A 72,089-nucleotide genomic window follows, 5' to 3' on the forward strand; every position below is an offset into this window, starting at 1 on the left:
CTGCCCCTCTTCCCACCCCCCTGCTGTTTCAATTGATTTTAATGCTGTTCATAGTGATTCTGGGTGATCCTGCCTCACCCTTTGTTTTCCTGGCTGATGACTCTACTGGTAGGGTATTTTTCCCACTTAGAAAAGCATATATATACTTCAACAAAGGTCTCTTAAGCAAATACTGAATTCAAACCCTCAGGAGGGTGAATATTATTCTCCTTGTTTTGCAAGTTCAGCATCTTGCAGAACTTCTCCTAGAAATACTGGAGGGGTGAATAGGGTCTTGTATTGCAAGTAAAGGGAATATTTAGTAAATAAATTTAACTTCCTGTAGATGTTGGGATCCTGGAGGATATATCCCTGAGAAGGATCCCGAAGTCACTGAGGAGGGAGCTGTTTAACAGGTTTAGAGGCCATCTGGGGAAATATGCAGCCAACCTCTTTTCCATGATGACCCCACCCCTTGCCACTCCACCAGCACTTCATGGGAATGTCGTCTACTGTGGTTCACCCAGACAAATCACCTCTCCCCCATAATGGATGTGCGAAAATAAGGTATTACTTGTTCAAAATGTTCTCTGAAATAGAGCCTTTAGATTCAAGAACAGTTCATGCGAAAATTAACAAGCTTCTCATGCTGTAAGCCATGGCACTGAGTACATCAAGTCTCCTTGAATCCCATCCCTAAGCAAGATGCTCTTATTATATTTGTCTTGCTCTGTCACATGGTATGATGAACAATTCAGTATTTTGAGGTTCATGTGGTCCTGCCCAGTGCCTGCTGTGTATTTTATCTTCCCACTGATTTCTGAATGAGATAGTGGGTCTGAGTAATGTATGTGCATGTATTTGTGCATTAGGTTGTTGCACCACAGAAAATCATGCTCTTTAACCAAGTAGCATATATTGGCTGGAAAGTGCTATCCATTTTTGTCACCTCAGGTGTATCTACCTTGGCTGCTAAATGCATTTACCGAAGTGCATGCCACCACATTAATTCAGGAACTGGGTCGATGAACATGCTTTACATGCATCATCATATAGTGTACATGATATTCACTGTGAATCAATTTTGCTGTATCCACTGTACTACAAATATTGCATAACGCTGCTACTGAGCCCTGGTCTACACTGGGTGGGGGATCGAGCTAAGTTATGCAACTTCAGCTATGCGTGTCTTCACTGTGGTGAGTCACCTGCTGCCGCTCCCCCGTCGACTCTGCTTGCACCTCTCACAGTGCTGGAGTACAGGAGTTGACAGCAGAGGGCTTGAGGGTCGATTTATTGTGTCTAGACTAGACGCGATACATCGATCCCCTCTGGATCGATCGCTGCCTGCCGATTCGGCGGGTAGTATAGACATACCCTGATGCACCTCATCCTGTGTTTGCAATGTGTCATTAATAGATTTAGTTGCATGCTTTAAAAAAATAACAGTGTGTGTACTGTTGAGATGAAAGTACTGCCATCCCCTATCTCTGTCTTTTGCTCTAGCAATAAATAAATTAAAAATATGCTTTCTTCAATAGAAGAAAATGCCTTTGTTTGGAAACTGCTGACTTTTGCCACTCCACTTGTCCACTATTTTAGGCAAAATATTGAGGAGGAGGTGCAGTTTGGAAAGCCAACTGCAAAGTTTGAACAATGGGATTTGGGGCAGATCCCAACCCAAATCAGGGGAATGGTGTTTTTAGAGATGGTGGAGAACTGGAACATTCTTACCAGAGTGGGAAGGTGAAATGGCAGATGGAGCTTGTACCAGTGCCAGTGAGTAGGATGAAGAGAACATCCACAGTTCCAACATGCATGGTGATGGCTAGAGAGGCTTTGCTGATAGTTAAAAGCTAGAATATAGTAATTTGACCTCAAAGTCTGTGTAGGAACTGGCCAATAATTATCATGATTATTCATATACTTACTTGAGTTCCCCATTGTGTGGGATATGCAGGTTATGGTATCTGTGCCAGAGTTTCAGGCTGGGTCTGTGTTAAGTTGGATCTGGATCACGCATGGCCTTTCCAGTGCCTGGCTGTACTCAATCTTCATTAACATTGGGCACAAATTTTTCAGATTAATAGTTTATTCACCCAAAAATGTGGTTTTGAGTTGACTGAAACGATATGTGAATTCAACTCAAATTCAGTGAATAGTTTCAACCAAAAAAAAAAACCAAACAAACCCAACAACTTTTTTCAAAAGTCAAAGCAGTTTGTTTTGAGATTTTGAAACAAAATATTTTGAGACTTTTCACCTTGAAATGTTTTGTTCTAAAATGTAGCTAGATTTGTTTTGTTTTTTTAAAAAAACCCACAAAGGTTTAAAAAAAAAATCCTAAGCATGAAATGAAACAAAAAACAGAGGAGAAATTGTTTTGAGGTGAAGAAAATGTTTTGTTTGACCTGAAATGTGTCTTTTATTTTTATATTTTTTGTTGTTGCAGCCCCCATATTAAAAAAAATCAGTTTTGTTTACCTACTTCTCACCTTGTGGGCCAAGAAAATCAATGACTTCCTTTCTGCACCATCCTGAAACCTGTTTGCACAAAGCAATATTCTCTTGAGGGCTTAGTAGTTTTAATGCTTTGTAAGCCTTTAAAAACCAAAGGGACTTCTGGTCACTCTGACCGCTGAACAATAGAGGTCAAACAGATTACCAGACAAGTCTCTACTGAAGGGAATGATGCAGTATTGGAATGCAGATAGAGGCCTTCTTGTACTGTTAACCCCAGCATCAATATAACTTTACCAAGAGGGACTTGTGTTATTCCCAAATGAGAAATAATTATACCAGATAAATTGAGGGATATTTCAGTATGAGACAGAGGTAAATGTAGCCACAAACATGCCTCCACCAAAACAAGGTGAATTCTACCAGTGCAAACTCTTGTGCACCAACCAGTCATAAGGCTCACGTTAACTTCCTTAGCCATCGCACTGCACTAGGAGCTCATGTTCAGCTGCCTATCCACCATGACCCTTAAGTCTATTTTGAAGTTCCTGCTCTCCAAGATGCTGCCCCCCCAAAGCATAATATAGATAGTCCATCATTATGAGCTACATTCTTTGTCCCTAGATGTCTGACCTTGCTTTTGGCTGTATTAAAAGGTGTGGAGTTCAAAGGAGCACAGTTTATTAACTGATCCACATTGCTCTGTATAACTTACCTGTCCTTACTATTAATTATAAAATTATTATTAATACTACATTAAAATGATTTATTGTTGAAATAATATCTTCCTTTCTGAGATGATAATATAGATTGATTTAGTTTGTAGGGCTTTCTTTGGAACGGGTATGGGAGTTTCAATAAGCACACAAATTGATTAGCGATTGAAAAAAGTGAACAAAAAGTGATCCATTCCATTATCAATATATGAGCCATTGATGTCCTTGACACATGGAGAACTTAAAAACTCATATAAAAAGAATATATATATTGGGCCTGATCCAAAACACTTGGACATCAATGGAAGGACTCCCATTGACTCAAATGAGCTTTGAATCAGGCCCTTTGGTCCTACATATAGGAAGCACATACAATAAAGGAGTAAATATCATAGAATATCAGTGTCAGAAGGGACCTCGGGAGATCATCTAGTCCCACCACCCTTGCTCAAAGCAGGACCAATCCCCAGCTATTTTTTTTGTCCCAGATCCCTAAATGGCCCCCTCAAGGATTGAACTCACAACCCTAGGTTTATCAGGACAATGCAAAAACCACAGAGCTATCTTGGCCTCAATGGTAAACACCTTAGCCTCAAGAATAGACTCCAACACAGCATACACTTGCTGTATTGAGGTAATTGACCTCCCAGATCTCACCATAGTGTGGCAGAGATCTCTTGTTTAATTATTTGTTTTCAAAACAATATGTGAGTTTTTCGTCCTTATGGGAGAGAGAAATGGGACAACTTGAAGCCAAAGTTTCAGCCATTAACCAGATTGACACTAATGTATTGCACCGTAACAAATATTTATGCTCCAATAATCACAATTTAATTTTTAAGCTAACTTCGTTACCATAACTAATTTCCAATACCCTTTTTTGGGAGGGGTGGATTTAGTCTGAAACTTTCTGATTAAAGGATCGATCTGTCCCTTCCCCCTTCAAATCACATCTTGATTACATCCTGGCCTCCTGGGTAGATACCCATATAGAACTAGCCCATAGAATTGATGTAATCTATTTCTTAGATCATGTCCTAATATGGCAGAAGTCTCTGTGATATCTCACTTCCAAGCCAGAAAGTGTGATTAAAGAATCCCTGTTAATTAAAGATGTGGTTATTTAATGATACAATTAAAATCTATGAGAGTTGAGGGTGCTGATGACCCTTATGTGTGGAGTCATGGAATTTGCCATGGAGTCTATTCCATGCTGCAGAATAGTATCAGAATCTATCTGCCTGACAACAGGATACTTCAAATAGTGTGAATCGTGTGTTTCAGTGGGCTAGCCCCATTGTAAACGAGGCTTTAGCTTTCATAAAAATATTTCTTGCCCTAATGGTTGCAAAGTTAACCTTTCAAATACCCACATGTGTCTGACGAAGTGGGTATTCACCCACGAAAGCTTATGCTCCAATACGTCTGTTAGTCTATAAGGTGCCACAGGACTCCTTGTCGCTTTTTACAGATCCAGACTAACATGGCTACCCCTCTGAAACCTTTCAAATGTTACCCTATGCAAACGAAGGCTGCATTGATTTAACAGATTCAACTAAATGTAGGGCTGTAAAAGACCTCAAGAGGTCATCTAGTTCAGTCCCCCACATTGAGGCAGGACCTAGTAGACCTAGATCATCCAGACAGATGAGTGTGTAATCTGTTCTTAAAAACTTCCAATATCAGGAATTCCACAAACTCCCTTGGAAGCCTATTCCAGTACTTAACTATCCTTATAATTAGAAAGTTTTTCCTAACATCTCACCTAAACCTCCCTTGCTACAGATTAAGACCATTACTTCTTGTCAGACCTTTAGTGGACATGGAAAACAATTAATCACCATTCTTTTTATAACAGCCCTTAACATACCTAAAGACTGTTATCAGGTCCTCACTTAATCTTCTTTTCTCAAGACTAAACATGCCCAGTTTTTCTAACCTTTCCTCATAGGTTTTCAATACCTTTTATCATTTTTGCTGAGCTCCTCTGGACTCCCTCCAATTTGTCCACATCTTTCTTTATGTGTATCACCCAGAAGTGGACACTTCATACAACACTTGTGTTAATATACTCTAGAATGATTTTGCAACTGCATCACATTGTTGGCTCTCATTCAATTTGTGATTCACTATAACCCACAGATCCTTTTCTGCAGTATTCCTGCCTATTTCCCTCTTTGTATTTGTGAATTTGATTTTTCCTTCTTAAGTGTAGTACTTGGCACTTTTCTTTACTGAATTTCATCTTGTTGATTTCAGAGCAATTCTCCAAGGTGTCATGGATATTTTGAATTCTAATCCTGTCCTCCAAGTGCTTGCAGCCACTCCCAGCTTGGTATCTGCAAATTTTACAAGCATATTCTCCATTCCATCATCCAACTTATTAATTAAAATATTGAATAGTACCAGACCCAAGACAGACCTCTGTAGCCTCCCAGTCTGATGGCAAACCATTGATAAATTGATCTTTGATAATTGTTTTTTCAACCAGTTGTGTACCCACCTTACAGTAATTTCATCTAGACCGCATTTCCCACTTCCCTGACCTTATCTACACTAGGAAGTTCTGTAGCCATATTGCAGCATGAGTGTGTCTGCACGGTGCTAGTCACTGTGTAAGCTCTAATACTGACTGGACAAAAATGATTTACATAGGCAGGATTAGGTGATTTGGAAGTAAAATGCCTATACCAGTCTATTCTACAGCTTTCCTCTTGACAAGATAGTCAAACATCTGCACCCGGTCTCCACTACAGCTTATACTGTGACCCAGTAGTAAAAATACCTGTGCCAACTCAATGATTGAGTTAACACCATCGTTAAGACCCGTGCAGCTGTAGCAGCACTGGGGGGGGGGGGGGAAAGGCTGGTTTCCTGATGTAGATATACTCTCTGAATCTGTAGATAGCCTGATACAATAGTTCTTTGGGAAATGTGATCCGCTTCCATTCATCTCAGGAGGATGTTAACCCAAAGACGTTATATGGTCAGACAGTTAACTATTTTGCTGCTGAATACTTTTGCAGAAACATCCAGCTAATGTGTTCATCGCATAATTCCAAACCATTTCCCACACCTTTATAGTGTCAAAAGCTCTAACTATCCTTACCCAGCTTTCATAACCTTCATTCCATGGCAATTTCTGTGGCATAGTTATATGTTGTCAGTTTTTGAATGTGCTTGAAGCTGTTGAATTTCCATTGGGCTTTTGTCAGTAAATATCTACTCACATTGTAAATTGGAAACATATTGTATAAGTCTAGACAGTTGTTGTACAGTCATTATGTGGCTTATCAGTATGCCTGTGGAGCAATTAGAAAGTGGAAATGATGTGCTCGGTCCTGCTTTGAGCAGGAGGTTGGACTAGATGACCTCCTGAGGTCCCTTCCAACCCTGATATTCTGTGATTCTATGATTCTGTATCCTAGCATAACAGTGTTAACAAAATATAGATGTGCAAGACCTCAACAGGAAGGCCAGTACAAAAATACCACTTGTGAAAAATAGTCTGCTTTGTGGCTCTAAAAACACATGTTTCTTCAAAAGCAGGTTATAGTAATAGTGGGTAGGGATATTAGTTCCCCACCATCTCAGCATCTTGTTGGGTTATAGTGGGTGTAAACGGGCTACTCACCGCCGCGGCGCCTCCTGCTGGTTTTTCCAGGGAATTAGCTCTTTTTCAGCCCAGAGCGCCCTCTGCAGGCCGGTGATCCCCCTTTTTCCTATCGGCCCCGTGTCCCTCCCAGGACCCGGTGCCCCTTTAACTATAATTGGGTCTCCCCCTCCCAGGGGAACCCCCACCCTGCTATCCCCACTTTGCCTCAGTAGTGGCCACTGACAGTCATGGTCTAGCCCCACACCCTGGGGCAGACTGCAGCATCGACCCACTCATCACAGGCAAAAGGGGTTTGGACCTGCTGCTTTACCTACTCCTGGGTTGTCCCATGCAACCCCCAGTACCTCTTGCCCTTTTCTAGGCCGCAGCCTGGGGCTTTCCAGGCTGGGGCTTCCCTAGCTCCTCAGCCCTTCCCCAGCCCTGCTTCACCATAAATACCTTCTCAGCCTCTAAGCAGCCAGGCCAATCTCTCTCTGGAAGCAGAGAGAGACTGTCTGTGCTCTGGCTTCCCTGCCTTCTTATAAGCCCCAGGCATTCAGTTTGGGGCGTGGCCGCAGCTGCAGCCACTTCCTTAATCAGTCCAGCTTCCAGAGCCACCACTCTCAAGCCCTGGCAGGCAGCATTTCAAGCGCCTCCGGGCAGGAGCAGGGTCCACCCTGCTACACACCCTCCCCCTCAAGAACCCCTCCAGCGGGGTGGGGGGGCAGGCGGGGTGTTCTACCGGCCCAGCTTTCTTCTCAGCTGGGCCCGCAGGAAATCTCTTTCTTGCCGCAGGCCCTCCATTGCTTGGAGCAGCCTGCTGACTTCCCCCTGGTTCTGGGTCCCCACCATAGACCTCCCTGGTCCTCTGTGGGTTCCCCCTCGAGTTTGGGTTCCCACTTCGGCCCTCCTGGCCCTTGTGTGGGTTCCCTGATTAAGGTGAGGCCGCTTTGCCCCAGCCCCTTTCTGCTTAGGGGCCTCGGTCTGGACTACCCCTTCCTGGCGGGGGGTCCTAGACCGAGCCTCAGTTACCGGCCTGTCCCCTTTCTGCCCCAGGGGGCATTGCCTCTTAATCTGGCCCTTAGTGTGGCAGTGGAAGCACCCTCGAGGCCTCCCCCCTGCCTCGGCCCCAGTTTTGTGGGCCTTAGCCCTTCTTTCTGGGCTTGGCTGGGCCCTGCGAGCTCCGTGGGGGCACTCCCTCTTCAAGTGTCCTGGTTTCCCACAGGCCCAACAGTTCCTTGGCCTTGGCACCGGCCTCCTGCCCCAGGTGCCTGGGCTCCAATGAGGTCCGTGTGCCCTCCCCTGCCGCAGCTGAAGCAGCCCCGCTTGCTGTTCGGCGAGCCGAGTCCCACAGGCTCTCCAACAGGAGTCTCTGTATCGTTTCTCCACCATTTTGGGCTCAGCTCGTCTCTGCGTGGCCAGTCTCGGACTCGGGGCCTGGGCGGCCAGCCCTAGAGGGGCCTCGGCTTCCAGAAAGTCTTCCATGAGGGTGATTGCTGCGCGCAGTGTTTGCGGTCGGTGCCGGAGCACCCACGCCCGTCCGGGTGTCGGGAGAATGTGAGTGAACTGCTCAAGGACGATCTGTTCTGTCAGTTCCGCAGTGGTTCCCCGCTCAGGCTGTAGCCACCTGCTAGCTGCGTCCTTTAGTTCCTGGGCGATGGCCCAGGGCCGGGCGCCTGGAGGATAAGGCTTTCCCCGAAACCGCCGTCGAAAGGTCTCGGGGGTAATGTCGAAAGTGTCCAAGATGGCGGCTTTCACTCGCACATAAACTCGAGCCTCATCGTCGGGGAGCCCCCGGTAAGCCGTCTGCGCAGGCCCCGTCAAATAGGGGGCGAGGAGAGTCGCCCACTGGTCCGGTGCCCACCCGGCCACTGCCGCCACCCGCTCAAAGGTGACGAGATATGCCTCGGGGTCAGCCTCGGGCCCCATCTTGGCCAGGCGTACCAGTGGCGCAGGGGGTGCAGGTGAAGCGGCCTCCCCTGGTGCGCCGCCACCGGGGCTCGACCACAGGGTGGCGAGCTGCTGGAGACATTGGGTCTGTTGCTCCCGATGCTGGACCCCCAGGGTCTGAAGTAGCTGCTGCTGGTGGGCCGCCAACTGCTGCATGAGCTGCTGTTGCTGCTGCCGCTGACTCTCGGCCAGGAGCTTAATAAGGGCCTCTACCTCCATCTCTATCTAGGGCCGTCCTCTTCTGGGCAACTGTCCCACAGTCCTTGCCCAGGCCTCTTGTATCAGGGGCGGACCGCTATGCCCGCGTTCTCCACCATATGTAAACGGGCTACTCACCGCCGCGGCGCCTCCTGCTGGTTTTTCCGGGGAATTAGCTCTTTTTCAGCCCGGAGCGCCCTCTGCAGGCCGGTGATCCCCCTTTTTCCTATCGGCCCCGTGTCCCTCCCAGGAACCGGTGCCCCTTTAACTATAATTGGGTCTCCCCCTCCCAGGGGAACCCCCACCCTGCTATCCCCACTTTGCCTCAGTAGTGGCCACTGACAGTCATGGTCTAGCCCCACACCCTGGGGCAGACTGCAGCATCGACCCACTCATCACAGGCAAAAGGGGTTTGGACCTGCTGCTTTACCTACTCCTGGGTTGTCCCATGCAACCCCCAGTACCTCTTGCCCTTTTCTAGGCCGCAGCCTGGGGCTTTCCAGGCTGGAGCTTCCCTAGCTCCTCAGCCCTTCCCCAGCCCTGCTTCACCATAAGTACCTTCTCAGCCTCTAAGCAGCCAGGCCCATCTCTCTCTGGAAGCAGAGAGAGACTGTCTGTGCTCTGGCTTCCCTGCCTTCTTATAAGCCCCAGGGCTTCAGTTTGGGGCGTGGCCGCAGCTGCAGCCACTTCCTTAATCAGTCCAGCTTCCAGAGCCACCGCTCTCAAGCCCTGGCAGGCAGCATTTCAAGCGCCTCCGGGCAGGAGCAGGGTCTACCCTGCTACAGTGGGTATTAAGTGGGTTGAAGGAATAGTGACATGACAACAAGGTTCTCTCTTTAAAAGGGACGTTTATATTAGAGCAAAGTTGAATAAAGACAGCATCTATGTAAACAGCTATTTCCTTTCATTTTGCATTTCCTTTGCTATTATTGCTAATTATGTAAGCCGGTTGTTCTAAAAGGTCTTTCTCCCTCAAAGCCCACTTTTCCCTTTATCCTGCAGTTAAGTCATAATCCCGTGCTGATAGCATGCAGATTCTGCTTCAGACTTCCCATGGGTTAGATAAGCCAAAATAAATAAATAATTTCAACACTTATGAAAAAAGAACTTGACAGTGTCTTTTAAATAAGATTTTTTTTTAAATTAAAATAATTCTAATAACCCTCATTTTACTGTACATTGTAGGAATTGGATTTTCTTTTGGAAGATTCTCTGAGGAGATACTGGCTATAAACTGGGCAATGTGTTTGAAAAGACAGTTTTTAATTACAATTGGTGTTTTTGCTGAGCCTAGCATGGCCTACATGCTGGTGAAAGGGGATATCATTTGGGAAGACAACAGTGTGGGAGTCCAATGTCACAGATTGTAAAGCTGTTTCCATCCTGTTTAAACATTAGGATAAGAACACTTAAGAAATAGGGTAATGTTTGCCCAGCAGGAGTTGAAAGCTGTGTAAGTGTGATAGCTACTGAATTCATACTGTTAACTTTTAACTTACGATAATTACCTAATAACGTATTGATTTTTGTTGCTAATAAATTGCTGGGTGGCATGTGAACAGCTCTGGAGACAGGAAAAGATTAAAAGAAAAAATTGCCTATCAGAAGATCAAATTTATGACCAATGGGGTTGCCACCAGCAGGATTCGCATAAGTGCCATGTTCTTAATTAAGCTTTATTTTCAAAAATGGAATTAAGATTTTAGACCTAGCAAAGAGTGTTCTCCACCATATAGGATTCAGAATTCCGCACTGAACAAAATGGCTGCAGCTTAATATTAAGGCTGACATTGTGGTCGTTCAGATACATCTACATTTGAGGCTATATAAATTGAACAATTAATGTTTTTAAATTGTCTGTTATTTTTGGCTACTTATAATCTCAGTTCATGCACAATAGGTGCTCAATATACTCCCACCATTTTAAGAACTAGCAGCCATATTTGGTTCCATTTGTGCTCAGAGAACTCCAGTTAAGATGTACCAGTATAACTAAGAGCAAAATTTGTTCTTTGATTTATCATATCAACTTTTGCAGTGTAAAGTTTAGCTCAAGTACAAACTATAAAAGAGAATGTTAGGGAGCAGACTTTTTCATAACTCTGTGAGCCTGAACTGCCTATGCAGTTGCTGTGCTTAGATATGGTAACTGATTAATTGTGCTTGCTATGATATAGGAAAGCAATTGTAGTACTGTAATTGCATATACAACTAGGGTGACCACCAGACAGCAAGTGTGAAAAATCGGGACAGGGGTGAGGGATGGGGGGTAATATGTAAGAAAAAGACCCCAAAATCAAGACTGTGCCTATAAAACCAGGACATCTGGCCACCCTGTATACAACTAAGGCATCCTCAGTTATAAACAAATAACCCTAAACAGTAAATTAAAAAAAAATTACACTTGTATAATTTTTATAATGGACAAAAAGTAAACCCTCAACATTGTACGACCTACCAAAAAAAAAAAGTTGTCCTCTTCCCCTTTTTACATTGTAGATAACACATTTGTAAATGCTAACCAGTACACTCACCGATTGATTGTTCCACGTTACAAACCTATTTTCTGCTATACTTGTGGCTGCCAAGCTCAACACACTAATAGAAGTTAAAATTACAAGTGACTGCCTTCACTAGGATTTTAACACAGGTTAGTTAACATGGGTTTGTTTAACACTGGTTAAAATATACTTTTCTTCCTAGTGAAGACACAGCCAAAGGGCTCGGCCAAGGTAAAGAAGAAAGGTTTGCAACCTGGGCGTGTCCACACTAGCCTTTACAAAGGCATCAGCTATCTTGAGTTAATTAGCAATCAATTAACTCTAGGCAAAAAAAAACTATTGCAGGAAGGACCATGGTGACTGGAGAACTTATAAAATTATATGACAAGAATGAAGAGACTGAAAACTCAAGTATGTGTACACTAGCACTTTGTCAGCAAAACTTTTGTCGGTCAGGGGTGTGACCCTGCATGCCCCCCTACGCATTGCCCCTGCACTGGGGTGTGCAGCTAGCTCTTCCATTGAGCTAGCTCAGTGGTTTTCAAAGTTCTTTTCCAGGGACCCAGTTGAAGAAAATTGTTGATACCAGCAACCCAATGGAGCTGGGGATAAGGAGTTTGGGGTGTGGAAGAGGTCAGGACTGGGGCAGAAGGTTGAGGTACAGGGGTGAGGGCTGTGGGGTGGAGCCGGGGATGAGGGGTTCAGGGTGTGGGAGGGGGCTCTGAGCTGGGGCAGGGGGTTGGAGTGCAGGAGGGGGTCAGGGCTCTGGGCTGGGGGTGCAGGCTCTGGAGTGGGACCAGGAATGATGAGTTAGGGCTGCAGGAGTGGCGCCAGGGTGGGGCTCAGGCTGGGGCAGGAGGTTAGGGCGCGGGAGGAGGGTTAGGGCTCTGGGCTGGGGGTGAAGGCTCTGGGGTGGGGCCGGAGATGAGGGGTTTGGAGTGCAGGAAGGCATTCCAGGTTTGGGAGGAGGCTCAGATGGGGGCGGGGATTGGAGCGTGGGGTTGAGGCTCGGACATAGCTCCGGCGGCTCCCAGTCAGTGGCGCAGTGGGGTGCTAAGGCAGGCTTCCTGCCTGTCCTGGCACCGTGGAACGCACTGTGCCCAGAAGTGGCCAGAAGCAGGTCCGGCTCCTAGGCGAAGGCGTGCAAACACCACCACCCCAAGTTCCCGGCCAATGGGAGTGCGCAGCCGGTGCTCAGCGCAGGGGAAATGTGCGGAGCTCTATGGCCCCCCCGCTTAGAAGCCAGACCCACTTTTGGCAGCTTCCGGGGCACAGCGCGGTGTTGGAAAAGGTAGGCACTAGCCTGCCTTAGCTGGGCAGCACAGCCGGCGTGACTTTTAACATCCCAGTCAGCGGTGCTGACCAGAGCAAGGCGACCCAGCGCCTTACATGCCACGACCCAGTAGTGGGTCACAACCCACGGTTTGAAAAACACTGATCTGGCTAATGCCTCTTGGGGAGGTGGATTACCTACACAGATGGGAGAGGTCCTCCCATCGGCATAGGTAGTGTCTACACTGACATGCTACAGTGACGTAGCTGCAGCAGTACAGCTGTGCCACTGTAGCATTATGTGTAGACATACCTAAGAGCTAAATTCACATACTTGGAGTCTGTCAAGCAATTCTCCAGCAAAACTAGGTAAGGACAGAGTTAATATTTCTGACATTTCTAAGATTAAAAGACAAATAGACGCACACACAAAAAAGTTTTCTCTCATTTGATAAAAACGTTTCAGGCCTTTATGTACATCAAAAATGAGCAAAAAAAAGGGCATAAGTGCAGGTTTTTATAAAATCCTTTGCAGATCACCTATAGAACAGCTTTTTAAAAATTGTACTGTTATTGGAGTTTCAGCTGGACAATCATAATTGGGAGTCAAATGGAATTTCAATTTTAGTGCATGGCAGGAAAGCTCCCAGAGTCAAGTTAAAAGTGTACTAAAATAGTATGTATTCAGAACCTCACACTGGTGGCTTGAATGATAAAAATGCAGCTAATAAGCTGCTTCCTTTGACCAGCTAATAGAATTGGAAACGTGCAAACGTGATCTGCAAAGGGCAGGGGCGGCGTGGGGTGGGGAATTATTGGACTTATGCTCTTTACTTTTCTTTTGCTTCTTTATGATTTATAAAGAAGGCCTGAAAGAGTCTCTTTAAAGAAATTTTTTTTTTCCTGGTTGTTGTTTTTGTTTGTGTTTTAACATTAGAAATTCAGGTCAAATCTGTCTTGGAACATCAGTGATGACTGGAGAACTAGTGAAATGATGACATCATAAGAACCAAAAGAGTGAAAGATGAGCCAATTGACACTAGAAGAATAGTCAAATTGTTTTGTTGTTGTTGTTGTTGTTGTTTTTGGTGTGTGTGTGTGTGTGAGAGAGAGAGAACACTTATATAACTTCATTGTCTAACTAGAATTTTGGAGAAAGAAAGCTGTAATGGTGTGTGCTCCCCAAACACCCTGAGAGAGAATTAGGCCAGGAAGGCCCAATCAGCCAATTAAGCTGTAAATAGGGGAGATTTAGGCTGTGTGAAGGGCACTAACTAGAAGGTAGCTCACCTGTGAGGGAACAAGCAGTGATTCCATAAAGCTAGGAGGCTAGCCACAGTGAAAGTCTACATGGAGGAAGCGTGCAGAAGTAGCCTCTCTCTCTGAGGAACCTCTGAGAAAGCATTTACCTATCAGGCCTGAGGGAGAAGGGTCTGAGTAGGAAGGCTAGAAAATGAAAAGCTTTGGGAAGCATGGGAGGAAGTATTCCAGGGAAGAGACAGAGTGGTAAGGTAGATGTAGCCATACACTTTAACTGCTTGCTGTAGGGCCCTGGACTGGAATCCAGAGTAGAGGGCAAGCCTGGATTCCCCTACCATCCACTGTAGAGTGGTATTGCTAGGGGCAGTGAATAGGAAGACTGAGGGCTTGTCTATACTACTTGCTGGATCGGCGGGCAGCGATCGATCCACCGGGGGTCGATCTATCATGTCTAGTATAGATGTGAGCAATTGACCGCTAAGTGCTCTCCTGTTGACTCCGGTACTCCACCAGAACAAGAAGCGCAAGTGGAGTCAATGGGAGAGCGTCAGCTGTCGACTTACCACAGTGAAGACACCGCAGTAAGTAGATCTAAGTATGTCGACTTCAGCTATGCTATTCACGTAGTTGAAGTTGTGTATCTTAGATTGACCCCGTGCAGTAGTGTAGACAAGCCCTGAGAGAGAAACATAAGGCATCAGGCATGAGGACATGCTGCTGGTGCAGAAAGACTTGAAAAGACTCCCCTGGTTCGGGAAATGACTGTGATCTGGCTGGAGGGCTATGAGTCATGAAGCAGCTGTACTGTGACTTTGTGAGTGGGAGGAGAGCTGTGTGTTGAAAGACCAGAAAGGGGGTGCTGAACTGGGTGAAGCTAATTGCCAAAAGGAGACTCCACCCAGTGGTGAGTAGAGCACACCCTGACAGAAGCCTTCGGTAGAGATTCCACGCCCACACCCCATCAATAAAGCTCACCTTTTAGATAACATGTGTGTCTGCTATTTGGCTCTGTAAGCTTTTCAAAGTTTGCTGATATGACTCTGAGGGCCCCATGAGATCCCTCCAGAATAGAAAAGGAAGAAGAGATCTGACACTACTATTATTTCTAAGCTAAAAAGCAGGCAAATAGGCTATGAAACTTTCAGAATTTCTTTATATCTTCTAAAAAGGCAAAAAAGGGCATATCTGATTTTAAAAAAATCCTCTGCAGACTATGTTGAAGTGTAAACAAGAAACAATAAAATACTACTTCCACTAAACTCTGTTCATACCCTGATAGTGTCCCTCACCTATCCCTGACAGTTGCATATAAACTAGCTATAGTTTCTGACTCTTCATTGGTGACATATGTATCACAACAGGCTGAATCTGTAGTACAGAGCAGTGTTCTGTGCAGACCTGTACTTGTATCACTGGGATTTAGTGTTTAATTCTAGAAACACGGGAACATAATTTTGGGCGGGGGTGATGTCTTTTTAAAAATAATCCCATTTCTTAATAAAAAAAGACTTATTGTAAACTTATATTTATTGTCTTTCAAATTTAAGTACTTGCACAGGGAAGCTGTTCTTTAAGTTGGCACTACAAGTCAAGAAAGACGAGTTTAAAAACAAGGAAATACATATATTGAATGTCTGTTCATCCTGATTCCTAAAAGGGCATTATTGATTTAAAAATTACTGGTACATTGTGAACAACTAGATTTCTCTACCTATTTTACCAATAACACTGTGTATTGAAATGTAAGAATTTTGTAATGCAATTTGTTTTTCACTATTTATGCTATAAACTTCTCTCATCTTAGACAATGAAAATCAATTGTCTGCCCCTTTTTCCTTATAGTCATTTTCACTTTCTGGTTACTAATATCTTTGACAGGTGATATCCATGTGATAAACTCTGTGATACATTGTCAAGCCATATAATACTGGCATTTATCAAGTGTCTTTGCCATCCTTGCATTCTGCTCATGCATTTATTTCAGCAGGACTACTTCTAACAGTCCAAATCTCTGAGATGCTTTGAACAGCCAACAACATGCCATGAAAATCCAGTCCTCTCAATGAGGTGCATGACAGGTAACATTTGGTCCTGAACATGCAGCAAGTTTAAGGTTCAATAGTTTATGGGCTATTGGAACAAGATATGGTTGCTTAATCCCATTAGACAACTAGGAATCTCACATGTCTACGGCCATGTTTTCACAAGAACCAGTGTCAGTTCTTAGAAATTTTCCCACTGTTGCTGACACTGGTTCAGCTCCATTGCCACTAGCAATATCAGGAGCCCTAGAGCAGATGAGCTGACAAAGCCTTTAACATTGGCTTTGTCTAGAATAGGATTTGAAAGGTGTTTACAGGAGGCAGTTCACTAACCCATCTTCACATGGCAGTGTGCCTTTAACACTGTTAAACTGGTGGAGTTACAGTCTATACTAGGCTGTTAACATATTGGCTGACAAACACCTTCCAAAACATAATCTGGACAAGGCCACTGTGTGTCAATTAGACCTGGGTTTAGCAGTGTTAGGAGATGTTAAAAACAGTGGTGGAAGCCAAGAAACTGTCTATACTAGGCCTCCTACTGTTCCTAGTACTTGATGAAGTGGTATTAACAATGGTGGGAGATGTTTAGAAACTTTTCCTAGTGCAGTCGGTGCTTAAGATTTTTAGGGTCCTTCTTTTTAGTCCAATTGGATCAAGAGGTAGCACACTTTAAAATCACATTATGATGTATTAAAAATTGCTTGCTTTCTAAGGCAATTGGACCCATGGAATTAAAATAGCTAGGCTTTATAGGAGGAGGATATGAAAAATAAGCTAGCAAAATCTTTAAAACTCTCTATTTTAAGATAGTGAATCCGTAAAACATGTGGCATTAAAAACTACACAATGGTATGTATAATGTAGTATAAAGGCTTTACTGGTACTAATGAGTTATGCAAGTCATCCCAAACAAGAGCCATTAATACCATCCTATCAACACACACTTTACTATATGTATTACAGAGAAACTACTGCAAAGGTAAATGTAAGCAATAAGCTTATAATATCCCCAGGGCTTCTAATGGAGAATTAAATAGAATATTTCAAAAATGAAGATGCAGAATGGCAGAGGGGCGGTTCATATATCATTGAAAGACAAGTTTTCTTTTTAAAATGTGGCATCTGTCAAGCCTATGAAACACAACGATTATGAATAAGGCTTTTTGTACATCCAGATGTCGAGATGCCATTTATTAATAAGCCTAGCTTTGCACACCTTTACTTGGCTACATTTGTAACATCATTATTGGCTATACTGTGATATTTTGCCATGGTAGGGGGTTGTGTGAAGCAGCTCCAGCAGGTGCTTGGTGAGGCAAGGTTCTTCAGGAAGCAAAATCTCATTGAGTGCTCCCCATTCTGCAGGGGATAAACATGTGCCGCATTGTTCCTTGGGTTGGTACAACTCGCTCCTCAATGGGCTGGCCTTGTTGTGTGGACTTGTGCAGATGGGTAATAGGGCCATGGTCCCAGTTTCTCTCCACTGTGGGGCAATTTACATCCCTTGGGGTGCTAAGATTATTCCTTGCACAGGGCTTGAACAGCAGGTGAAAATGTACATCCTCCCTGCACACATCTGCTAGTATTTGGTCCTATAGCTTAGCTGTAATGGAAATGTGTTTGCAACTTAAACTATGGCATTTGTTGTTGCAAATGCTACCTGTAAAATAAATAAGATAGAATGCAGCATGCTTTGGGGTCTGGATTGTTGTAGTGGAATTTTAGCAGGTGCACTTTTCTGTGTAGCTGATAGAATTCTTGGATTTCAGATAAAAACTAATTGGACCTAAGCAGAATCCAGATGTTGGATACATATTTTTATTGTCCTGCTGCACCATTTTGCAACAAGGTCTAGAATTTTTGATGTATAGGAGCTGCTGCATTTTTTCTCTATGTAGATTATAAACTGGCATAAGCCAGGTTCTTCCACTCCTGTTGGACCAGACTGCATCAGATTATTTTCTTCAGTGAAAAGGGAATTTAGGGATTCAGAGGCAAAAATTACCAGGATCTGACTGGATCTAGGTGTTGAATCTGGGGTTTTTCACCTGTCATGTTCCAGCATGCATGGGAGCAGGATATTCTTGGTGGAGCCTGAGGCAGCTACAGTTATCTATTTGGGCAGTTGGTGCCAAAAATTGGCAGGATCCCTCTGGAGCCAGGTGTGGATTGGGGGAGGGGGTTGGGGCAGTCCTGTGCCAGACTTGGGAAGGAATTTTCCTCCAGGGCAGATTGGCGGAGGCCCTGGAGGTCTTTCGCCTTCCTCTGCAGCGTGGGGAACGGGTCACTTGCTGGAAGGTTCTCTGCACCTTGAGGTCTTTAAACCATGATTTGAGGACTTCAATAACTCAGACATAGGTTAGGGGTTTGTTACAAGAGTAGGTGGGTGAGATTCTGTGGCTTGCATTGTGCAGGAGGTCAGACTAGGTGATCATAATGGTCCCTTCTGACCTTAAAGTCTATGAGTCTAGAATTTTTTGGTTCAGGAGAGGCTAGACTTTTCTAAGGCCCTAAAATTGGGGGCTTTATGGCCAACATTTTGCTGGGACCCAGCAAGCTCCAGTAACTAGATCCAGGTTTGTGCAGCCCTCCTTCTTAAAGCTGCATTGAGGTCTCTGGATTGTTTCCCCTGTGTGTTTTTAATGGTCTAATTTGGGATCTTAGGGCCAAAAATGAACCGCATCCACCCAGCTTGTCCCCTGGGCAACCACGGACACGCACCTTGCAGGCGGGGGCTCGTGCCGCGTTCTGCACGTTCAGCCTTCGTGCGCTTCGCAGGAACTGGCATGTTCCCAGCCCCTGTCCCCCAGGGATGGAGGCGGCGGCACGGCAGGGAGGAGGAGGCGGATGAGCCTGCGCGCTCCCGCCGGTACGTGTGCACGCTCCCGCCCGGCGGCTTGTCCTCTGTAGCATCCTGTTGGTGGAACATGGCATTTCCCATTCCCTCGCACGGCTCAAGGGCTAGCAGCAGCATGTGAGCAATGCATGGGGACGGGGAGGACCGCACTGCAAATGGCAACGAGCTGGGGAGCCGAGCCGCCAATTGGCAATAGCAGTTGCGAATCGGTAGCCAGCATGAAAACGATTCTGATCAATGCAGATAACCCCGAGAGCAGCGAGAATGCCCAGGGCAGGAGTGAGGCGCAGCAAGTTGATCCGTCGAGATGCACAGGAGGAGGCACTTGCCCAGGGAAAGCAGGGGAGCCCAGTGCCAGAGCGCGCGCGCTGAATCTCACCTCCCGTAAGAGAGCTCCTCCTAAAGAACACAGAAGTGGCCAGAGACTAGTGGTACAGTACATAGTGCCCTGCATGAACTCCTACGGCTTGTGCATAGTAGACAATTTCCTGGGACACAAAATTGGAGACAAAGTCTTGCAAGAAGTCAAAGCTCTGCACCTGAGTGACAAATTCCAGGATGGAGAGCTGGCAAGTCAGAAATCAGGCAGCACTAAGGCTATTCGCGGGGACAAGATATTGTGGGTGGAGGGCAATGAACAAGGATGTGAAAATATAGGCTATCTTCTGTCCAGAATGGATAAACTCATCATGTACGCAGATGGGAAACTTGGGAATTACAAAATTAGAGGAAGACATAAGGTTAGTAACTGCAGTGACGATGACTTGTTTTAAGGTACCCCCTTTTGCCCCCCGGTTTCTAGTCTGCGTTAAATGCACACAACATCTTACATTAAGATTTTTAGCAAAGCCTAGGCACGCTGAGTGGTAATGGACTTTGTTAAGCGAGTCTTTATTTGTCCCGCCTCATAAACTAATAACTTTTCATTAGAATACAATTTACAAACGAGTAGGGATTAAATACTTTCAGGTAACACATATGGTGGCATAGTTGATAACTGGAGGGGGCTGTGAAAATCTTACAATGAAGTGGTTACCGTAGCTACAACATTGTTGGGTTGTTTCTTAAAAGTGAAAATTAAAGCTCTCCGTATCAGATTGACTTTATCACATGCTGTTACTTCCAGAAACTGTCAGAATCCCATGCACTTCATGCCACAACACAAAAAAAACCCCCAAGGAAGCCTTTTCAGTAAATTGGGGAGAGTATAGACGAGGTTCTTAAACTTTTAATTTCCATTAAATTTTCCTACCCCCCAAAACTGTACTAGGTTGTTCCGATGTTGAAACTGGCATTTCTATTATTTCGGGGGACAATTTAAATGACAGTTTAAAGCAAGAAAAGAATGAGATCTTTAGTTTTAAACATCTCATTGAACCACATAAGAGCGTTTATCACAAGGAGCTACTTTTACAAACTGATTCGGGAATGAGGGAGTCTGTCTCCAGATAAATAAGACTTGGGGCACGTTTGTTTTTTAAAGTAACTTTAAATCACCTAGTGGTGGTGTGTGGGTTGAGGGGCATCTCCCCCCTCCAGGAAAAATACTATAAACCCTTGCAAACTCTTCTGCCAGCCTGTATTATTAAGTTAAGGTAATTGCCACGAGCAGGTCGATTAGCACTTAATCTTTCAGCACCATTTGTTTACATTGCCTTGTAGTATGTGACTGTAGTAGCTGCGTACATGCTGAGGGAGAATTCCTCAATGGCGGAGACCACGCCCCCCCGGGGTTTGGGGTGGGGCCTGCTAAACCACAAAACACACCTCCTTTAGACTCGTGGAAATCCCCCCGCCCCCGTCATTCGATCCCCGCTGTGGAGCCTTTGAAGGGCTGAACTCCGCGTAACTCGTTGGGGGTTGGTCGTTCTGAAGGAGGCCACGCCCACTCGGCCCACTGATTGGCTAGGTAAGTCCTGAACCGGGTGGGAGTGGGGAGGGGGCGAGCGTGTCCCTGGGACGGGGCTCCACCCACGTGCCGATCGCTGCTGAGTAAGAACACATTCTGCACGTAGCAGACGTATTATCAGAAAGGGACCATCTGCTGCTTTGGTAAATAAATCGAAAGGGGTTTGCACTTTGCAGGACTCATCAGCTCCAAAAAAGGGGGAGTGATTACGGCCACTAAGGGGGAGTTCACACACGTGGATCACATGCAACCAGATACAAAAGAGCTCCAGAATCAGCAGCCTTCTGGTTAAGCACTTCTGTGTCGGCAAAGGTGCGGCTGGTAGGCGGGAGGAGGGGGAATCAGTTCGGGGTAGTAAGTGCACTCGCTGTGCATTTAATTGTCTAGTCTAGTAACCCAAAGGCAGGGTGGAACTGGAAATCTCCACCGAGGAGAGACGTTGCTGCAGCTAAACTTTCCCACGCTGTCCTCGTTACTAACCTTGCACTCGTTTGCTTCGTAAATTAAAAAGTTGTACCTGCTGGTTGACTCAAGTTACTAGCGCGATTGTTCATCTCCAGCTCTACTGAGCACCGGTTTGGTGCATATTTGACTTAACTCTGGGGGGAAAAAGACCTAATCAAGATGCCTCTGGGACCTATAATGAGATTAGATCTAGAGAAAATAGCTCTCGACTATATTGTGCCCTGTCTGCATGACATCGGCTTCTGCTACTTGGACAATTTCCTGGGCGAGGTGGTAGGGGACTGTGTGTTGGAGCGAGTGAAACAGATGCACTATAACGGGGAGCTGCAGGATGGTCAACTAGCCGGCCGCAGCAATGGCATCTCCAAAAGACATTTGAGAGGAGACCAGATAAAGTGGATCGGAGGCACCGAGGAAGGATATGAGGCCATCAACTTTCTCTTGTCGTTGATAGACAGGCTGGTGATGTATTGTGGAAGTAGACTGGGCAAGTACTATGTCAAGGAAAGGTCCAAGGTAAGAGAGTGGTTAAATCGCTACTTGGGTTTGTAATTGACGCTGGCTTTGTGGTTGCTCCTAAATGTTTAGTTTAGTATTTGCGTGTTCTGGTTTTACCACTGAGTTATAAACTCCCGGCAATAGCACCCTTAGCCTTCTAAACTCCCGAACTGTAGCTATTACTGCTCCCAGATTTTTCTTCCTACCCACCAATTTAAGCAACAAGTAGTTAACACTGTAGATTTGCCCTTTGGAGCACAATGTGTGCATTAGCTGCCAGATCTGAAAGTACAGTAAGTTGTTTATAAACAGTTCCTGTCATGCTTGATAAGGATCCATCCTGTACACCAGAGACGTAATACAGAACTGGCCAAGCTATAGAAGCATCTTCAAGTTTAGTTGTAAAGGGGGGGGGGGGGTGAATATGTATGTTAAACAAGAAAGTTTGTAAGTACACGACATACATTGGTTTATCTTGTCAGATTTCTCTCTTACTTCTCCTAAGAGAGTCTGCTTGGTCACTGTAGTATTAATGTTGATTGCTAGGCAGGCGCCTGGCGGCTCTTTATGTATAAAATGTAATAAATTTAATCCCTAATTTATGCACGTATGTACCAGTACAGGCCACAGCTGAGTAAATAAACAAATTTACAAAGCAATCATTTAGTCTAATTGTCCACTGAGGGGAGACCAGAGCCTGGGTCCCAGCATGGATGTTTTCTGCTACTTGACCCAAAGGAGAAGCTTTATTTGCTTACAACTCTGTCCACCAATGCCTGGCTTATAGTTATAAACACAACTGGAAGGGATGGTAAAGTGCAGCTGAACACTGACTAATTGATCACAACAGACTAGAGTATTCGAATATGGGCACTTTTTAACCCATCCCTGTTTGTCTCTAACTTTCAGAGGCGTTTTGAGGTAGACAGGGAAAGCTATCTAAAGGCGGGGAGGGGGTGATCTACATTTACTTTGCACGTAGGCTGTTCAAATACATGTTTGATTTATTTGGCTGTTTAATACTATCAGATGGATGAAGTGTTTCACTCCAACTAGTTTCAATTCAGTGGTCACGTATCCACTGTTTCATAACTAAAGAGGGGATATTATGATTGATCGAACCATTAGTATCGCCATTATAGGTGTGAAGCATGAAAAGAAAGATCCAGTGCTTTAGTGTTAAGAGCAAGGAGGTATAGTTCCGTGAAAAGAAAGGCATAAACTGCCATTTCAAGTCTCAATTCCCAGTGGAGTTTGAACAGCGCACATGTAATTTAGTTCAGTCAGAGCGCGCTAACTTGGTTTCTCTTGAGTCTGTTTCACTATGGCAGTGATCCTGTATGGGATTACAATGCACGAAATTGTTGTTAATTGTTGAAAACTTCCTTGCCTATTACCTGCAAATTATCTAAGCTATACACTCCTACTCGACTTTTTTAAAAACTTATTTCTTTTAGCATCTCTTTCTGTGGTAGGTGTATTGGAGGATTGATGACATGAAGTTGTAAGATTCTTAAAACATCTAGGAAGAGCTCAAAGTTTAGGACAGGTAGATATTCAAAGTTATCCCAGTCAGGATTTTCCCCAAGGTATTGGGTAAAGGAGGTTGGAGGATCGTAAGCAACTGATACCTAACAAATGTGTGGGTATGCCGTGAAAAATTTTCAAAAATTCCCAGTAATTTCTCTCGGCATTATCTTAAACTAAATTAAAGGGGATGTATGTGGATAGGAGTGCTAAGGTTTCTCAGCAGGGGATGCTCAGTGGGAATAATTCATGAAGGCTACCCCCCTTTGGGGTTTTAATCTGCAAAAATAGTTGAAACGCATCTTTTTTTGCTTAGTTTTATTAAATTGTCCCATCAAGTTGAAGAGTTGGATTTAGAGGGGACTTGGGGCTCTAAACAAGAGTAGACCCAAGTTAACTGAAAGTGTGTGTGGGGGGGGGGGGGGAGGCCGCGAATGCTTGCTGTGAGAGAGGGGATGAGTGATGGAGCTCAGTGTCGGTTACTAATGCTGAAAGTGAGGCACTGCGTTGTTTGGCCTCTAGGGGGAAGAAAGGGGATTTTGTGCTAAAGCTAGAGCCAAGCCAAGCACGAAGGATAATTTTTACCCAATTGCACACAGAGAGACCCACACTGGATGTAACTTATAGGCTCGGGGCAAGTTCTTCTGGGACTCACCTTCAGTAGTGGGAAATTTTTTTATAACCAATCTGTGGTGTTCCCACAGCCCTCAGTGTTTGTGAATCATAGTCGTTATTACTCTTTATGTAATAACTGACTTTCATATAGTATCCTCCAGAGAACTCAACCCACTTTACAAATAGATGCCAAAATATTTATATACATAGATCTTTTCAGCCATGAACATTTTTGAGTGGAAGGTGGCAGACTTTAAACAGTGCATAGAAAAACTACATAACTGTTCAGGACTGAAAGGGAGTAATGTTGTTGTATCTGATTTAAAATGCAGGGAGAATTTCAATAGGAAATTAACAAGAACACGCAGGCTAACATCCCTGTTCTCAAAAAAAGGTGCTGTGGGATTTTTGAGGCTCACAGGTAGCCCTTGTTCAACATCTCCACTGAAATATGGTAGCTTCAGTAAGACGGTGCCCGCTTGCACTATACAGGGTTGTTGACTCAGAGGGAAAGATTTCCCCCTTTTGAATCACCATAATAACTATCACGGCTTCGTGCACTACATAGCTGTTTCTTGGAAGTCTCCCATCCAAAATCAGGCCCATCTTGCTTTGTCTTGTGAGATTTGGTGAACTCACCAACAATTTGGTGACAACAATTATTTTAAATCTAGATATATTTTGACTATGTACTATATTGCATCCTTATTAAAAGATGCTTTGAGTTTTTGGATGCTCAAAAATCTTTAGTAGACTAGGCATGAGTTTTTTGTTTTATATTTTTTTTATCAACAGTCTCAGCATTTTTCAGTTTGACATGTTATAATTACTCTTTTTTTTTAGGCAAACTGGCATTTTGTGGGAGTGGGGTAAGTCATGGGGGTGAAGAGGGGAGGGGAGGAAGGGAGGGTCACAGAAGGTGTTTAACAATCCAGAACAATTTGTGGTGGTTTGTTTTGTTTCCCCCTCATGTAAACCTTTAGCTATGGGATAAGTATTCTGATTGTGGAAATGAATACAAGTATCACAAGACTGATAATTATTTAGAAATCTACTCCTTAAACTTTACATTGGTAAAGTTATAGCTTATTCAATTAAACATGAGCCTTGAGTATTGATGGAAAGGAATTGCTTAGACTATGAGTATGTGTACACTTACAACTGTTTCAACAGCACAGATCCTGTAGTGCCTCAGTGTAGATCAAGTGTAAGTCCTTCCATCAGCATAGGTAGGCCATTTCTCCAAGAGGTGGGTGACCTAGCATTGTCTACATCAGGGATTAGGCTGGCATAGCTATGTCTCTAGGGGTGCAAATTTTTCACATCAGCTAATATAACTTCCATCAGTGCAGGAACGCCACCTCTCTGAATGAAGTTAGCTATGCCAATGGAAGCTCTCTTGGTTTACACTTGGAACAACCCGTTCTTTTAGGGCTTGTCTACACTGGCACTTTACAGCACTCCAACTTTCTTGCTTGGGGTGTGAAAAAACACACCCCTGAGCACAGCAAGTTTTAGCACTGAAAAGTGCCAGTATAGACAGTGCACCAGCACTGGGAGCTACACCCCTCATTGAGGTGGTGGGTTTTTTTTGTTTTGTTTAGTCCCAGCGCTGTGCTGTGACTACACAAGCCACGTTAAAGTGCTGCCGCGGCTATTCTGGTGTAATCTGCATAGTGTAGACGTACTTGTAGGGCCTGGTCAACACTTAAAACTTAGGTTGAGATCTATAGATGAAAGATGTATTACTGCCGTTGCTTTTTTTTTTTTGTTTCGGTTTTGTACAGGGAGCATTTTAAAACTGCAAAGCAATAGGTCTGTTCAGCATATCCGTTCACAATGAGCAGGTGTGCTGTTTGAACATTCCTTTGTGTACTCCCAAGCTCCATTCACCAACCAGTGCTAGTGTAGAGAGACGCAACCTGCATTCCCTGTGCTGCAAGGGCAGCTATGCTCTTTGGTTCATCTGTTGGTGAAGAGCATGTTGCGATTCCACCTTGCCCTCTGGTTTTGCCAGGGAATGGCAGCTTTACAGTACAGCTGTGGCCCCATAAGAGTCCCACCAACAATGGCTCTCCAAGGAAGGCACTGAATCAGACCATCACCTGGCTGATCTGGCTATGACCCCTCAGTTAGTTTCTGTCACTCTGCCAGAAGATTGCATACACCCCAAGAGAACAAGAGCTCTGGGCACCTTGCACCCATGCAATTATGGTGGAAGTTTTCATATCCCACTGAGAAGCACTTCATCAGAGACACCACCATTACTTGGTGTGAGTGTTGGAGGCTGTGACTGTCTCTGGAGGCCTGAACTCGCAGAGGCAAGTGAGTTCCACTGACTGTAGGAAATTTTGCAACCAGAAGTAATCACAAGGACTCAATTGTATTTAAGAAACCCAATGACGTTGTTTTATACAGAGAGCTCAGAACCCAACCACTTCCAGACAGGCCCCTGGATAAATGAAAGTGCACGGAAACATCTTTCGAAAATCTGGGCAGTTCATTTAGGTGTCTTAATGAGGTCATATTCTTTATAAAGGGTGACTGTCACTGGGAAGCATATAGCAGAGAGGAGAGAACCACTAGCATTTTTGTCTGTGTCTGAGTAGACTCTCTTCCCACCCCTTCCAAACCTCTCCATCCATGTCGTCATCCACGGGGGAATTCAAGGTACTAAAAGAACTTCAGTCAGTCCAAGTAGGCACCTTCATCCTCTCCAGCACCAACCTACGTGAGCCCATGCTACCTTTGCCCTACAGATGGGAAAGTATTTATTTAATCTCCAAGATTGGGTGGTGTGGCCACAGCTAGCAGGTGTTGGCTGCAAATCTGGGAGGATCGCTTCCAGAGCTCCCTGCCTGGCAGAGGCCCGAGAGTCCTAAGGTGGCTTCTGAAACATGGCCTCCAATGTAATGATTTCTTGCTGAGATGCCTGCTGAACTCCCCCATCCCACTCCCCGCCCATCACAGGGATTTAAGGAATGCATGAATCTTCAGAAGCCAAGGTGGAGGATTTTCATCAATAGTCTTGTAATTTTGGGGGAGGAAATATAGTTTTTGTGTGTGTCTTATATTAAAAAAAACAAACCTCCCAGCAATTTTCTTGTTTAACATTAAAATGCAAAGTGAAACCCCTCAGGTTCTGGTTACAAACCTAAGGAGCAGTGTAACAGTAGGTTGATGATCAAATTGCAGAGGAACACAGGATGTAGAAATATAATAGTTTATTATATGTTACAAAGGATTTTTATGATAGTTGCGCAGGAGCATGCCTTGCAATTAGCTTACAATGGAAAGTCTGATGAATACTGCCATCCAGAAGAACTATGCATAATTTTTCTTTTTTTTTTTCCTAATCAAATGCACATGTTCTGGCATAATGGTCAGGTTCAAATCTGCTCTTCTGGATGAGTGCCAGAATGCCCAGTGTTCAACAGAGTCCAGAGCCATTGGAATTGTAAATACAACAGACAAGTCATTTTATGATATCAGACTGAGGAATTCAGCTTTGGCAGAGATCCTAGAGCAGTTGCCTTGGATCACTGTCAGAAGTGCTCTTTATATCTGTGTTTGTCAAGCAAGATTAGTTAGCCAGGTTAATTATACACAGGAATGGGGATATTTTTCTTGATAATCAAGCATTAAAACAAAATAAACTTTGGTATATTTACCCTTATTTTTGTTCTGACTCATTCTGGTCAGTGACTTTTTTTTTTTTTTAAACACTTCTTCATTGAAATGAGTATGCAAACAGTATCTCAGATTCCTGCTCCACCTAGCAGGACTTTGATGTTACCGAGAGAGGGCCTGATCCTACAAATAATTATGCATTTGAGTAACTTTACAACTTAGAGTTCCTTTGAATGCCCTTTAAATCTGCACTTAGGCATCTAAACAGTGGATCTTTGGGCTTGTCTACACTGCCAATTACAGTGCTGAAACTTTCCTCACTCTGGGGTGTGAAAAAACACCCCCCTGAGCAATGCAAGTTTCAGCGCTGTAAAGCACCAGTGTAGACAGTGCTGCCGCGCTCTCAACTCTGGTAACTATTCCCTTCACAGAGGTGGTTTTTATAGTGCTGGGAAAGCTCTCGCCCAGCGCTAGCGCCACGACTATACAGCTGACATTTAACATCTGCTGTGTAGACATACCCTCAGTGTCTAAAAGCCCAAGACTGAAAATGTGGCATACTATCAGATTCTAAATGTAATGTACCTGCAGCCTGATCCAAAGTCCACTCAAGTCAGGAATCTTTCCACTGTTGTGTTCAGGCGGCTTTGGGTCAGACTCTTAGTCCGCAGGATTGCTACTGCCAATTCATCTTTTCCTGTGAAAAGGAAGTTTGTAAACCACTCCGTGACCTTTCCTGTGGCCTTTGTCAGACACCATCCATATGCTTTACTATCCTAGTACAGACAGGACGATAGATAACAAGCTAATCCATTCAGGAATGGGAAATGCGGGTGAACACTTGAAGTGTAAAGAACAGAGTTGTCAATATATCCTGAGGGGAACTCAGTGAGAGTGCACATGCATTAGAGTTTGCAGAATCGGGGCCAGAGGAAATACAATGTAAGGATTAGTTTATTTTATCCCATTGTAGCCTGGAATTCAACAATTTTGAAAAGCTGTATTATTACTCACTTTTCATTGATGGCAGATGGTGAGACATCTGAAATCCAGTCATGGGCCACTGGGCCACTTTCTGATTTTTCCATTGCCATGTTTCAAGCTAGGATTAGTCACATCAGTACAAGCCGTCCTGTATAGTGGTGCACTGATGTTCTGCTGGGATGTAACTACACCATAAACAAGCCTGAAGTATCCATGCCTGAAACTCCATCGAAGAGTTGCTTTTTTGTGAAGGTGCATATAGCCTGCTAGTTGGCAGCATAGCTCCTGTGGAACCAGAGCAGTAGAGCTGTCGGCCTGAACGGCTACAGGAGTGAGAGGAATCTTTCCTGTGGATTTACGGGGTCTGTGGGATTGCATGGCAGCATGTCTCACCCCTTCTGCATCCCCAGATGCATCCATAATTTTCTGGAAACTCTGCAAGATTCGCCTTGTGGACTTTCCTGACCTCACACCATTCCACAGCTGTGCATTTTTCCATGCAATGAGATAATTTTCCCTTAGCTGTTAATATTTCTATGCAATACGTTTAATAACTCTCATATATGAATCTCCTTAGCATTCAGCTGCAATGAACTGAAAATGCATGGATGTTCATTACATTGAGGTAGGAGAGCACATATACTGCAAGGTAAACCTGTTTGCTGGCATAAGGAATTCCTTGTGCCTAATTAAGTTAACAATTTACTCTGGTGACATTTACTAAAGGAGTTGATTCCACAAGGTAATAAAGACATTTCCCTTCCCCACCCCCTTCAAAATTCATATGCATGGTGGTTTGCTGGTGCAGAGATTTTATGCATGACATTATCACATCAACTCATCATAAGGGTTCACATTTTACATCACGCACAAGTGGAAAATAATGATGGGGATTTCATCCTAAATTCTGGCAGAGGTTGAGGCCCTGATCCGGCAATCCTCCTGGGTGGATCAGTGTGCCTGTTCAGAGCCCCATTGATGCTAAGGGTTGCTTTTATGAATCCAGTTGCAGGATTGAGCTCTTACCCTGGTATAATCAGACATGATTACCAGTCTCTGGTTTGGTCTATACTTAAAAATTATGTTGGCATAGCTGTGTCAGTCAGGGATATGAAAAAACCATCCCCCTGACCGACATAGCTATTCTGACAAAACCCCCAGAGTAGGTGCAGCTATGCCGATGAAAGAGTGCTTCTGTCAACATAGCTAATGTAATTTTCCTACATTAGTTGGAAGTTGGTTTTCCTACACCGACAGGAAGAACTCCTGTCAATGTAGGCTGCATCTACACTCGGGGGGGGGGGGGGGAAGGGCACTATGCTGGCATGGCTATGCAAACATGACTATGCAAGTATAGGTTCTGTAGTGTAGACATACCCTCGGCTGAGCAGCCAGAGCAGGGGTGTTGCAGGTCAGGGCTCTGGCAGAGCAATGGAGAAGTTCTGATGGGCAAAAATGGTGACTTTTTTCAGTTTGTTAACTGAGCTACCTAACATGACTGAAAAGCTTTGTTAGGATGCCAGTTATAACACTTGAGGCTGTGTTAGCTGGCGCTGCTGTAGCCTACATTCCCCCTTAGAACACAAGATGGCCAGCTGAACGTGGCTTCAAACATGCTAGCCTGCAACCTCCCTTCTCAACCATGTTAAGCTAACTTGACTGAGTTGACACAATTGAAGAAAACACTTTTTACCCATCAAGAGAGGGCCTTTGTGGGGACTCTTCATAATGCCTGAGCACACAGACAAATTCTAGCCATAGTCATTCTTCACTTTGCTGTGAAATAAATTCCCCTTCAAAATGGGTGGGGGGGGGAGTGAGGAAGGAGAACACCACACAATCCAAACATGGATATAGTGGTGATTATATTAAGTCGGTTTGCTAAGCAGATAAGGACATAATTAGTAGGCAGTGATTTGTTACACACTTTTATAGGGGTCTTCTGAACAACAGACAGTAGACACTTTTTTTAAAGTATGTGTCCATGCTTTTTACTTGATTGAGTTTCCCTTCCCCACACCATAATAGGCAGTGGCAAGTTGCCAGTTGAATGCTGCCTGGTCTGCTGTGACACTCACATTACAATAGGCAGCCTGTGAGATTAAGCAACTCAGTAAGGGAACTCTGCAAGTAACAGTTACCAGCTTTAGATTCCTGGAGAGAGGTGTATATACCAACAAGAGTGAGTGTCACAGACCTGGCTCGTATTTAGCATGACCATAATCCTTCTGTGATCAAGTGTAAGACTAAAACAGCAATGTTAGCAAGTCATTAGCAGGACAAGACTCTCTCTAAGCTTCAGTGAAAAAGTTTTAATGGATCAAAAGAGGAGCCTTGTTTTTAGAAAAGTATTGAAACTGCTTTCAGTACCTGTGCGCTCTAGGTGGTGGATGGCTCATTGCAAGCACATGCCTTAACAGGTTTCAGGGTGAATAATTGCTCTGTTACTACAGGATATGTTGTTGTATGATACCTTGGAAATGGTTTTGGTTGACATAACATTGCTATGTGACTTTTAAATAAATGTGGAAGGGTGTAGGCCAGAAGTAGCTCATCTTTTCTATTAGACAGAAAAACAATGAAGGAAGGGAAAAGACGAAGGCAGCTCATGCAAACCAGACTACATCTTTCTGTCTAAATGAATCACAGCCATGGCATTTTGTCACCAAACCATCTCTGACTGTGTTCCCTCAAGCTATTTGGCAGAGCCCTAAGTCCCATTTCTCCTGCCTCCGTTCCCCCACTGTGTGTGTATTGGGGGGGGGGGGGAAGCTTTTCTTTGTAATAGTTTTCTATCTCACTGTATTCTGATAAGATTATTAAACAAAGAAATGATGCCAGGCAAAACTATTATTAGAAGCTAATTAATGCAAGCGATTTTGTCACTATGATTCAAAACCAAAATCTGAAACAGATTATACTGGACACCAAAGTGTCCCCATAAACCAGGTAAATGTTAAGCATTGTGAATGCTAGAGATGCCACCAAATCAGCATCTAACTTCGCTGTCCTCTTTAACTTTTACTTGGCTCAAATTACAGAAATATTGGCCTAATATATGCAAAGACCTTGCCACAGTTCTGAAAATAAAGATCTGCTCTGATACAAAACTCTGCATGCTTGAATTAGGAGTTTAATTAAGTCTTACAGTGAACACAGAAATAGTTTTGCATGCTTCTTAGTAGCAAAAGGACCAAATTACATTTGTAACTTAGGGTACGTCCATACTACCCGCCCGGGTCCGCGGGTAGCGATCGACTTCTCGGAGTTCGATGTATCGCGTCTCATCTAGACGCGAAATATCGAACTCCGAACGCGCTCCCGTCGACTCCGGAACTCCACCACCGCGAACGGCGGTGGCGGAGTCGACGGGGGAGCCGCGGACTTCGATCCCGCGCCGTCAGGACGGGTAAGTAGTTTGAAATAAGGTAGTTCGAGTTCAGCTACGCGAACGTAGCTGAACTTGCGTACCTTAGTTCGAACCCCCCCCCCAGTGTAGACCAGGCCTTATATACTGATTTGAAGGTCGTGCACTAGCCCTTTTCTGGGTTTTGTTTTAAAAACAGTCTGTTTTCATTCCTCTGTCCTGAAGTCAATAATGATTGTTGTATCAATTTTAAAATCTTGCTTATTGGATTGGATTGGTTTTGTTCGGATTTGAATGTTTCTGGAAAAAAAAATCAATAAAGAAGTATTTTTAAAAGGTTCAGCCTAATTCAGCAAAGCACTTAAGCATATGCTCAAAGACTCTCTCTCTTTAAAATCAGTGGGACTGAAGCATGTTCTTAAGTACCTTGCTGAATAAGGATGGTTTTCTGGATTGGGGGTCTTAAATAAGTTATGAGGAAAATCTTGCACTGTTTCCCCAGCGCTCCCCCCAGTGTGTTTGTATCCACCACTTGTCCTGCTTAGGTTTTAAGCAGGGACCATCTGAGAGGGTGGGTGGGTGGATTTTGTACCTATTGTTTTGTACCTATGGACAGTGAGCCCTAATTTCTTCTGGGTGCCACTGCAATCCAAATAATTTCTCACTGTCTTTGCGTCAGGATGTGTACTTGACAGTGCCTTGTAGCATGCACATCTCACATTAAAATTAGTAATAGCATTTATTCCCCAGTAGTGCCCACAGTACGCTAGGCGCTGTCCAAACACAGCAGAAGATAGTCCCTCATCTGAATAGTTCACAATCTAAGGCTCTGATCATCCAATGAGCTCCATGCAGGTGGACCCTTGCACCCACATACAGCCCCATTGACTTCATGTGGGAGCAGGGGTCTGCCCGAGCAGAGCACATTGCAGGACTGGAGCCAAGAAAACAAGCAGCTCATAGAGGTGAGGGGCTGGCAGGCGAGGGAGGGAACAATCAGAACACACACACACACACACACTGATTTACATTAATAAAACCAATATCAATGGCTGCTCAACCTGGCTGGTGGTGTCTAATTTGTTGTAGGCATCCTGGTAGAAGTGGGTTTTAAGAAGGGATTTGAAGGAAGAGGAGGCAGTGGCTGCAGTTGAAGTGCTATAATGTGTCCTCACGCTAAGGCATGTAAATCGCTTTCTGCCAGCTGGTAGATATAAATAGAACAGGCTCCCCTAGGCTATATTGAATTCTGTTCTTTCCAGTATTCACCAATATTTCCCTTTCCTTAATGGATTAGCTTTTCATCTGTCTTCCTCTGCGCCATGCCTGTGAAGCATATACATGGCTGCTGAACCAGGCCAACAGGAAAGGTCACTGAGTGGTTAAATATTTTACAGACTTTTTTCACAGGAGGAGGAAGAAGAGAATTAACAATGTCAGTCCTGCTGGCCAGGTATATGAATATGAATGTCAAGGTTGCACATTTAACATACTCTAAATTCATATTTAGGCTCCTGAGTTAAACAGGCAGTGTCAACTTAAGCCACACTTCTGATTTTTAAAAATCTACTAATTTAACACAATAACTAGGACGACTGTAAATGATTAGAGCAATGGTTTTCAAACTTTTTTTGTATTGGTGATCCCTTTCACACAGTGACCTCCTCCCTTTTAAATTAAGAATGGGAGGGATTTAATTTAATGAGGGCTCAGGGCTGTCAGCCTTATGGGGCCATGAGCTCGTGACCCCCATGTAACCACCTTGTGATCCCCTGAGAGGTCACGACCCCCAGTTTGAGAACTCCTGAATTAGAGAAACGTTTGTTCTGCTCTTTTTCTCAGTTTTTGTGCATTTGCTGACCCAGACTTATTTGTCTGTTTCATTGCTTTTCCTGTATAAAAGTGATTATTATTTATATTACACCACTTGGGCTAGCGGGGCTCATGCTAGTAGTCTAAAAATAGTCGTGTAGATTGTGCTTTGAAGTTGTATCTTGAGACAGAGCTTGGGCTCTGAAGCCCCAGGGAGGGAGGTGCTGTCTACAGCTATTGCTAGCATGGGCCCCACTAGCTTGAGTCTCTGGCTGGGACTGGGAGGCTTGCTCCTGCAGTCTCCAAAATGCGAGACATACCCATAGGCATCGAACCTGCAGACATGCTTGTGTACTTAATTTTAAGCACATGGGCAGTCCCACTGAAGCCCTGATCCTGCAGGTTACTCTGCCTGGTAGATTGCTGAACCTGTACAGAGAAATTTGCTCTCTGAAAACCTCCCATAACCATAGTTACAGAAAGGTGTATTTGGAACCATTGTGTAAGTATCCAGAAGACAGTGCAATGGAGCAGAAACAGTTTGGCTAGCATGGGTGTCATGCCGCATGGGTGTCATGCCACATTGGTACTTACCCTGCTGCTGTCCCACCTAGTAAATTACCAAGGCTTTTATTTTCTAGTGTAGATATGCAGCCAGAATTTATGGAGTAGCAGTCCTTGCTGTCGTATGGGAATCGGGCAACCTATGTTCAATTCTGGACTCTGAAGTTGGCTTGCAGTGTGAATTTGGGCAGCTGCCTAACTTCTCTGGGCCCTGGTTTCCCCACCTGTAAAATGAAAATGATAATGGGTTAACAGCCTTTATGAATCATGTTGATCTCCAGATACAAAATGCAAAAGTACAAAGTATAGTTAATGTAGTGCTGCATGCTGAGGGTTTGTTTGTTTTGCACTGGATTTTTTTTTAAGTCCTGGTACTAGTATAAAAATGTGTAGACAGGTGTTCATTGCAGGGTGGTGGTGGTTTGTTCGGTGGGTTTTTTTTGGTCTAGTCTAACCCTAGTGTGGAGGCAGTTATGCCAGTACAGTAGAACCTCAGAGTTACGAACTGACCAGTCAACCACACACTTTATTTGGAACTGGAAGTATACAATCAGGCAGCAGCAGAGACCAAAAAAAGAAGCAAATACAGTGCAGTACTTAAATGGAAACTACTGAAGAAAAAAAAAAGGGAAAACAGCATTTTTCTTCTGCATAGTGAAATTTCAAAGCTATATTAAGTCAATGTTCAATTGTAAGAACAACCATAATGTTTTGTTCAGAGTTATGAGCATTTCAGAATTACAAAAAACCTCCATTCCTGAGGTGTTTAATTCAGAATTCTACTGCATAACAGTGCCTTATACTGAAATAGCTTATTCCCTGTACCATATGGGGATAAGCTGTACTGGTACAAGTGCATTTATACTGGTATAACTGTGTTTACGCTAGGAGGGACTGTACTGCTTTAACTCTAATAGTATCTACAGAAAAGGTCTTGGAGCTGAAAGACTAAAATTCGTCCATTATTTAGAGCACACCATAAATTATTTCTGAGGGTAATTTATCAGTGGTAACTTTAATGGGTTTTACCCATAAATGTCTGTTTATGCACAAATCAGTGCAGGCATGAATGTACTCTTAGCTAGTCGACTTTCAAAAATGTAGAATTAGCTTCATTCCAAATTTACAGCAGGGATAACCGGTCTCATCAATTAGCTTTAATTTAGTGGTACTGCTGTGATAAATATTTGTGTGCCATTCATCTGTGTTCATGCTGCTCAGTAGTGTTTGCATAGCTTCAGAAGCCAAGCTGGCCCTGAGAATTTTGGGATGAAACACAGATGAGTTTTAGGGTTCCCTCCACATATAATTGTATGATTTTTAAATTCCACCAACTGCTCTGGCCCCATATACAGGGATCGTAACTGTGCTGCCAGAGACAGGGAAAATTCCTCAGATGCAGAAGCAGCATAGGATCAGTGCAAGTAGCCCTACATTGCCTTCACTCAGAAGCCCTGTCATAGGAGGCATGGTGGGGGCAAGAAAGAGGGATGTCTGGGCAGAAAGGTCAGTAGCCATAGACTCAGTATTGTGAGAGGGTCTGGTCTGCAATATGACGCTGGGGCAGCTGTTGTAAGTTGGAGTAGCCGGAGCCCAAGGTCCCCTCAGCAGCACTGAATTGGGGTAATGCAAAGATGGCTTATTTATGCATACAGTACACCACACTGAAAGTCCTCCAGGCAGTATTACCATTTCCCACAGCGTCCATAAGTCAAAAAGGGATACAGGCTTGATCTTGCAGTCCTAACACAGGCAAAATTCCCATTCAAGTTTTGCTTCCATTAAATCTATGATGAAGCCCTATATTGATGTTCTCGAACAGAGACTAAAATATATGCAATTACTTTAATTGTTTCTGGGGAAGGCATTACTTAGTATATCAAAGTCTCTGTCAATATTTCTCTGGGTGATTAAAAACAAAATGGTAAAGATCTAAGTGGTGACAGGGAACTTAAGGATCTGTGACATTATCCCCCATGATATATAAAACCACTTGATTAAAAACTTTAAGGAGATTTATTTTCTGCTTTCCATGCCTTTATTCCCCATTGACAACTGAACTTAAGGGGAGACTCTTTACAGTTTTCCTTAATGAGCTTGCATTTATGAACTTGTTTTTCTACAAGGTTGAGCTCTTGGTCACGGTCTCTCTTGTGGCTCATTACAGAGTAGTCTGTATTGAATGTTTGATGCTTTCTAGTTAGAATAGTTCATCCCAGCTTTGTTTCTAGACAATAAAAAATGTAATAGTATGGGGGGTTGGATGATGGGCTGGGGGTGGGGTGGGGGAGGAGAGGAAGATAGAGGTTTAAAGTACAAGTAGAAATGTTCTAAAAATCTATTTAGACCGTAGTCTCTCTTTTGGTATCTAGCATTAAAAGAATATATATATATATATATAATATAGGAAATGAAAGTGCGGGAAGGAAGGAGGGCTTTCGATAAGAATCAGAAATGAGAAGTGCGTTGACTGTATGTACTGTAAGTGTGTGTTTCCTTTCTTCAGCAGTCTCTCTGTGAAGTGTACTCAGGAGTAAAGTTTGTGTTTGATTGCCGATACCCTCACGCTCTGCACGTAGCACTGCCATTAAGCCATCATCTAGCTGGCCAGGAGCCAGAACTCAGTAGTTAAGGGGCGGGCTTCCTAAACCGAAACAGCTTTTATTGGTACAATGATGCACCAAGCCTGTTTACATCTGCTAATTGGAGACTAAATCTGAATATCCTGACTGAAAGTAATTAATTGGCTATAGCCTCATAAATTTCAGGTTTTATGGTGATAGCATGGTTGCTCTCAACTTGCAGTAAGTTAATCCATTCTCAAACTGTACTGCCTGTGGGCACATAAAAAGAACACCAACTGAATAAAATTTCAGTATAAAGAGAAGTTTAAATTGGAACATAATTTTTAAAAAAAGCCACTTTTCAGTATTGTAGAACACAATCTATGTTCCATGAGCAGTGGGAAATCAGAGAAATGTTAATCATAGCAAATATAAACATATGTGGGTTAAGGAGCATGACAACGCCCTTCTTACATAAGTGAAGATTAATTATTTTGATAATTAGAAGAGACAAGGGTGTTACTGTAAGCAGCATTATGACCTATTGTCATAATAATCCATACAACTTTGGTTTTATTTTTTTAGCTTTCAGCATTTTGCTTTCTCCTGAAAACACAGAGTTGACAAATGGTACCTATCCTTTGCAGTTGGAGAGGACCACCAATATTAAGAGATGCCTCTTGGCCTCTATTCCACACCTCATCCTGATAACCAGCCAGAGCCTGAAAGGCATCCAGATTATTCTTATCTGGACAGTCTGCTTCCAAAAGCTCAATCATGTGAAGAACAGATTGTTCGCACTATAGGTCCTGGGGAACCATGATTTTGTTATGAGGTATTAAGAGCTCCCTAAGCCCCATCATAAGATCATCCACCAAGGAGCTCTTTCTGTTTAAGGCAACATCAATCTATGATGCAGCTACCTGAAAAAGGATTCCACATGTCTTGAAAGTTCACCATGGACTTCTTGAGAAACCATCAGCACACCAGTCATTACAATTATTCAGCATGATGGTAGCCTACAAGTAGATGGTGCCTTGGGCAGCACTTCATCTCTGCCCTTTGTCAAATTTTCTTCATCAACCACCAGAACTACCAGGAATAGTTTTTGGATCATCAGCTGATCCTTCTTTGGAGACCTTTTCTTCTGTTCAGACCCTTAACTAACCCTGTGGCCATCAGAATAATGACCGATAGTAGTATATTGGGTTGGGGAGCACAGATCGGATACCATATAGTTCAGGGAAATGGGATTCTCTAAGAATCCCAACACGGTATCAGTTTCCTGGAACTGAGCACACTAAAGAACCCAACACGCTGCCTGCTCCTGAACATTTTCTCATAAATGCATCTCTGTACATGTGGAAGCAACAACAAAGCTACAATGGTACAGCTGAACCATCAAGACAGAACACAAAGCAGAGGCAAGCAAAGCAAGAATTTTTTTATTTTTTTTTGTTCCTGGAACATCCAGATCTGTCCCATAAGTATCCAAGGGAAAAGCAACTACCAGGCCAACTGGCTAAGCTGATGTGTCCTGGGAACAGAGGAAAGGGAGCTAAATCAATGGATTTTTGCACACTTACTTGAGATATAGTTCCTGCCTAACAGGAAAGTAGTAAAATATTGCTACTGACACTGGCAATCCTAAGCTTGGAGAATAGATTCATGGCCATTCCTCTGGATGGTCTAGCACAGTGGTTCTCGAACTTTTGTACTGGTGACTCCTTTCACCTAGCAAGCCTCTGAATGCGACCCCCCCCCTTATAAATTAAAAACACATTTTAAAATATTTAACAACATTATAAATGCTGGAGGCAAAGCAGGGTTTAGGGTGGAGGCTGACAGCTCATGACTCCCCATGTAATAGCCTTGTGACCCCCTGAGGGACCCCGACCCCCAGTTTGAGAACCCCTGGTCTAGAATATGCCTTCCCTTGTTTCTCAAGCTTATGCTTAATTTTGCAAGTAGTCATAAGTCTCCCTTTGAGCTAGTAGGTACCCTCGTAGTTTTGTCTTCCCCCGTAGGTGAGAGAACTTGCTTTCTCATTCAGCACTGCCATTGAAAAGAATGGAGATTTTTGGGAGAGAAAAGTGAGCAGACTGTAACCTATTGAAACTGGCGGTTACCTTTCGAATGGACATGAGACAATTTGTTTAGGTTTTTAACATCATTCTTCTCTCCCTTCTGTTCCCTCCCATTTATTCTCCTGTAGATACCATTATGTTAGGCCAATATGGCTAGTCTATTCCTTGGTGTGCTGGTTGGGTGTTTAGACTTTCATAAATTCAAACAAACTAATATTTAATAGCCATGTAAACCTTATACCGGACCATTATAAATTACACAATGGAAAACATTTCGGCACACTTGGGTACAAAAATAAAGTGCTTAAGAAATGTCCTATTGTGCCTGTGTATCATACAAGACTTGATTGAGAATCAGTTTGCTTTGAGCATGAGATATCAGACTATTAATGCTCTTTTAATGTAGTGCATGCTGTGTATCATCTGTTTTTCTCCTTGATGCACAGAGTATTTGCAGTCTACAAACTGTACTCAACCTGTTTTTTCAATGTGCACACAGACCTGGGCCTCTGATGTGAATCCTGGTGGTCCTTATTCTCCAAATGTGTGTTGTCCAATCCTTTTTAGTTAAGGATTGCAAACCACATATTAGACTCCACTTTTAGGCAACTTGGAAGTCATTTAAAAATATATCCTAAAGCTTGTGTGTCAGTAGAAGTAATGCAATTAATTATTAGTATTTTGGCCTTCCATCTCATGACTTATAAATGAGGATGCAATTATCATAAACTATTATTGCTTTGTGTTTATGTAGCACCTTTCATTTCACAGAACCTCAGCATTCTTTCTAAACTTAACTAGCTCAACTGTCTCAAGGTTTAGACTGACCTCCTTCTGACAACAAAGATTGCTACACGATGCCAAGAGAGGATACTGAAGTGTAAGCTCCCCTGAGCCCCACCACCCCAGGCAAGGGGGCCAGAGCCCAAAGGCAGGGAGCCTGTAACCTGAGCCCCACCACCCAGGGCTGAAGCCCTCAGGCTGTGGCTTCGGCCCCGGGTGATGGGGCTTGGGCTGTGGCTTCAGCCCCAGGCCCCAGCAAGTCTAACACCAAACCTGGTGACCCCATTTTGGGGTCCCAACCCACAGTTTGAGAACCGCAGAGAGGGATCACCGTGCCCTCTCCTGGGATCAAATATAGCATCTGTTTAATGACAAACAGCAACACTATACAATAGTCTGGTACAGGAAATGGAAAAAATACTGGAACCAGCAGATACCTATAGAAGTAATTTATGTAAGCAGATGGTAATTATCCAAGGCAGAATTTTATTGGGTCACTGGAAATAACAGCCTCGAGGTTGGCAAAAGGTTTGGGACCTATAGTGGTCCCATATGTCAATACCTTGCATTTACACCTTATCTTAAAATGTCACCTTTATAGTCCCTACCAGCATGACACTGAGGCATTGGCTCAATGCTAACATAGAGGAAAAAATGCCACCTTCTAACCCACCATGACCACCCAGGAATTCCTTGAAGAATTTCTCTGCAAGTAGTGACTAACCCAACTCTACTTAGCTTGTGAAATCTGATAATTCCACAGTGTATTGTGAGGTGGCTGCAGGCCAGTAGTAAGAAAAATTAACCCAGGCTTTTCCCTAGTGGAAGCATTGAGGAGAGAGAGAATGAGGTGAGGGGGAATGGGGACACTCTATACATCTCTAGCTTTTTGTATACTTCCAGTCTTCATTTATATTTCCTTGCAGTCTTCTATGACTTGCAGAGTTCTTTCCCTGGTAAAGGCAAATCATATATTACAAATTGATTTATCATTATTTCCTTTTGTAAATATTGTTGTGCAACAAATAATTGCTACGGATAATATTACTTCTCATTTAACTGGTGGTTAGATATCCCAAGTGGGTTTAAACAAACATCTCAGATAATGACAGTGCAGAAACTAGGATTCTTGATTCCTTCATGGTTTCCAAGTTCCCTAGGTTTGCTACATAGAAGACTTGAGACAGACAGACAACCAATCACAAGCCCCCCCTCTATGATCTAATTACAAACAGGTAGTAAATAACACTCCAGGATTTTAGGGCTTTAATTTGTAATTGTCAGCTAGTCAGCCTTTAACCAGCTAAGTAGTTTGTATGTACACTGATGTGAGGTTTTTAATCTGGAGTATTAGACCATAGTGTATTTTTGGCATCAACAAATTGCAGACTAATGAAAGCAAATTCAGCTGCTGATTCACTTTTTATTAAAAGGAGGATATCAGCTGAGATTTACTGTTGAGTATTTGCAGTGGGAAGTTAAGCCTATTCGCACTGGTTGCAGCTGATTTCACTGCTATAAAATAACAGAACAGGGCACATTCATACTTCCTACTGCCTGATTGATTTATATTAAATCAGAATTGGCTGTTGGGGATAGACTTTCCCCCAGAGGAAAGTATTCTTAACACACCAACACAAATCCATAGGAAATAATTGTTGTTGCACTAGCTGCTCCCCTAAATAGGGAATAGTGATTTCGTTGATCAGATCCAATCTCCATTTTTTGCAGCAAGCCCAAGTGCTAAACTGGCAAATACCAATGTTCACCAATTACCTAAATTAGGACTAGGTCACTCGGCTCATCTCCTGTTTCTTGTTTGCTTTCCAATGAATCCAAAAGCAGTACTAACAGCTGGAAGCCCTGCTGAGGCCAGCTTGATCTATACTGGAGCTGCTCCAGCCAGTGCTCTGATAAAACTTGATATCATTTCAACAGGCTCTAGGAGGGCCGCAATGATTTCCCTTCATTGTTTAAGGCTTCATTCAAATATTACTAGTGCCAGGAAAAAGGATATTTCACTTCTGCTCTTCTGCCCCTGAGTCTGCTGGAAAGCTCCTATTTAACCTTTTATATAAACACGTTTAGTGCTTTTGGATGCTATGGTAATTGTTCTACTCATTCATCCCCAGGGACTCTATAAGTTGCAGCTGCAGACAATACAAAATAATAATAATTAATACCTTGAGACTTCTCTCTGAGTAAAAGCACATGTTTCTTATTAGAATGTTGTACGTGGGGAGGCCTGGGGAGATTCTGGCCTCAGTGTTACGATTAGATCCATATCCTCAAAGATATTTAGGCACCACTGATACTTTCAAAACCAACACTCAACTGCTGCCTAACCCCGCCTTCTCCCTCTGTCTAACTTGCCACCAGATGGCACTTGCAAAGCCACCTATGTTCTGACATTGCCCCACAGCTAATGAGCTTCCTGGAGCACTAGCTCAAGCAAAGGCCTTGAAGTGGGATTCTCAAACAGACATTCCTTTGTTTAATCTCACCAGTGGGGCTTGATCCTATTGGCCTGCTCAAAGACTAACTAAGACCTGATACCCATCAGCCCCTGCAGCAGGAGGGCTGACTGCAGACCACCAAGAGGTGGGGGCAGCATAGCTGCCACACAAGACTGCCCGCTGCACAGGTAACTGTAGGACAAGCATAGGGTGACCAGACAGCAAATGTGAAAAATCGAGAGGGGGGGTGAGGGGTAATAGGAGCCTATATAAGAAAAAGACCCAAAAATCAGGACTGTCCCTATAAAATCAGGATATCTGGTCACCCTAGAGGAGCATGAGAGAGGTCTCGAGTGTGAGCATGTGAGAGACAGAGGGCTTGCTGAGATGGCAAGTTAGTATTTGGCATGCTGGAGTGTAAATCTAAAGTGTACGGGCCATGCACTAACTGTCCATGTGGGCCCTCCTGCTGTGCACTAGAAGTTCCCTCATGCACATTGACCTATGTTAGAGGGCTTTCCCTCAACCCTCCCACTTCCCTAGTTCTTGTCACGCAGGCAGTAAAAGACCAGAAGTCTGAAGCGCAGACAATGCGATGTTTATTGGGGTTAATTTCCAAGCAAGCATATTCCAAAGCCCTTCTTGCTAGACAGGATGCTGTCAAACTAAGTTTTCTTTAACCATCTTAAGATCTGTTTCTTTATCTGGTGGGAGGATTTGAGAACTGGCACTGGCACTAAGGTAAATTGAGTTTGAGACCCCTGGTATAGAGAGTCTGGGTACCTAGCTGTGGGCTGAGGATTCCACTAGGTAGCAGGGCACCTAGGGATTTTGCATTGAAACACTGAGCCAATCAGCCCCTAAGTAGACTCTGGGCCTTAGGCTGTCTACACACAGCAGCTGGGAGGTGTAGTTCACAACTCAGGAAGATGTGTACACATGCTAGCTCTGATTGAGTTAGCACACTAAACATAGCAGGGTGGTTGCGGTGGCCTGGGCAGCAGCTCTGGCTATCCACCCAAGTACAACTCTGTCTGAGATCCTGGAATGTTCATGCCATGATGGGGACATGCTCTTTTGGGGCACTAGGTTGAGCAGAGCTAGCGCATATATGTCTACCAGTGCTGGGGATACACCTCTCAGCTGCTGTGTAGATGTACCCTTAGTGACAACCTTTGACTTATTACACCACAAGAGCTCACTTTTTTCAAACCTCAATCACTCTGAATTTTTATTTGAACAATTCACTGCTATTCAAATGATGTCTGCCCATTGAAGAAAGCCTTCCTTGGCCATCCAGCACCACGATAATGTTGTGTAAACACCTTGTTTTCAAGCCAGGCATCTCAGTCAGCCAAAGAGTATTGTTCCTGTGGTACAAAGGATTAGTATTGTCTTTCCTCTACTGCCAGAGCTCACAGTCATGGGTTCCCTCTACATTGCAAATACAACTGTCAGGGAAGCTGGTTCCAACCAGGTTTGTCCCTTAGCCTATTTCCAGTACTGCAGTGCAGAATGGACCTCAGTGGTGTTCCTCAGTCTGGTAATGAAATATCATTGAGGTTCAGCCTACATTGCAAGTTGGGTGCAAATTTGTAGCCAGGTTCCCTGAAATGACTATCATGTGAATAGGGCCTTAGAGACCTATCCTGCAAGGTGCTAGCACGTCCTAAGAGTGCCCATTGATATTCATGGGAATTAAGAGCATGCATCACCCCCTTGAGATTCTTACCTTACCTTGTAGGATTGGGCCTTAAAATTGCTATGTCCATAGGGGCTTTGAACAGCAGAGCAAATTATAAATTGCATACCATAATGACTTGATATTGCCATTCTGGCAACCTTTACAGGAAAGGATAGGCAATGTGAAGGAAAATAAATTATAGTAGCATTAAAAGTAGAGAACGGTATGTGTGCAACTGTGTACACAGTCATTTCTGCAATTGGCACACCCTTGAGAGAGCAGAGTCTAAGCTTAATGAACAGAGGTTCAGAGGGATCCATTGTGCTGGCTGGCTGATTGCCACCATTGCTATTACCTATTCCATGCCTCCAGTGTTAACAATAGAGGAAAAGTTGTGGGGGGGAAAGGCTAGTATGGCCATATCTTACTAGAGTTTAGTGCACTTAGGTTGTCACTACCAATTCAGACCAATAACTTAGACAAGTGAGGCGTGGTAACCTAGTGATAATCCCTTGAGCATCCAGTCCCCTGTCTGCTAATATCATTCTGCTGGGATGAATTCATGTTCAGTGTGTACGTGCTGCAAAGACCAATCTTTTTTTAAAGTGCTAAATACATACTCCCCCTAGTCATCTTTAGTTCTGTCTTGTGGTTCAAAATGATTCATGTTTGTGTTTCTGTTGATTCTTCTCACCATTAAATGTGAAATTAACCAAACCGTGACTTAAATGGCCACATCAGCAAGTTTGAGGATGATCAAAGGAAGAATTGTGATTCTGAAAAATTTTGGTTACTTCTGTGGCTCAGCCCGTGTCAGCAAACATGTTCAAGCACAGCCTAAAGATTTGCATATCTCTGCACACTTCACTCCTGGGGAACCTGAATTTGCAATTGCATGTGGTGGTTTTGGACATGAGATATGTGTGCAGGAAACTTGGATTGGAGGATGGGGACGCAGCAAAACTTCAGCATAGTAGGATTGATGTCTGCTTTCATATGACCAAGAACTTCTGATTAACAGTGACAATGCAACCTTAGAAACCCTAGCAAACCTTTATTGAGATACTCTCCCTTGAACAACAAGCTGCTGTCGAAAGTTATGTAGCTTTTAAATAATAGTAACTTGGTTCCTTTATGTTTTAGCATATTACTCAAAATAAACTATTTCCCTCTCCAGTGTACTTGCTTTTATACACCAAAGGCATTACATGTATGGAATTGCCTATAGGCAGGATAATATGGGGAAAGAAATTTATGTGACCGGTCCTATTGTTAGTATCCACCGGAATCTTTGGATTGATGCTCTGAATAATTTAGTATTTAGTCAAATCAACTATTCAGGAAGGTTTTAAAAAACAAAGCGAGGGGGAATTTAGTTGATGGATATTTTTCTTTCATTTAGGCAATGGTAGCTTGCTACCCTGGGAACGGAACTGGGTATGTTCGTCACGTAGACAATCCAAATGGCGATGGGCGCTGTATCACCTGTATTTATTACCTGAATAAGGACTGGGACTCAAAGGTATGTGCGCCAAGGGTTCCAAAAGCAACCCCATATTTCTAGGCAAGGGAAGGCTGGCCCAGAAACAGTTTGTTGCTATCAGTTGTTGATTTGCATTTCATATTTTCATGAACTCTTGAACAGCTGATTTAAAAACTGCACTTTTCAGTTACATTTTGGGTTTTCTTGCTGTTTTTAGTAACCCCTTTGGAAGCTTGAAACTGAAATTGTTTCCTTATCAGGTTTTTTTTCCTCCAGTTTGTTATAGAACAGCTCATGTGCTGGGCTGCTGGCATTTTAGTTTCTTTTAGAGAAAAAAGTAATGAAGCATTTAGAAAGAAACCACATCCACTCAGGATTAAGTGGAATCTGGGAGCAGTCTTAACAAAAAAATGGCAGGTCAATTTTGGGGTCTGTCCCTTTAAGTTGACCTGCAAAGGATCTATAAAAATTGGGTATGTGTCCTTTTTTGCTTCTTATGATTCATGAAGAGGGCGTGAAAGACATTTATTAATTTATGCTTGTTTTTCACCTTAGGGATATCAGGAACGTGAAGTCTGATCTTTCCTGGCTTTGCTAGAAAATTTCTTGCCAGAAATGTTCATGATCTCTCTCACCTTAATTTAAAGACCTGAGTATTGTGACTGCTTCCTGGTTAAACAAAGGCTGCTTTATGCCTCTCTGGAAACCTAAAAGTGCTATAAAGTGGATGTAAAAGCCCTATGGGAATATTCTTGTTCAGGGATTTTCCCTCCTCCCCATGCCCCCTGGCTAAAGGAGACTGATGTAAATGCTCTACATGAGCCCTTCTCAACATAGGGGGCACATTGAATGCGTGTTGAGGACCAAGCCCCAGTGCTGCTCTGCCTTATGTTGGGAGTCAGTCAGGGCCTTGCATGGTCCTAGAATACTGACAACACAAAGGTGGTTTAAAGCTATCTTTTGTCCCCAGCCCCAAGCACAGGAACGGATTAACTGAAGATTGGGTCCCTTGAGTCCAGAAAGACTGCCTGCCTGCCTTCCTGTCAGTCAGGCATGCAGAACGTTTGGAGACTAGAAGTCTCATCGTAGCCCATCTTCCTTTTACTCTAGATTCCTGATCTCTCTTTTATTTTCCTGGCTGCCTTTGGCACTAGTAGAATCTGTCAAAGGTGAACTTTCCATGATGATTTTAGTATTTTAGGGGTGATCTGTTCAGGCTTATGGGCCTGCAGCTTCAGACTCCGTTTTGTGTGGCCTCTAGGAGTTACCCCAGTGGATTGGGGCCGTTTGTCATGTTTTCTGGCTCCAACTGTCTCATTAGAAGCCTGACCCTTTAATACATTAAAGTTGCAAGTTTTTGTTCAACTGGTCTGACCATGCTCCCATTGAATCCTATGGAAAAACTTTCATTGACTTCAGCTGAAAGCAAGATCAGACCCAGCAAAGGAAGCACTTCCTGAGTGAGAGAAGTAGCTTTGTTTCTTTATGACTGTACCTCCAGGATCAGAGCCAAAATTGAAGCTCTTCTGCAGCACTGTCCCACCCTCTCTGTACTCCTGTCCTGTGGAAACCCCTCTGGAGAAGATGCTCATGTGGTTTGCAGTGGGGCTAGTAGCAGGAAGGCAGGGAGCTTGGCTGTATTTTGTGACACTGTCCCCCGCTTAACCTCATGGACATCTGAGTATGCATTTCCTTCTACAGCCACTGTTAAGCCAATGGTAGCAGGGCTGGGTGAGGGCTAATGGGGCAGCACTGAGGCAGGGGGTGTCAAGGCAGATCATTTTCCCACAAATTTCCTAGATTCATGAGATTGGGAGGCCTTGCCCCCTGTGTAATCCCCTGGTCTTTAAATCCCTTCCATTCAAGGGGTCACAGCACACTTCATAAGGGGAGTCGGAGAGAGTTTTCCTGCCTCTTTGGCCACATCCCATGAGTTTCTTTGCCAAATGGGGTGAGCTGTCTCTCATTTCTGTTTCCGTGCACATTGTATCATTACAAGGCAATTAATTCAGCCTTGAGCAAGGGATTTATCAGACCTTAAATAATAAACAAGATAAGGGCTTGTAAAATCAAAGAATGTTTCTTCAGATTTCTGTTGTTAAAATGCTTTCAAACCTGTTCCCAGGTTATTTCCTGGTCAGATAATACTAAGGTCACCTTCTTAACATGCATTGGTCATGTAAAGCAGATATCCCTTTAAGTGCCAACACATGCTTCCTCTACTAAATCCCAACAAGTGATTTAATATTAGAGAGATGCTGCCACTGAAAACTCCTGCATTATAGAAAAACACAATCCTGAACCTACAGCATGTTCTGAATAATACCCCCACATATTGAAAGGGAAAAAAAGTTAACCATCTACTTGACCTGTTGCACTTCCCTTAGTCCTCTAGGAGGATGGTAGCACAGACTTGTATCCTGTGCACTTCCACTGATGCAGGTAAATTAGCACAAACTTTGTCCCATAAGATCATCGGAAACCAGAGTGAGAGATGTGACAGAAGCCACACTACAAAGACCAGAAGGAGTGAGAAGAGTGGAGGATGTGTATATACAATTTTATATATAAAATGCAACTTTAGATTGCAGGATACACCTGCATATTAATGTCCAGTGCAGCATTCCACTGTCAGACCCAAAAGAGAACGCCTATGTGACTGCAATACCAGGGTTTTGAAATGCCATTTGACAGTCATGGAGTGAAGTCTGATCTCAAACCAGTAAGAATGAACAAACAATCTTCTTATGAGTCTTAATTAATTTTAGAAATGAGACTGTGAGCTCAAGTGGTTTCCATATGTTTGTGACAGAGCCTCTGTGAAGGGGGAAGTCCTGTCTCAAAAAAGCAGTTGCTGTTTCATCGTGGCTGACTTTCTTTAAACAGATGTTTGTGCTCAATCAATCTGAATTGTTTGCTAAAATCAAAGTGACTAACGTGAGGCAACACTTTCCAGCACTGCAATGTGCTGTTATTGCATTGCCCTCAACGTTTACTTCACATTTGTTGTGTGTTAGAGGAAAAAATTATCATTTTAAAATGTGTGCGGGGGTGTGTATGTGAGGAAAAATAACCCTTCACTCTACTTTCAGCTGCATGGTGGAATTCTTCGAATATTCCCGGAAGGAAAGTCCTATGTAGCAGATGTTGAGCCCATTTTTGACAGGTTACTTTTTTTCTGGTCAGACCGAAGGAACCCACATGAAGTGCAACCTTCCTATGCAACCAGGTAAATAAGATGTTCAGCACTGACATGTAGCCAAAGATTAAAGAGCTTTGCTCTTTTCCAACACATATATAGTATATAAAAATATAGAATCTTTATGTAGGGGGTATATCTGTATATATGCACACATGCATATGTACAGTATAACTACCTAATGTGAATGGAGTTTATCTGAGACTATTGAACTTAATATAAATTTCCTCACAAAAATGAGCAGCAGGATCAAGCCATATACGTGCATCACATATAGGGTGAAATTCCCCACTCCCTCTACCCCATTTGCTGCGGCCCGTGTATGCTGTTGTGACAGCATACTGGGACTGTAAGCCCTTCAGCTGGTGAGGAGAGAATTCCTCAGTGGCAGGCTCTGCATAAAACAGCCATAGTGAATATGAGTGTGGGGGTCCTTGGAGTAGGCCTATATCATCTAGCATTACAGGAATTGTGGGTCCTGGTGCTAAGCATAGGCAGGCCAGGCCAGGCCAGGCTACCATAAGTTAGAGCAACCCCCAAGCTGGCTAAGTCATCCCAGGGATTGTTTCAGCACCTGGAGCACCTAGAATGGGAAGATCTTAAAGTGATTTCTGCCCTCCCTCTGCCAGATCTGTGCTAAGCTTCCCAGAGGTATAGTACAAATTATCCCCTGGATTTTACAGACACAGAGACACACAGAGATTCCCTGGTTTGTTTTATCGCCCAAAAGTCAAATTAGTTCTTTATTCGTCTGCCTCCAATTTTGCAATAGACAAACTAGTGTTTTGAGTTCTCTGTATGAGAATAAAAACCAAGTGTTCTTAGGTGTTTCAGTGTCTTTTTGGGAATCTAAGAAATAAATCATTTCCTTTTGTTCACAGATATGCCATGACTGTGTGGTATTTTGATGCTGAAGAAAGAGCAGAAGCCAAAAAAAAGTTTAGGAATTTAACTGGTATGACTTTTTCATAAATCTTTACTGAAAATAATTCAAGGCATTTCTGTTTCACTATGGCGACCCAGCATGCACCATGCTGTGATGTCACAGCCACTACAGAACTACATGGGCCCACACAGCTGGCCTAACTCTGTAGTGTAGACAGGCCTATATCTCTGACTGCCAAAATGAGAAGTCAAGGATAAATCATTCCAACTGTCCTGTTCCATATATTCTCCCTGAACCTCAGATACTGGACACTGTAGGAGACAGGGTACTACGCTAGATGGACCATTGGTCTGATCTAGTATGGTAGTTCTTATACAGATATATTACTTTCCCCAACTGAGTCTTCTGATTACTGCCATCACATTAGATGTTCAAAACACTTACTTACTATAACTTAACTGCATTTTCAATTGTTCATTGTAGATGCCGGGAAGACAGAAGCTGTTCTCCATGAAGACTGAACAGTGATCTGCTGGCATAGTGCTTTTATCACAACCGTTTCTGAACTCTTTGCAAATGATGAGATCCAAAGGCGACATGTCCATTTCCAGTGAAACATTAGACATTCTTCTTACCCACAGGAATGTGCTGATTTGTCTAACACCTGCATATTACATTGATGGTACTCTCAGTAGCCTCCTATCATGTCTGCATCTGGCAGAAGGAACCCTTGTTTTCTATTTGCCTTTAACTGAAGAAAGTAACCAAGATTTTAGTAAAAGAAGAATGTCACCAAAGCCTAATGCAAGTGGCTAAGCCAGCTGGCTTTTAGTAATGGTGGTAATAAAGATAACAAGTATTGGAACCAGTGGGGAAAAAAACCTGAGTCTTATTTGCACTTTATGTAAATTTCTTAGCTCAATGGGAAGGAGATTTACAAATTAAAATCTGTTGCAGATGCCGATGGGCAATGCAAGATATTGGAAATGTGAAATTAAACTAGGTATTTGTAGAGGTTCATCTTCTGTTATGCTTAACGTGGGGCCATTGATGAGCTGCTAATCACTTTTGTTGCACAGAGCATTGGCTTAACTCTCCTGTATTATTACTTTCTAAAAGGATAATCTTCCACGTTGCCATCAAACTGCCTGGATTTTGTTCACATTTCAATGGTCAAGTGGTAGCAATTCAGTTGCTTAGCTCTTTTACAGCCCTCGGACAGAGGGTGAGGAGGCAGTTGCGCATCTGTTCACAATTTTGTGATTTTTTTTTTTCATTTTGATTTGAGATGGATCAATGTTCACTTCCATTTTCCATTTGTTTTTTAAAGCAGCTGGTTTCTCTGAAAGATTGGTAAGCTGGGAAGGTTGATGGCACACACAATGCTTTAGCCCTTAGAGCCAAGAATTTTTAATTCAGTCTCTATATACCAACTTGTGTATGGTAGAAGTGTGAATTGGAAGGTAAAGATATGTTTGGCAGCCTGACAAATGTCTGATGAATAGCTATCTCTAATTTAGAGTTTTGATTTCTCTCTCTCTCTGATGCCCATCCTGAGCTTGGACATTTGGTTAATTTTGTATGTGTGTGCACTTTGAATGAAAAAGTGATGCTGTCCCAATTGTTCCAAATTATTTTCCCTCCTGCATTTGAGCCACAAGATGTACCAAAAAAAAAAAAAAAAAAGATTAGGCTCAGATGAACAGGAACACATTTTCTTCACTTTTTTTTTTAATTTAAAAGCTAGATGAATAACTTCCAAGGTGTCCCCAAGCAGCTTAATCTTCCAAAACCAGTACGTAGTCAGCAGCTCAGTATAGGTCTCAACATCAGTGAGATCAATTGTCATGGTCACATTGAGTACGGAAATAAATCGTTCTTGTTTTAACAATTGTACACCTAGTGTATAAACTTTCCCTCTTCATTAATATAGTTATACCAGGCTTGTTAATGTATGTCAGTACCTACTAACGTCTTCCAAGTGTATGCTTTCCTCTCTTTCCCATACTCCCATGCGTTAGGGGACCACAGTGGTTTTGGGGGACCCTGCCAATTATGATTTTTCTTCCCCATTTTAACCAACCCATACTTGACTCAGTTTGTCACATGCCTGGCCAGAAGGGGAGCAATTGGCAGGACATCCGTCATGGAGAAGCACATGGCTTCCACAGAACTTGACCCAGAGAATGAGTGATGATGCGAGTGCTAGGCACTGCCAAATTAGGAACTTTTGACATTGTCCCTAGCTAGGAGGCTTGAATAAAAGTGCAACAGCAACACAAGATGTAAAAGCAGCAGCTTTTCTGGATGAGAAATGGCAAAAAGAATTGAGTATTTTGAGCCAACTGTGTTCTTTAAGAAAACAGAGGGACATCCTTATGCCCATTTTTTGAAGTCTGACTTTAAGTAAACCAGTATTGGCCAACCCCTCTTCCTCTCAGATTTCTACTGGGGATCCAGGTGTGATCATGTGGTTTTAACTCCACTTGGCTCGACCTGTGTGTGTCTTCAGGGCACATATCCTGCTGTGAATGAGAGATCTGCATTTGAGGAGGGGAGATGAGACAATCATCCCTGATCCCTATAAATCCTACTAGGTTCCCTCAAATAAGGCATGTAATTTGATACATTTCTTTTGTAAAGTAAAATTCTTCCACTACAGATGCGTCTAAGTAGCACAGAATGGGCTTGAAGGAAACGTAATCAACTTGCAATTCTAATTCCAAAAGAGTCAAAAGTCTTAACTGAAAGCAATAGGTGACTCCTTGAAAGACGAATTTATGTAAATAGTTAAATGTTGAACTCTCTGAAAGACTGGCTGCAGGGGAATATGCTTTAATAGTTTGAGTGTCTGTGTGTAAAGTTGACACTTTCTACATTTTAAAAACTTCTTTAAAGGAGTTTTTGAATTATTTGAGGGGCCAAGCATACTAAAAACTCATTGCTTCTGATAGATTTCAGAAACCCTAAACTTAATCAATGTAGCCCATTAGATAGTAATATTAGTGCAAATCATATCAGCTGCCTACAATGAAGTAGTGTGTACAATTTTTTTTAAAAGGGTCTGGATATTAAAGGTACTTTTGTTATCTCTGTTGCATAAGGCACCAGAAGTGTGCTTGTGGTGTGTGGAGAAATCGGTGCATTTATTATAAAGAAAATGTTTGCTAAATGTTTTCAGTTCAGCCTATATTCTCTTGGTCTAGGTAAGAGTGTTGATGGATTGATTTTTATTTATTTTTTTTTTAACCTGGAAAAGAGAGGTCTTTCATATCTCAATATGTAAAATTTAAACATCAAGAAACTGAGTATACAGGATTATAAAGTATTCTCCCTTTCCCTTGCCACAGATCAGATATCAGTGGAAAGATCTCTGTGGACATTTCACACACTAATTTTAACAAGTCATTAATGAAGCCTTATTCTTGAAGCCTCTCTCGCTTTTTCTTGAGGGGGATGCTTGCAAACTGCTGCACAAGAACGAAGTTTTCTTTTAGCAGCTGTACCAATAATAAAATGCATGAATTGCTTCTCTAGATGCGAACTAAAGGAGTTTCTTTCCAGCTTTGGGTTTCATGGCAAAGTGTTTAAAACATAGATAGCTAAGCAACGTGTGCCATCTGGCTGTGAAAACAGACTTATTTCTCCAGTGTATTTAATTTTCAGTCTTCCCAAAGGCACCAACAGCTTGTAGGTAAATGTGTGCCTTCATCATTCACATCTGCAGAACTGCTGTACACCAAATGCAAGCAATGTGAAAGCTTCTCCCCGCCCCCCAAGATTCCGAGGCTAGAAGGACCATTTTGATCTAGTCTGACCTCCTGTAGAACACACACCATGGAACTTCCCCAAAATATTTCCTAGAGAAGAGCTTTTAGGGGAAAAAAAAAAATCCAATCTGGATTTTAAAATTGCCAGTGATGGAGAATCCATGGCTTTAAATAAATAAATAAATTAAATAAAAATAATATTAGTTGCCTTTCCCAATGTGACTTCATTTCATATTAGGCAGTGTTGGAAGATATGCAAGCTCCACTAAGCTATCGTTCCCAACAGGGCCTGCTGGTTGTGAAAGAGCTGGGAGAGGACAACCAACTTCTTTAAAAACAAAAACAGAAGGCCTTGATAATATAGAGGCTATTTGTATTCTTAAGCCTATACCTGACTTGTTAGCCTCTTGAGCAAAGTGGCCTCTCGTTAATCTTTTTTTCCCTTCTAGGTTACCCTTGTTCCTGTGAGTAAATGACTTCTGCAGAAGTAGAGTTTGAAAAGATCATGAGCTTTTCATTTTTTAACCCCTTGTTTCTGTAAAATATTTTATTCCATTTCTGTTGAATTTAAAATGTTTGAATATTTTTTGCAAATAGTTGGCTCGAACACCATTCGCATCTAAAGGAAAATGTATCTATTTGCAGGCAAATTAATTATTTTTACTTCAACTGTGATGCACTACCAGCTGGTCTCTTTGAGAGTGAGTTATGGGTAAACCTTCTCTTGTCAGGTTGTATGCTGGTCAACAATGCTGGCACTTTGGAGTCAATAGATACTGATTCATGTGGTGATATTTTACAATCCAGCACATTTTGTGTTCATGTTTATTAAAAAAAAAAATGTGGAATGAAACAAATAAAATGTTGCAGGAGTCAATAAACACTGGGTCATCTTAAACTCTGTGCTGAGCAAGTCTCTTCGGTCTTGTTTCTTATTGAGGAGCTATGAGATGTTGCATAGCTGAATCTATAGAGTTGAGAAACGTGATGGCAGTGAACATATAATCAATAATCAGCACTTTTTCATAGATGGTGGCAGTAGTCCTTTGGGGCACTGCACATTTCTGGAAAGCTGTCAGTGAAGAAATCAGTTTTGTTTCCAGCAGCTTGGCCTATTTCCTTGGTCACTTCCTGCTATTTTAAGGTTAGTCACCTAGCTAACTACACTCTCTTCTTGAAGTGCCTATTTGTTTTCACACTCCTGTTGGGCCAGATAACACTGTAAGCTGATGTGTTTTATTTTTTAACAAATTTCACATCCTTTCTCTGCTGCTTTTTCCAATTGAGTCGCAGTTTTCTCTTCCACAAGTATGGGAGACTGCTCCACACTTGCACTAACATTTTGTAAATTGAACAACCAGGACGTGTTCACTGTGCAGTACTGTGAACACCACTTGACTTTTCTTTTTCCTTTGGCAGTATTTTTATTGTGGGAATTTTTTTCCTATGCAAAACCAGCCTGTGCTGGAGGAGTTGGTGTCCTTTTTTAAGGGGGAACTCTACAGAATTCCCTCCTCCCACTTGAAGTGTTCTGTATAGCCCAGGTTAATGGTCTGATTCTGTGACATTGAGGATTCCTCACTGTACAGATGGGAGAGAATCCATTGAAGTCAGTGTGGCTATTCCTGTGAATGCATGCTCTTTAGTGTGAACAAGGGGTGACACATCGGGGCTCAAGTAAAATTGTCCATTGTCCATCTAAATGCCTAAAGTTTAGTTATTTGCTGTGTTGTAGTTATGCTGGTCCCACCATATTAGAGAGACAAGATAGGTGAGGTAATATCTTTTTATTGGCCCAATTTCTTTTGGTGAAAGAGACAAGCTTTTGAGCTTACACAGAGTTCTTCAGTTTTTCTTTGGCCAGAGTTTCCCAAAGAAACATATTCATAGTACATTTATCTTGCAGCTATTTAGTGGCGTCTTCCCCCCGCCCCGAAGGAATAGGGCTAAATATATTGCACTGAGAATTCCCATGACCACTAAAACTGTTACTAATATCAAAGGTTGAAGTCCAAATTAAAAAGCAGAGGGATTAGTAAAAATGAGCCCCTTTTCCCACAGTTTCATATGGGAACATTCCCGCTTAGATAACCCCCTTCACCAATCATGGTTAGAAGCACACATTCTTATCTATCCACTGGAAAGATGGAATGAGATTTAAAAAAAACAGTACTAGAGACTAAAACTAGCAGCTGAACCAAAGCTCTTGTTAGTAATTCTCACATGCTGATAACCCTAGTTGCTGCCAACAAGTTATTCTGTTCCTTAGCTGGAGACCCACAGAAGTAAATCTTCCTGGAGCAGGAAAGAGATTATAGATTTTGGTCCCTGATCTTAGCCTAGGCATCTTTACACACTGGAGTCTGATTTCTCAGGAGAGGAGTCAGAAGAGAGAACCACTTTGGTAATGTATAGCAGCTGGATGGATCTGAGAGTGTAATATGTGTAGATTACGATTAAGCATGGAGAGAATTAACCTGTGGAGTAGATTACTCCAAGATCAAGGAGCAATTGACTATCACTGTGGCTGCATAGTGCTATTCTTGGTTTCCTTAGCTCTGAAACTTCTTTTAGTTCCTAACTACTGAGAGTCTCATAGTAAGACATCTAGGAAGTAGCAAAATCAGAATTAATCTTTACATTTGAGTGTATTTGGAATCCCTCTAACACTGGGTTGCTAGGTGTCTGATGTTCAACCAGACAGTCAGGTCAAAAAAGGAACCTGGCAACGTGCGGTCACCACTGGTAGAGGGAGGTACTCGATTATTAACCCATGCCAGCCATGGGCATAGTTTAGGGGAGAACTGCCTCCCCACCCCCCATTTCTGAGAGTGCCAAGTAGGGCTTGATTTGCTCAGCCTTTTGGGGCTGAGGGTGGCAGCTCTGGGATGCTACCTCCCGGGTCCTAGTGCCTGTTGTCACCCTTTCTGTATAATGCTGAGTGCCCGGGGGGCGGGCAGGGCAAGAGAGGTGGAGTGGGGGAAGAGGCAGTGGGGAAGGAATGGGGATGGGATAAGGCAGGGGAAGAGAAAGGGCTTGGGATAGGAGTAGGGAACGGGGAAGAGGGATGGGGATGGGGCAGGGGAAGGAAGTTGCCAGGGGCATGGGGAAGAGAAAGGGATAGGGTAGGGGTGCCATCTGTCTGGTTTTTGGCATCTCTGTCCAGGTGCCATTTAGGGCTGCTCAGCTGGGGTCGACTAATACCTGCCGGCAGGATTCTTGAAAGGATCCAGGGAGGAGAGGTGCGAGTGACGGGCATAGGGCCTTTGTGGGAGAAGAGGCGGGGCAGAGGGTGGAGCCCCAGGGATCCAGTTACCAGCATTTAGAAAGGTGGCAACTCTAACAGTGTCAATGCGCCGAAAATGTATTTAAGCAAAAACTGTGGTACAGTTATTTTTACTATGTAGTAGCTACCTAAACAGAGAAGTGAAGGTATTTTCCCAGCACCGTGCCTTTATATAATTTTTTTAGTTGTGGTAGTGTCACCTGTTGCACGCTGCCTGGATTCAGCCAGTGTTGAGGCTGGAGCAGCGCTGGTCCAAGTTAGAGGAGCCTGCAGCCCATAACAGTCACCTGGTTGTTGACACTCCTTCTGTCCCAGATGTGGTCTCTACAATTGGGGCAATGGGGGGTGTAGCATAAAGGTACATATGTCACCCTTCCCCTGGATGAGGCAAGTTTTCATGTTGTGGTCCTTGAACGTCCTCTGTAGACCACCAGCGTGGCATATAGCATGCGGGGTGGGGAATTGAGCCCCGAAGCCTTCGAGGTTGCTTAGAGCTGAATGTAGTGCCTATAGAAATGTAATTAAATCATGGCCAGCGTGAGAGGCTGGAGACCTGGATTCTGTTTCCAAGCTCTGCCTCCACCTGTCATGAAACCCTGAGCAAATCACATCACCTTTCTGTGCCTCAATTTTCCCAGCTGTAAAATAAGGACAATGGCATTTTATTTCTCCTCCTCCCTGAGCGCTATGGCAGAAAATTGCTCTACAGGAGCTCGGTATCAGCTTTTCACTTCAAGGGCATATTTTTCACTGCAAAGCCTAATATCTTTCTCAAACCTCCTGTGCCCTGATGAGATCTTTTGCCTTCCTGGGTAAATTAAGACCTAGTTCCAAGCTAAAACTCTAGCTGTCTTGTGAAGACAAATACATGTTTGCCCTGAGCCTGCCTTTCCAAGAAGAGGAAGAGAGTTCATACTGCTAAATATGTATACTTTTGCCAATGTGAAGGCTGTTAAAATGGGAGAACTGGACGCCTCTCTCTTGCGCTCTCTCTCTAAGCTGAGGAAGTTGAGCTATTAAAATTTGTGAAAGATGACATTACTATCACCATTCTCTCGCTCTTCCTCTAATACCTCTACAAGAAATCTGCTACATCTCTACCAGGCTGTAATAGAGTCTCTATTGCTTTAGCTTGTGAACAGTTGTCAGGCACCAGGAAGATTAAAGGTGTCCAAGGATATGTGTCGGTTTCCCTGTGTACCAGAGAGAGGGTGATTTCTAATGGGAAGTAATTTTAGGAAGCTGCAATCTTGTTTCCAGCAAGCGATCCTGATAATATAAAAGAGCTCTCTTTTTAAAGTGAGTGCAAAAATCCTAGAAGGCTAAATTCTTAAGGTGTTCGTAGGCATCTAATGTCACAACTAAGTCCAAAATTTAGATCCTCACAACCTCCACTCCCTGTTGCCTAAACCTGATAGGTGCCTACATTCCTGACATGCCCAAGTTTGTGCTGGTAAAGTCCACACCTTAGTCCTGACAGCCATGAGCAGCTCTGTGCTTGTGTTCCATATGCAATGACCAACTAAGCATTGCCACCCCTATCCTGCATGTGGGGCCTGAGCTGGTACACATGATCAGAGGGTGGCTAAGAACAAGGCTGCCACACTGGGTCTCTCCCACCACACAGCTAAAAGAAGAGGCACCCTACACACACACCTTCCCTTTACACCAGTGATTAGAGCACTCAGCCCGTGGAAGAGCAGGGGTTCAATTCTCCTCACTGCATAATGTGGAGCAGGGACTTGAATCCAGGTCTCGCCTCCCAGCAGCATTTAACCATCAGGCTACTGTGTATTCTGGTGCGTGGCACTCTCGATATCTCCTAGTGAAGCTGCTGTAGTTTGTATAAAATCATCACCATGCTGTCATATTTAATATTTATTCCACCAACCAAGGGAGCTGTTAAAAAGTTGCAGAGCTTCCTAATAGTTCCCTCCCCCATGCTCTCTTGATTCTGGAATGAAGAGAAGACGGCACAATAAAAGAAGGGAAGGGCTGGGAACTTCTAGTCTTGCTAGCTCATAACAAGGGACAGTCAATAAAATTAAGAAGTAGCTAATTAAACTGCAGCTCTCAGGGTGGTATCCACAGAGGTACAGCAGCTCTCAGGGTGGTATCCACAAAGGCACCTAGGGACCCATTTTTCAGGCGTCACTGCTCTCCACAAAACTCCCCCATGGCTATTGCTTAACACTGTAGGTGCCTAAATTCACTCAGCACCTAAGTTTGTCCTCTGGGCATGCACCCAACAGCCTCATTATAGGCTCCAGTATCCTGCCTGCACATGAACACTGCTGCCCCAGGCTCGTTGGCCAGCCACTTATCGCTCATCTAACTCACTCTCCCCTGAGCAAGTCACAGACCAGGATAGGTAGGTATGCAACTGCCCAATCCAGTAGGTGGCCTCTGAGCACATATAGGATAAGACTCCTCCAGGTGAGCTCACCTAAAAGAGCCAGGGGAAGAAGGAGGCCCTCCCTGATAAACCGAGGATGTGGAGGCCCATCCCTTCCCCAATTCAAGTCCCTCCCACCTCTTCCTGAGAGGGTGGGGGGGAGAGGGGCTTTGAACAGGGATTTGGCACCTCTCAGGTGAGTGCCTGCACCCCCCTCGACTGTGGAATAGTGTGATTTAGGTTTCCCTCCATCTCTCCTCTCGAAGTTCCACTTTTATTAAACAATTGACTAATTCAATATCAAGTGGGCTAAAACCAGCATTGGACTGACTCTCTAGCTCAGCGGTTAGAGCAGTTATCTGAGAACTAGTAGAGCCTTGGTCTAATCTCTTCACTGTAGGAGGAAGGGGACTTTGAAGAGGGAATTCCCATAGCCTACATGAGTAAGTTAAGCCAATGATCAGAGAGAAGAACCCTCCCCCAAATGTTTTGTTTCCCGCCCTGCCCATCATTTAAGCAGCTGAACACCTGGATCTTGGTTCACTAGCAGAGACAGGCATCTTCCAGCAACGTGAACTTAGAAGCTCATCAAGAGAGGAGGGGGGCTTAGCGAACACTCCTCTTGCCAATGTTCCCATTGGCTAGCTTAGGCTGGGCGCCATCTACTGTGCTGGCTTTGTGGCTCCCAGGCTAAGGCACCTATGTTTCCTGATGCACCTAACTTGGGTTTGTGGATCATAGTGTTTTTTCCTCAGTGTCACAACACTCAGCATTGCAAGTCCTGTCCTGGCTCCCACCTCCCTGCTACAGGACATCTCTGAGGAAAAAAAATCTTAGCAAGATTCCAAAAAGGGATTGGGCTCTGAAGCACATGGAGTTGACCTTTGTATCAGTGACAGGATATAGAACACAATGGCCCTTATGGCCAATTAATTACAGAACATCTTAAAGACCCTTTTAGAATGGAGATGCTTGTGGAACCTTGAAAGACAAGTGTTACTGTAACTATAAGGAGCACTCTGTTATAATTGGTCACTCCATGTACGTTATACCACGTGAGAAGTAAAATGTTCACTTTTAAAAGGTACTGGTAGTTTCTATTATATGTAAAAAAACCCCCAACCATTTAATAGGTGAAGAAAAAGGCTTAACAGACTTGAGTTTATCTGTGCTTAGAGAGTTTTCAAAGCTCCCTGCAAACACTTCTGTTTCAAAGCATGTGTTTCTTTATCTATGAGAAGCTAAATACTAGATAATTCTTTAATTGGTTCCCTCCCAAGATGGCATCTCTGTAGCCCAGGCTTGCAACAGGATAATTATAGCGTCCATTTCAAAAGAAAATGTCAATACAAAATGGTTATTTTGATTTCTCTTTTTCCCCTTTGATTTACCTGCAGATGATGGTCAGTAAGGTGGGAGAAACTCTCCTCAACTCTGTGAGAAATGGCTTGTTTCATATGAATTAAATTTAAAAGGCACCCAGCCCAAGCTGTAGATGTGCCATAGTGAGCAGTTGGTTTAGTGCCAGGAACTCAGGCCACATTCTTGTTCTGCTAGACAGAACAGTGTCAGTGCAGAACACCTTGGAGAAAGAGCTGGCTCTGATAAATTCATACCTCAGGCAGGGAAAGTTTCTTATTCTTAGAGCTGACAGTACAACCTGCTTTCACTACCACTCAGGCCAGCAGGACAGCTGGCTAATCAGTTTACTAGGAAATGTTGGGTTTTAGGGATGTTGAGCATTCATCATAAATGGAAATAATATCGGGAAAAAGCAGGAATGCTGATTACTCTAGTCCCTTTAAAAACATTCCAAGGAAGAAATGTACAGGGTTTTAGCAGAATGTACAATCATATTAATTAACAAATCTTAACTCATGATTCAAAATTCCTATGTGGATAGATCTTGTGTAGCAGCTATTGGCAAATGCTGACTTTTAATGATGACCACTCCATGGTCCCAGTCCTGCAAACACAGTCACTGTGATTAATCCCAGGGCCATCACTGAAACCATTCCCATGAGTAAAGTTACTCACATACATAAACATTAGCAGAACCGGAGCCCTAAGTGCTTGTATGTACTGTGAATATGTACATGACCTATGGTATGTCTACACTAGGATAAAAGCTAACTCATTTGAAAATATAACACCTAACATATTCTAACAAACATTTTCAAGTGCTAGTGTATGCAAGGCAAGCTGTACGTTACATGTGCTAACTGACTCAGGTCACTGAGCCATAAGCTGTCCCATAGGGTTCCCCTCAACTAGCTAATATGCTAAAATACAACTCACCTTATCTACACTAGGTCTTTGAAATGTATCAGTTAATTGGAAACCCACAGCTCACCACACTTACCTTCACATCAAGAAATCTGCTAGCTGCAGCCAGTCACTCACACACCACAGAATATACTCAAAGGAGAAAGTCCATGCTACGCAGCTTAACTGCCTTCACCAAACAAGGACATTCCACATGGAATGGAGCACCCAACTACTCCAAGAGAATCTGCTTCAATATTGGAAGGGGGCAGGGCACAGCAGAGGCAAACAAAACCAAAAAAAAAAAAAAAACCCCCAACAAAAACCCTCTGGCTGCAAAGCCCATGTTGTCACAGGTTCCAGTGGGGGATCATTGAATAATTACAACCCATACTCAATGGAGACCACTTTCTAATAGAAATCTTTCCCAGCCACCTTCTTCTGGCCTTCAAACAACTCAACAAGTTCATCATCACAAGCAAGCTCCCCACAGACAAGAACACACCAACTCAAAGCCGTGCCCAACCCTGCCAGAACAACAAATGCAAAACCTGTAGGCATATCTCCACTGAGATGAGGATCAATACCCACTCCTGCAAACACACCTTTCACAATCCATGGGGCCTATACATGCCTATCACATAATCCCATGCACTAAATGCCCCAATAACTATTATGTGGGTGAAATGAGACACTCACTATGCTTTGAGTGAACTCACACAGAAAAATGATAAAAGACAAAAACACCACATTATCCATGCATGAGCACTGTTCACAAAGTGATCCCGCCATATCTGACCTCTTAGTCCTCATCCTGCACAACACCTACAAGAGACAAGCCAGGAAGCATTAAATTAATAACTTTGCTAGACACTAAAAATCATGCACTCAGTAAAGACACTGGGGCTTATTACAACAATCTGAAACCCATTAACACCCCTCAGCTCCCCTCATGCCGGCTTTTTTTTTCTTTTGGTCCTATGATTGCAGAGGTGTTAACTGCGACAAAGAGTCCTGTGGCACCTTATAGGCTAACTAACAGACATTTTTAGCATAAGCCTTCGTGGGTGCATACTCACTTCATCAGAGTGAGTATTTACCCACAAAAGCTTATGCTCCAAAATGTCTGTTAGTTAGCCTATAAGGTGCCACAGGACTCTTTGTTGCTTTTTACAGATCCAGACTGACACAGCTACCCCTCCGATACTTGAGGTGTTAACTGGCCACTTCAGCTTGAATGGGTGCTTACAGTATCTGTTAACTACACCCAGGGGTGGCTCTATGTTTTTTGCCGCCCCCAAGCACAGTAGTCAGGCGGCCTTTGGCAGCACGCCTGTGGGTGGTCCGCTGGTCACACGGATTTGGCGGTGTTTCTGCGGGTGATCTGCCGGTCCCGCGCCTTTGGCCTACTCGCCACCAAATTGCCGCCGAAGCTGCAGGACCGGTGGACCTCCCGCAGGTGTGCCGCCGAAGGCCGCCTGACTGCCGCCCTCACACCGGACAGCAGGCTGCCCCCTGTGGCTTGCTGCCCCAGGCACGCGCTTGCTGCGCTGGTGCCTGGAGCAGCTCCTGACTACACCCAACTTCTGCTCTATAACATCGCACTGTAGGATGTCAGCGTTATGGTGGCTAAGAGCAGTAATTTCTAGGTAGTGCGATAGATGTGGTCAAAGGTTTTTAAAAACAGAACCAAAGTAAAAGAGGGAGTCAGTGCCAGTGCCACCTTCTAACAGATGAGTGCAAAGTAGAACAACTCGATCGATACTATCCATCCATTCTCCTCTTCCACCCTGTTGCATAATATAAGAACATTCACAACTATGGGCCTTTACCATTTAGAATAAAAGCAATTATTTCTTTATGCACTTTATAAACCACCTGTGGAATTAACTGTCCCAGGAGGGCCTTGAGACAAAGACATTTGGCAGCATTTTAAAAAGTAACTACATCCATTTACAGGCCTAACACTATTTCTAGCTATGCTAAAAAAGGCCTAGAAATAATCAAAATCCATGTTACAGGAAGTAAAACAATCACCCTTGGGGAATCATGCACACTGTCTGCCCCTCACTAACTACATTGTGGATAGGGTTGCCAGGCATCCAGTTTTCAACCGGAATGCCTGACCGAAAAAGGACCTTGGCAGCATCAGTCCGCACTGCTGACCGGGCTGTTCAAACTCCGGTCAGTGGCGCAGCAGGGCTATGGCACACTCCCTGCCTGCCCTGGCTCTACGCAGCTCCTCGGACATGGTCAGCATGTCCAGCCCCTAGGTGCAGGGACAATCAGGGAAGCTCTGTGTGCTGCCCCCACCCCGAGCGTCGGCTCTGCAGCTCCCATTGGCTGGGAACCATGGCCAATGGGAGCTGCGGGAGTGGTGCCTTGAGGGTGTGTGGTCATGAGCAGAGCCCTCTGGCCCCTCCGCCTAGGAGCCGGAGGGAAATGCCGTCCGCTTCTGGGAGCTGCCACCCCAGCCCTGAGCCCCTCCTGCACCCAAACGCCCTCCCAGAGCCCACACCCTGCACCCCCTCCTGCACTGAATCCTCTGCCCTGCCCCTCCTGCACACCTAACCCCTCGGCCCCAGCTCAGTGCCCCCCTCCACCACCCCAACCCCCTCATTCCCAGCCCCACCCCAGAGCCTGCACACCCAGCTGGAGCCCTCAGTACCTCCTATACCCCAACCCCCTGCCACAGCTCAGTGACAGTGGGGGAGAGCAAGCGATGGCGGGAGAGGGGAAGGAGTGAGTGAGGGGGAGCGGGGTGTCAGAGAAGGGGCGGGCAAGGGTATTTGGTTTTGAACAATTAGAAAGTTGGCAACCCTAACTGTGGACCTAGAGTAGGTGATTTTAAGTTTTTCTTTCACCAGCTTTTGAAGCATCAGCTACAGAGTCTTGATGGCTGCATAACACCCTAATAGATGATGGATTAATCATTAATGGAATGATCTGGCAAAGAAAGCCCTTTGGCCCTGTTTTTTCAATGCTATTGCTCTACCCCCAGTGTTGCAAGGCCTAAGTGACTTAGGAGCCTAAAAAATCTCATTTTTCAAAATTATTTAGGCCAAGATCTTCAAAGGTATTTGGGTGTCTAACTCCCACTGATTTCAATGACACATCAGTTTTAAAATTTCTTAGGTTTTTGCAATGCTGAATGTAGCAATGCCTAGATATCTTTAAAAATGTGGGCCTTTAACTCTTCTGAGACCCTACTAATCAATCGGAATGTAAAAATTACATTTATTATGTCAACCACTTTAAAATATAGAAGTTTAATTCGACAAACACTTAAATCTTTAGGAAGTGCTGTGCTGTACTGCGTAGAACCAACTACCAACCTTGCTTAGGCGCAATGGTAGATATCAAATTCACAGGGGACGTCATTGAGGGGACTGAGCAGCTAGGGCTTAGAACATGAGCTTTAGGGAAAGGAGACACCTCTGCCCAGCTCCTCTGAGCTATTTAGACACCTCACTCCCATTCAGACCAGCAGGCGTGAGGTGCCTTTAAGGATCTGGGCCCTGGTATCAGTGCCTGGGACACAGGCAGTCAGTTTCCGTGATCAGAGCAGAGTCCATATCAAAGAACTCAGAGCCAGAAGCCAGCAGACAGAGCCAAGGGTCAGAGTAGAAATTGGTGTCAAGGGTCCAAATTAGGGTTGCCAACTGTCTAATCACACAAAGCCAAATAACCCTGCCCTGAGGCCCTGCCTCTTTGTCAAGGCCTTGCCCCCATTCATTCCATTTCCCCTCCTTCTCCCACCCGCACTCACTTTCACCCGGCTGCTGCAGCGGATTGGGGTGCGGGCTCTGGGCTGGAGCCTAGGGGTTTAGAGTGTGTGGGAGGAAGTGCCAGGCTGAGCCTGGGGCAGGGGGTTGGGGTGCAGGAGGGGGTGCAGGGTGTGAGATCTGGGAGGGATTTGAGGTGCAGGCTCTGGGCTGGGGCAGGGAGTTGGGGTGGGGTGTGAGATCTGGGAGAGGAGAGGGTGCAGGGTGCAAATTCAGGGAGGGATTTTGGGTGGTGAAGGGGGCTCAAGGCTGTGGGAGAGGTTGGAGTGCAGGAAGGGGTGCAGGATCCAGGAGGGGCTATTTCTAAAGGCTGGCTAGTGCTCACACTGCCATTTTTAGCATACTAGCTTGAGCTGAGCTAGAATGAGCCTGTTTACTGAGGCTGGGACTCACACCTTGCAGTTGCTGTGTAACCATACCCCAAGTTACCTAGGTCACTAGGGCTGCCTTTAGAAATAACCAGCAGAATTCACCACTCTTAAACCAAATGTGCCTCTGTCCCATCAAAACTTCCTTTACGTAACACTGGCACCTATATTTTACTTTTCTTGTTCTGCTAGAACAATGCTAGTATCAAAATCAAAATATTTTCCCTTTACTGTTAAACATTTCCTTTGCTTAGGGGCTGAGAATTTACACAGAGACCTCACAAGAGGATTACTGAGGTCTCAACATCCTTATATCCTCTTCTAAGGAGGAGCAAACCCTGGTAAGAAAGTTTTTAACCACGGTTCGGACTATTTTGCAAGAGAGGCATTTTCCCGTATTTCCCTAGCAGATGGCACTTCCTCTCATAGGTGAGTTAGCATTTTGAAAGCTATGTATTCCTCTATTTGTTGTCTTCTCTATGGTAGGCCCCCTAGTCAATACACTCTCACTTCCATTGCTCACTGCGGTGGATATAATTGGATAAAGAAATCTAGGAGACTTTTGTTAAAAGCTCTGAAGAAGAACTAAACAATTCTTTCACGGATCATGAGAATTGTTGCTCTCAAGAAATTGCTGGGATAGTTTCTGTCCTGTGAAGTACAGCACCGAAGGCACAGCACAATGGAAATAAGGTAAAGGTGGCCTTATACCACTTTTGCACGTCCCATGCTACCTGTGCCAGCTGTGGCAGATTAGCCACTGGGCCAATGGGGCCCATATCCAGGAGGCCCAGCCAATTGGGAGGCCCTGGAAAAATGGGTGCCCCTGTCCCCGACCCTGCTCCCCTTTTTGTTAAAAGTTTATTTTCTACACTCAGACTCTGTGCTTGCGAGAGGGGAAGTATTGATTGGTGTGTAATTGTCCCAGGTTACTGGGTGGGGGCTCAAGCTCATTCTGCATTGTATAGTTGAAAAGGAACCCCCTACATATTGAACCTTGCTCTTGTTGCTGCCGCCTCCAGCTGGCAGAAGGGTTAAACTAACGTCAGCCCTACACTGCTCCTATTCCTAATTTCAGCCGTATACTGTCACCTTAGATATAGGGAGTCCTTTACAATACTTGAGCCAGGGCTGGATTTAGGGGCAGGTGACCCAGATGACCAACTGGGGGGGCGCGTCAGGCTTGGGGTGCTGTTTTGTGGTTAACGACAAAAAGGAAAATAGAATGTTTAAAGTAAAATGTTTCAGGTATTCCATACATGGATTCATTTTTCACTAACCTCCTAGAATGTTCTGGACCTTTGTAGACAGCGGCGGCTCCAGGCACCAGCACTCCAAGTGCGTGCCTGGGGCAGCAAGCAGTGCGGGGCACCCTGCCGGTCCCTGCGAGGGTGGCAGTCAGGCAGCCTTCAGCGGCTTGCCTGCGGGAGGTCCGCCAGTCCCGCGGATTTGGTGGCAATTCGGCGGTGGGTACGCCGAAGCCGCAGGAACGGCAGACCTCCCGCAGGCATACCGCCGAATCCGCAGGACTGAAGGCAGCCTGACTGCCGTGCTTGGGGCAGCAAAAAAAGCTAGAGCTGCCCGTTTGTAAAATCTTGTGGAACCTTCTGGACTTTCTGAGAACTACATTTTCCTTGAACCCCTAGAACAGGGGTTATCAAACTTTTGTACTGGTGATCCCTTTCACAGACCAAGTCTCTGAGTGTGACCCCCTGCTACATTAAAAACACTTTTTTATATATTTAACACCATTATAAATGCTGGAGGCAAAGCGGGGTTTGGAGTGGAGGCTGACAGCTCACGACCCCCCCCGCATGTAATAATCTCGTGATCCCCTGAGGGGTCCAGACCCCCAGTTTGAGAACCCCTGTCCTAGAATGTTGTCAGCCATGCCCTCCCAGGTATATAAGGGGCAGGGGGCACCAGTCAGTCAGTGAGCTAAAAGAACGAAGTGAGAGCCCAGCTGCAATATTGGGAACCTTGTGTAACTGTGAAAGTGTATTTGTGTTTTAAGACTTAGGAGTGTAAGCAGCGACTAATAAAGGACGTATTTAATGAGATGCCAGAGATATCTATGAAACTTCTATCTATGCAACAATGTAAAAGAAATACTGTTACTTTTTTGTCATGCTCAACAAAATGTTTGGTGACTTTCTAAGACTGCGGAACATAGACTTTTGTTCTCCCTAATACTGTCTGTTTTCCCCCATAGAAAATAAAGATGCTCCCAAAGAAGCCTTCAGGAGCTCAGTGTAGGAAGTGAAACGCTCAGTTACAATCTAGTTTGCAGCAGGGGGCAAATCTGATGGGAAAATATCTGAAACAGAACAGCATAGACTGGGCTTTAGGCAATAGTGATCGTCCCAGTACAGAAGAATTTGAGGAGTGAAGCAGCAATGATGGAGGGCCTATTACAAAGGAATTAGCAGATTTACTTGAAGATAATGTGAGGAAAGTGATGGAGAATCGTCCAGTTTTCCTGGTGGCATAAAGGAGAGTGATGAGAAAGAAGAACGTGGCTAACATGGAAAGGAGAGTAATGACAAAGAAAAATCTGGTTTACATAAAAAGGAGAGAAACGGTAAAGAAAAATCAGGCTTGCATGAGGACAGAAACAGCAGTGAGAAAAACTGCACACCACAGATCGATACATCAGACCCTGCTTTATGGCCGGCAATCCTAAATTCTGCCAATATTGATCACATAGGGTGCCAACTCACTGGCAACCCCACGGGTCAGGGCCTCCCCCATAGCGCCTCCCACCCACCGTGATCAGCTATTCTGCAGCGTGCAGGAGGCACTGGGGGAGGAGGGGGGCAGGAAGAGACGAGGGAAGGGGTAGAAAGAGGCAGGGCGGGGGCAGGGATTGGAAGAAGGAGTGGAGTGGGGGCAGAACCTGGGGCCTAGCAGAGGTCAAGCACCCCTGGGAACAGATGAAGTTGGCGCCTATGATTGATCATACAATTTTGAAAGGCTGGGCAAAATCAAGGATATGATGTTTCCAGTAGCGACACATCTCAAAGTCACACAGTGAAAGAGTGCTTGAGAATGGTGAGAAACTGAATCAGCATTGAATAGTTTATTTGAAATCAACTGACAAAGTGTTCTGTTATTGTTGCAAAATATTTGACAGGAATGCCAAATTGTTGCTTGTGTTTTCCAAGTACAATTACTGGCATAACTGAGCTGATTCTCTGAAGTAACATGAAATGTCACGCGGCCATTTTACGGACTACTCCAAATGAATGGAGGTTGAATCCAGGCTCAAGCTGAATAAATGCATAGATGCAGAAAATCAGCACATTATTAATGTAGAAACCCAATATAGGTGCTCATATATGACATCATCGTATTTCTCAAGGAACACCACCAAACCAGGGAAATGACCATTATGTTCAGTGAACAACTTATCCAACGTACGCGAACGTCTGATCTCTTCTTCCTTGCAAAGAATAATTTGGGTTTCTGGCGCTCGTTGGATAAGTTGTTCACTGAACATAATGGTCATTTCCCTGGTTTGGTGGTGTTCCTTGAGAAATACGATGATGTCATATATGAGCACCTATATTGAGTAGTTCATAAAGAAGCTATGCCATTCCCTCAACCTGGTTGTGTCAGATGCAGCATCATTGTCTTTAGATTCAGTATCTCTCTTCAGAGTACTGCAAAGGATGGGTCCTGTTTTCAGCATCAACTATCAGGTGGAAGATCCTCATGAACAATGTTACAAAACTGACCATGAAGCCACTAAAGCCTGGTCTACACTAGGCGTTTAAACCAGTTTTAGGAGCGTAAAACCGATTTAACGCCACAACCGTCCACACTAGGAGGCACCTTATATCGATTTTAATGGCTCTTTAAACCGGTTTCTGTACTCCTCCCTAACAAGAGGAGTAACGCTAGTATCGGTATTAACATATCGGATTAGGGTTAGTGTGGACGCTGATCGACGGTATTGGCCTCCGGGAGCTATCCCACAGTGCACCAGTGACCGCTCTGGACCGCAATCTGAACTCGGATGCAGTGGTCAGGTAGACAGGAAAAGCCCCGCGAACTTTTGAATATTTCCTGTTTGCCCAGCGTGGAGCTCCGATCAGCACGGGTGGCGATGCAGTCCGAAATCAAAATAAAAAAAGAGCTCCAGCACGGACCATGCGGATGTGATCGCTGTAAGGGCAGGCAAATCCGTTCTATCAGCGCTCCGTTACAGAAGATGAAATTCAGAATCCTTTTTTAAAAATCTCCAGACAGACGCCATAGCAGGGACTCAGAGCACTGCAGCGTGACAAGCGTAACGGAAAGCCAAAGAATCAAATGGACGCTCATGGACTGGAGGACTGAAGCTATCCCACAGTTCCTGCAGCCTCCGAAAAGTATTTGCATTCTTGGCTGAGCTCCAAATGCTTCTAGGGTCAAACACAGTGTCCGCGGTGGGTCAGGGCATAGCTTGGCAATCTACTCACCCCCCCCCACCCCCAGAAGCGAAAGGGAAAACAATCCTCCGACTCTTTTACATGTCACCCTATCTTTACTGAATGCTGCAGATAGACACGATGCTGCAGCCGTCAACACCAACATCCTCACTCCCCCCCTGCCATGGGTGGCTGATGGTACAAAAGGACTGGTAACCATCCTCGTCATCAGCCTATTGGCACATGGGGCAGTAACCATGCTGACTAGCATCCGTCAGGTCAATCAAGGGCACCTGGCCCTAATTTTTTCTGGTGGATGGTGCAGTATGGCTGGTAACCATCGTCATCATAGCAACAGGGGGCTGAGCTCCATCAGCCCCCACCCTTCATGTGTAAAGAAAAGATTCAGTTGCCCCTGGACTAGCAGAGGGATGCTGGGCTTCTCTCCTACACACTGCTTAATGTCCTGTCTGGACTATCATAGCAGCTGGAGGCTGCCTTCCACTCATTTCTCACTAACAAGTCACCATGTCTTATTCCTGCATTCTTTATTACTTCATCACACAAGTGGGGGGACAATGCTACGGTAGCCCAGAAAGGCTGGGGGAAGAATGGAATCAACAGGTGGGGTTGTTACAGGAGCACCCCCTGTGAATAGCATACAGATCATAATTTCTGCAGGATCTGACACAGAGCAGCTGTGCTCTCTGGTTCTATGATCCAGTGGTTATCTAGTACACTTGCCTATATTCTAGGCAGGACTGATTCTATTTTTAGATACCAAAAAGGAGGGATTGACTCAGGGAGTCATTCCCAATTTTTGGCTTTTGCGCCCCTGGCTAAGAGCAGCCAGGGGCACTTATGACAGCAGCAAATGGTACAAAAGGACTGGTAGCCATAATCATCATAGTTCCAATTTATGGAAGGGTTGGATGGTGCAATATGGCTAGTAACCATCTCTGCTGTCATGCAAAAGCAAAAGCATGCTTCTGTGTAGCGCTGCTGAATCGCCTCTGTGAGCGGCATCTAGTACACATACGGTGAGAGTCACAAAAGGCAAAACAAGCTCCATGATTGCCATGCTATGGCATCTGCCAGGGCAATCCAGGGGAAAAAGGCGCGAAATGCTTGTCTGCCGTTGCTTTCCCAGAGGAAGGAGTGACTAACGACATTTACCCAGAACCACCCGCGACAATGATTTTTGCCCCATCAGGCACTGGGATCTCAACCCGGAAGTTCCAAGGGGCGGGGGAGGCTGCGGGAACTATGGGATAGCTAGGGAATAGCTACCCACAGTGCAACGCTCCAGAAGCCGACGCTAGCCTCGGACCGCGGAAGCACACCACCGAATTAATGTGCTTAGTGTGGCCGCGCGCACTCGATTTTATAAAATCTGTTTTACAAAACCGGTTTATGCAAATTCGGAATAGTCCCGTAGTGTAGACGTACCCTAAGTGACACTCAATGGGAGAGCTGCATTGACAGTGTAGGACAAATGACTGAGGTTTATGATGTCCTGATGGAACTGGTGCAGTCGAATAAAGCAGAAGCCAGAATCCAACATGAGGTGCAAAGCCTGGCAAACCAGATCACTGACTTAAAATTTCTGGTCTCAATTGTGGTTTGGCATGATATCCTGTTCCAAGTGAATGCGGTAAGCAAGTGTAGCAGAGTGGACCCCCGCTCCTGCCCTGAAGGGTTAAAAACAGCCCTGGGAGGGGGCTGTGGCTGGAGAAAGCAGCTTTTAGGCTGGGCTGATTGAGGGAAGTGGCTGCAGCTGGGGCCATGCCCCAAACAGATTCAGCAGGCCCTATAAAGGGACCGCTGGGCTGAAGCAGTTTCTGTCTGGTTTGGCCTAGGGTTGGCATACAGGGGTTGTGGCAGGCGCCAGAATCAACCCACAAAGTTATATGTCATCACGTATGCCTACCGCAAGCAAAATAAGCTTGGTGGTCTCAGTCAAATTCCTAGTAAAGAAGGGTTCAACCTGAAATAGTGACCATCCCCATACCACAGCTTGCATTACTTGACCGTTTTGACAGAGAGCCCAACAGATGAAGGGGCTGGGAGACTGAATGATCCTTCTTAACCCTAGAAACCGTCCCTGCAGAGCAGGATTAAGCTATATGGGGAGGGCAATGTGAGGAAGTTTGTACAGCTGTTCTGTAGCTACATAAAATACTTCAGTCTTCGGGGCTGACAATTTGGCCATTTTGGCACCGTTAAAATTCACCGCAAATCTTAAAACTAAGCTGAAAAACACAAATGAAAGTCCTGCTCAATTATCACTCTATTCTCTAAAGTTTCCAAAGCAGCAAATTTGTTGCATGCAATGTGTTCTGTGTATACAGTCATTTTTTAGGCTCCAATCACATATATGATAAGGAGGAAATTATTTGGTATCAGTATTCATGATGAGATTGAAGCATAACAAGACTTTTAATGATGCCTCTATGGCATCT

At 44.1% G+C, this 72,089-nt stretch overlaps 1 protein-coding gene across 4 annotated transcripts; it reads left to right on the forward strand.

Moving 5' to 3' along the window:
• The first annotated feature begins 18,956 nt into the window (after positions 1 to 18,956).
• On the forward strand, positions 18,957 to 53,997 carry EGLN3 (egl-9 family hypoxia inducible factor 3). Of its 4 annotated transcripts, XM_045016514.1 has the most exons (6): positions 20,786 to 20,885; positions 21,662 to 21,723; positions 45,181 to 45,300; positions 48,354 to 48,490; positions 49,342 to 49,415; positions 49,830 to 53,997. In XM_045016514.1, exons 2-6 carry the CDS (start codon positions 21,673 to 21,675, stop codon positions 49,865 to 49,867), a joined length of 420 nt encoding a protein of 139 aa, XP_044872449.1. In that variant the 5' UTR covers positions 20,786 to 20,885; positions 21,662 to 21,672; the 3' UTR covers positions 49,868 to 53,997. The 4 variants fall into 4 exon arrangements, with proteins under 4 accessions (XP_044872446.1, XP_044872449.1, XP_044872447.1 ...); XM_045016511.1 differs by lacking the exons at positions 20,786 to 20,885; positions 21,662 to 21,723 and adding an exon at positions 18,957 to 19,573; XM_045016512.1 differs by lacking the exon at positions 20,786 to 20,885 and having other exon boundaries at positions 21,061 to 21,723.
• The last annotated feature ends 18,092 nt before the right edge of the window (positions 53,998 to 72,089 follow it).

Source organism: Mauremys mutica, chromosome 4, assembly GCF_020497125.1.
Source record: "Mauremys mutica isolate MM-2020 ecotype Southern chromosome 4, ASM2049712v1, whole genome shotgun sequence".
In the NCBI taxonomy this organism is placed as follows: domain Eukaryota; kingdom Metazoa; phylum Chordata; order Testudines; family Geoemydidae; genus Mauremys; species Mauremys mutica.

Coding starts and splice junctions, on each gene's coding strand:
- EGLN3 (XM_045016511.1), top strand. CDS start 18,962: ATGGGGACGGGGAGGACCGCACTGCAAATGGCAACGAGCTGGGGAGCC. Junction 19,574..45,180: donor AAATTAGAGGAAGACATAAG/GTTAGTAACTGC, acceptor TCTTTCATTTAG/GCAATGGTAGCTTGCTACCC. Junction 48,491..49,341: donor CAACCTTCCTATGCAACCAG/GTAAATAAGATG, acceptor TTTTGTTCACAG/ATATGCCATGACTGTGTGGT.